The following is a 72,089-nucleotide window of genomic DNA, read 5'->3' as shown; positions in this document are numbered from 1 at the left end:
CCTCACACTCCCCCAGTTGCACAGAATCTCGCCCGAATCCAAGTCTGCAGCTTGTTTCTCCCCTGCCTTTCCTCTGAATGCCTCCAACCGGTTCCGATCTGCCTGTCTGAGCTGCTCAGTGTTTGCTGCAGGGTCCAACCCTCCCCCTGGGTGTGTTTTCTCTTCTCTCCCTGGGCTTCACACACACCTGCTCTGGACATTGTTGCAACTTTATAATGCACGGTGCACTCACTGTTTAAAATACAAGGTGCTCTCACAGTTTAAAATACAAGGTGCTCTCACTGTTTAAAATGCACGGTGCACTTACTGAAAAAATGCACGTTGCTCTCACTGTTTATAATGCACGGTGCTCTCAGTTTAAAATACAAGGTGCTCTCATTGTTTACAATGCATGGTGCTCTCACTGTTTAAAATGCACGGTGCTCTCACTGATCAAAATACAAGGTGCAATTGCTGTTTAAAATACAAGGTGCTCTCATTGTTTAAAATGCACGGCGCTCTCACAGTTTAAAATACAAGGCGCACTCACAGTTTAAAATGCACGGTGCACTCACTGTTTAAAATACAAGGCGCACTCACAGTTTAAAATATAAGGTGCACTCACAGTTTAATACAAGGTGCACTCACAGTTTAAAATACAAGGTGCTCTCACTGTTTAAAATACACGGTGCATTAATGTTTATAATGAACGGTGCTCTCACTGTTTAAAATACAAGGTGCTCTCACAGTTTAAAATACAAGGTGCTCTCACTGTTTAAAATACAAGGTGCTCTCACTGTTTAAAATGAACGGTGCACTCACAGTTTAAAATACAAGGTGCTCTCACTGTTTAAAATGCACGGTGCACTCACAGTTTAAAATACAAGGTGCTCTCACAGTTTAAAATGCACGGTGCTCTCACAGTTTTAAATACAAGGTGCTCTCACTGTTTAAAATGCACGGTGCATTAATGTTTATAATGAACGGTGCTCTCACTGTTTAAAATACAAGGTGCTCTCACAGTTTAAAATACAAGGTGCTCTCACAGTTTAAAATACAAGGTGCTCTCACTGTTTAAAATGCACGGTGCACTTACTGATAAAAATGCACGGTGCTCTCACAGTTTAAAATGCACGGTGCTCTCACTGTTTAAAATGCACGGTGCTCTCACAGTTTAAAATACAAGGTGCTCTCACAGTTTAAAATACAAGGTGCTCTCACTGTTTAAAATGCACGGTTCACTTACTGATAAAAATGCACGGTGCTCTCATTGTTTAAAATGCACGGTGCTCTCACAGTTTAAAATACAAGGTGCACTCACTGTTCAAAATACAAGGTGCTCTCACTGTTTAAAATGCACGGTGCACTTACTGATAAAAATGCACGGTGCTCTCACTGTTTAAAATGCACGGTGCACTCACTGTTTAAAATACAAGGTGCTCTCACTGTTTAAAATGCACGGTGCTCTCACAGTTTAAAATGCACGGTGCTCTCACAGTTTAAAATACAAGGTGCTCTCACTGTTTAAAATGCACGGTGCACTTACTGATAAAAATGCACGGTGCTCTCACTGTTTAAAATGCACGGTGCTCTCACTGTTTAAAATACACGGTGCTCTCACTGTTTTATAATGCACGGTGCACTTACTGATAAAAATGCACGGTACTCTCACTGTTTAAAATGCACGGTGCTCTCACTGTTTAAAATACAAGGTGCTCTCACTGTTTAAAATGCACGGTGCTCTCACAGTTTAAAATGCACGGTGATCTCACTGTTTAAAATACAAGGTGCTCTCACAGTTTAAAATACAAGGTGCACTCACTGTTTAAAATACAAGGTGCTCTCTCCCCCTATCCCTCCCCTCTCTCTCCCTCCCTCTCCCCTCTCTCTCACTCTCTCCCTCACACTCCCCCAGTTGCACAGAATCTCGCCCGAATCCAAGTCTGCAGCTTGTTTCTCCCCTGCCTTTCCTCTGAATGCCTCCAACCGGTTCCGATCTGCCTGTCTGAGCTGCTCAGTGTTTGCTGCAGGGTCCAACCCTCCCCCTGGGTGTGTTTTCTCTTCTCTCCCTGGGCTTCACACACACCTGCTCTGGACATTGTTGCAACTTTATAATGCACGGTGCACTCACTGTTTAAAATACAAGGTGCTCTCACAGTTTAAAATACAAGGTGCTCTCACTGTTTAAAATGCACGGTGCACTTACTGAAAAAATGCACGTTGCTCTCACTGTTTATAATGCACGGTGCTCTCAGTTTAAAATACAAGGTGCTCTCATTGTTTACAATGCATGGTGCTCTCACTGTTTAAAATGCACGGTGCTCTCACTGATCAAAATACAAGGTGCAATTGCTGTTTAAAATACAAGGTGCTCTCATTGTTTAAAATGCACGGCGCTCTCACAGTTTAAAATACAAGGCGCACTCACAGTTTAAAATGCACGGTGCACTCACTGTTTAAAATACAAGGCGCACTCACAGTTTAAAATATAAGGTGCACTCACAGTTTAATACAAGGTGCACTCACAGTTTAAAATACAAGGTGCTCTCACTGTTTAAAATACACGGTGCATTAATGTTTATAATGAACGGTGCTCTCACTGTTTAAAATACAAGGTGCTCTCACAGTTTAAAATACAAGGTGCTCTCACTGTTTAAAATACAAGGTGCTCTCACTGTTTAAAATGAACGGTGCACTCACAGTTTAAAATACAAGGTGCTCTCACTGTTTAAAATGCACGGTGCACTCACAGTTTAAAATACAAGGTGCTCTCACAGTTTAAAATACAAGGTGCTCTCACTGTTTAAAATGCACGGTGCATTAATGTTTATAATGAACGGTGCTCTCACTGTTTAAAATACAAGGTGCTCTCACAGTTTAAAATACAAGGTGCTCTCACAGTTTAAAATACAAGGTGCTCTCACTGTTTAAAATGCACGGTGCACTTACTGATAAAAATGCACGGTGCTCTCACAGTTTAAAATGCACGGTGCTCTCATTGTTTAAAATGCACGGTGCTCTCACAGTTTAAAATACAAGGTGCACTCACTGTTTAAAATACAAGGTGCTCTCTCCCCCTATCCCTCCTCTCTCTCCCCCTATCCCTCCTCTCTCTCTCCCTCCCTCTCACTCTCTCCCTTACACTCCCCCAGTTGCACAGAATCTCGCCCGAATCCAAGTCTGCAGCTTGTTTCTCCCCTGCCTTTCCTCTGAATGCCTCCAACCGGTTCCGCTCTGCTTGTCTGAGCTGCTCAGTGTTTGCTGCAGGGTCCAACCCTCCCCCTGGGTGTGTTTTCTCTTCTCTCCCTGGGCTTCACACACACCTGCTCTGGACATTGTTGCAACTTTATAATGCACGGTGCACTCACTGTTTAAAATGAACGGTGCACTCACAGTTTAAAATACAAGGTGCTCTCACTGTTTAAAATGCACGGTGCACTCAATGTTTATAATGAACGGTGCTCTCACTGTTTAAAATGCACGGTGCACTTACTGAAAAAAATGCACGTTGCTCTCACTGTTTATAATGCACGGTGCTCTCAGTTTAAAATACAAGGTGCTCTCATTGTTTACAATGCATGGTGCTCTCACTGTTTAAAATGCACGGTGCTCTCACTGATCAAAATACAAGGTGCAATTGCTGTTTAAAATACAAGGTCCTCTCATTGTTTAAAATGCACGGCGCTCTCACAGTTTAAAATACAAGGCGCACTCACAGTTTAAAATGCACGGTGCACTCACTGTTTAAAATACAAGGCGCACTCACAGTTTAAAATATAAGGTGCACTCACAGTTTAATACAAGGTGCACTCACAGTTTAAAATACAAGGTGCTCTCACTGTTTAAAATACACGGTGCATTAATGTCTATAATGAACGGTGCTCTCACTGTTTAAAATACAAGGTGCTCTCACAGTTTAAAATACAAGGTGCTCTCACTGTTTAAAATACAAGGTGCTCTCACTGTTTAAAATGAACGGTGCACTCACAGTTTAAAATACAAGGTGCTCTCACTGTTTAAAATGCACGGTGCACTCACAGTTTAAAATACAAGGTGCTCTCACAGTGTAAAATGCACGGTGCTCTCACAGTTTAAAATACAAGGTGCTCTCACTGTTTAAAATGCACGGTGCATTCATGTTTATAATGAACGGTGCTCTCACTGTTTAAAATACAAGGTGCTCTCACAGTTTAAAATACAAGGTGCTCTCACTGTTTAAAATACAAGGTGCTCTCACTGTTTAAAATGAACGGTGCACTCACAGTTTAAAATACAAGGTGCTCTCACAGTTTAAAATACAAGGTGCTCTCACTGTTTAAAATGAACGGTGCACTCACAGTTTAAAATACAAGGTGCTCTCACTGTTTAAAATGCACGGTGCACTTACTGATAAAAATGCACGTTGCTCTCACTGTTTAAAATGCACGGTGCTCTCACAGTTTAAAATGTATGGTGCTCTCATTGTTTAAAATGCACGGTGCTCTCATTGTTTAAAATGCACGGTGCTCTCACTGTTTAAATGCACGGTGCTCTCATTGTTTAAAATGCACGGTGCATTAATGTTTATAATGAACGATGCTCTCACTGTTTAAAATACAAGGTGCTCTCACTGTTTGAAATACAAGGTGCTCTCACAGTTTGAAATACAAGGTGCTCTCACTGTTTAAAATGAACGGTGCACTCACAGTTTAAAATACAAGGTGCTCTCACTGTTTAAAATGCACGGTGCACTTACTGATAAAAATGCACGTTGCTCTCACTGTTTAAAATGCACGGTGCTCTCACTGTTTAAAATGCACGGTGCTCTCACTGTTTAAAATGCACGGTGCTCTCACTGTTTAAAATGCACGGTGCTCTCATTGTTTAAAATGCACGGTGCTCTCACTGTTTAAAATGCACGGTGCTCTCACTGTTTAAAATGTATGGTGCTCTCATTGTTTAAAATGTATGGTGCTCTCATTGTTTAAAATGCACGGTGCTCTCACAGTTTAAAATACAAGGTGCTCTCACTGTTTAAAATGCACGGTGCATTAATGTTTATAATGAACGGTGCTCTCACTGTTTAAAATACAAGGTGCTCTCACAGTTTAAAATACAAGGTGCTCTCACTGTTTAAAATGAACGGTGCACTCACAGTTTAAAATACAAGGTGCTCTCACTGTTTAAAATGCACGGTGCACTTACTGATAAAAATGCACGTTGCTCTCATTGTTTAAAATGCACGGTGCTCTCATTGTTTAAAATGCACGGTGCTCTCACTGTTTAAAATGCACGGTGCTCTCACTGTTTAAAATGCACGGTGCTCTCACTGTTTAAAATGCATGGTGCTCTCACAGTTTAAAATACAAGGTGCTCTCACAGTTTAAAATACAAGGTGCTCTCACTGTTTAAAATGAACGGTGCACTCACAGTTTAAAATACAAGGTGCTCTCACTGTTTAAAATGCACGGTGCACTTACTGATAAAAATGCACGTTGCTCTCACTGTTTAAAATGCACGGTGCTCTCACAGTTTAAAATGTATGGTGCTCTCATTGTTTAAAATGCACGGTGCTCTCATTGTTTAAAATGCACGGTGCTCTCACTGTTTAAAATGCACGGTGCTCTCATTGTTTAAAATGCACGGTGCATTAATGTTGATAATGAACGGTGCTCTCACTGTTTAAAATACAAGGTGCTCTCACTGTTTGAAATACAAGGTGCTCTCACAGTTTGAAATACAAGGTGCTCTCACTGTTTAAAATGAACGGTGCACTCACAGTTTAAAATACAAGGTGCTCTCACGGTTTAAAATGCACGGTGCATTAATGTTTATAATGAACGGTGCTCTCACTGTTTAAAATACAAGGTGCTCTCACAGTTTAAAATACAAGGTGCTCTCACTGTTTAAAATGAACGGTGCACTCACAGTTTAAAATACAAGGTGCTCTCACTGTTTAAAATGCACGGTGCACTTACTGATAAAAATGCACGTTGCTCTCATTCTTTAAAATGCACGGTGCTCTCATTGTTTAAAATGCACGGTGCTCTCACTGTTTAAAATGCACGGTGCTCTCACTGTTTAAAATGCACGGTGCTCTCACTGTTTAAAATGCATGGTGCTCTCACAGTTTAAAATACAAGGTGCTCTCACAGTTTAAAATACAAGGTGCTCTCACTGTTTAAAATACAAGGTGCACTCACAGTTTAAAATACAAGGTGCTCTCACTGTTTAAAATGCACGGTGCTCTCACTGTTTATAATGCACGGTGCTCTCACTGTTTAAAATGCACGGTGCTCTCACTGTTTAAAATGCATGGGGCTCTCACTCTTTATAATGCATGGTGCTCACACTGTTTTAAATGCATGGTGTTCTCACTGCTTACAATGCATGGTGCTCTCAATGTTTATAATGCATGTTGCTCTCACTCTTTATAAAGCATGGTGCTCCCACTGTTTCTAATGCAAGGTGCTCTCACTGTTTATAATGCATATTGGTCTCACTGTTCATAATCAATGCTCCTCTCACAGTTTGTAATGCATGGTGCTCTCACTGTTTAAAATGCATTGGTCTCTCACTGTTGATAATGCATGGTCCTCTCACTGTTTAAAATGCATGGTGCTCTCACTGCTTATAATGCATGGCGCTCTCACTGTTTATAGTGCATGGCGCTCTCACTGTTTATAATGCATGGCGCTCTCACTGTTTATAATGCATGGCGCTCTCACTGTTTCTAATGCATGGTGCTCTCACTGGTTGAAATGCATGGTCCTCTCACTGTTTAAAATGCATCGTGCTCTCACTGTCTATAATGCTTGGTATCTCACTGTTTATAATGCATGGTGCTCTCACTGTTTAATGTGCATAGTGCTCTCACTGCTTATAAGGCATGGTGCACTCACTGTATATAATGCATGGTGCTCTCACTGTTTATAATGCACGTTGCTCTCACTGTTTATAATGCATGGTGCTCTCACTGTTTATAATACACGTTGCTCTCACTGTTTATCATGCATGTTGCTCTCACTGCATTCAATGCATTGTGCTCTCACTGTTTATCATGCATGTTGCTCTCACTGCTTATAATGCACAGTGCTCTCACTGTTTATAATGCATGGTGCTCTCACTGTTTATAATGCATTGTGCTCCTACTGTTTATAATGCATGGTGTTCTGACAGTTTATAATGCATGGTGCTCTCACTGTTTAATGTGCATAGTGCTCTCACTGCTTGTAATGCACGGTGCACTCACTGTATATAATGCATCGTGCTCTCACTGTTTATAATGCATGGTGCGCTCACTGTTTATCATGCATGGTGCTTTCACTGTTTATAATGCATCGTGCTCTCACTGTATATAATGCTTGGTATCTCTCTGTGTATAATGCATGGTTCTCTCACTGTTTATAATGCATGGTGCTCTTACTGTTTATAATGCATGGTGCTCTCACTGTTTATAATGCATATTGCTCTCACTGTTCATAATCAATGCTGCTCTCACTGATTATAATGCATGGTGCTCTCACTGGTTATAATGCATGGTGCTCTCACTGTTTATAATGTATGTTGCTCTCACTGTTTATAATGCATGGTGCTCTCACTGTTTATAATGCATGGTGCTCTCACTGTTTATAATGCACGTTGCTCTCATTGTTTATAATGCATGGTGCTCTCACTGTTTATAATACACGTTGCTCTCACTGTTTATCATGCATGTTGCTCTCACTGCATTCAATGCATTGTGCTCTCACTGTTTATAATGCTTTGTGCTCTCACTGCTTATAATGCACAGTGCTCTCACTGTTTATAATGCATGGTGCTCTCACTGTTTATAATGCATTGTGCTCCTACTGTTTATAATGCATGGTGTTCTGACAGTTTATAATGCATGGTGCTCTCACTGTTTAATGTGCATGGTGCTCTCACTGTTTATAATGCACGTTGCTCTCATTCTTTATAATGCATGGTGCTCTCACTGTTTATAATGCACGTTGCTCTCACTGTTTATCATGCATGTTGCTCTCACTGCATTCAATGCATTGTGCTCTCACTGTTTATAATGCTTTGTGCTCTCACTGCTTATAATGCACGGTGCTCTCACTGTTTATAATGCATGGTGCTCTCACTGTTTATAATGCATTGTGCTCCTACTGTTTATAATGCATGGTGTTCTGACAGTTTATAATGCATGGTGCTCTCACTGTTTAATGTGCATAGTGCTCTCACTGCTTGTAATGCATGGTGCACTCACTGTATATAATGCATGGTGCTCTCACTGTTTATCGTGCACGGTGCTCTCACTGTTTATCGTGCACGGTGCATTAATGTTTATAATGAACGGTGCACTCACAGTTTAAAATACAAGGTGCTCTCACAGTTTAAAATACAAGGTGCTCTCTGTTTAAAATGAACGGTGCACTCACAGTTTAAAATACAAGGTGCTCTCACTGTTTAAAATACAAGGTGCTCTCACTGTTTAAAATGCACGGTGCACTTACTGATAAAAATGCACGTTGCTCTCACTGTTTAAAATGCACGGTGCTCTCACTGTTTAAAATGCACGGTGCTCTCATTGTTTAAAATGCACGGTGCTCTCACTGTTTAAAATGCACGGTGCTCTCACTGTTTAAAATGCACGGTGCTCTCACTGTTTAAAATGCACGGTGCTCTCACTGTTTAAAATGTATGGTGCTCTCATTGTTTAAAATGCACGGTGCTCTCACTGTTTAAAATACAAGGTGCTCTCACTGTTTAAAATACAAGGTGCTCTCACTGTTTAAAATGCACGATGCTCTCACAGTTTAAAATACAAGGTGCTCTCACAGTTTAAAGTACAAGGTGCTCTCACTGTTTAAAATGCACGGTGCACTTACTGATAAAAATGCACGGTGCTCTCACTGTTTAAAATGCACGGTGCACTCACTGTTTAAAATACAAGGTGCTCTCACTGTTTAAAATGCACGGTGCTCTCACAGTTTAAAATGCACGGTGCTCTCACAGTTTAAAATACAAGGTGCTCTCACTGTTTAAAATGCACGGTGCACTTACTGATAAAAATGCACGGTGCTCTCACTGTTTAAAATGCACGGTGCTCTCACTGTTTAAAATACACGGTGCTCTCACTGTTTTATAATGCACGGTGCACTTGCTGATAAAAATGCACGGTGCTCTCACTGTTTAAAATGCACGGTGCTCTCACTGTTTAAAATACAAGGTGCTCTCACTGTTTAAAATGCACGGTGCTCTCACAGTTTAAAATGCACGGTGATCTCACTGTTTAAAATACAAGGTGCTCTCACAGTTTAAAATACAAGGTGCACTCACTGTTTAAAATACAAGGTGCTCTCTCCCCCTATCCCTCCCCTCTCTCTCCCTCCCTCTCCCCTCTCTCTCACTCTCTCCCTCACACTCCCCCAGTTGCACAGAATCTCGCCCGAATCCAAGTCTGCAGCTTGTTTCTCCCCTGCCTTTCCTCTGAATGCCTCCAACCGGTTCCGATCTGCCTGTCTGAGCTGCTCAGTGTTTGCTGCAGGGTCCAACCCTCCCCCTGGGTGTGTTTTCTCTTCTCTCCCTGGGCTTCACACACACCTGCTCTGGACATTGTTGCAACTTTATAATGCACGGTGCACTCACTGTTTAAAATACAAGGTGCTCTCACAGTTTAAAATACAAGGTGCTCTCACTGTTTAAAATGCACGGTGCACTTACTGAAAAAATGCACGTTGCTCTCACTGTTTATAATGCACGGTGCTCTCAGTTTAAAATACAAGGTGCTCTCATTGTTTACAATGCATGGTGCTCTCACTGTTTAAAATGCACGGTGCTCTCACTGATCAAAATACAAGGTGCAATTGCTGTTTAAAATACAAGGTGCTCTCATTGTTTAAAATGCACGGCGCTCTCACAGTTTAAAATACAAGGCGCACTCACAGTTTAAAATGCACGGTGCACTCACTGTTTAAAATACAAGGCGCACTCACAGTTTAAAATATAAGGTGCACTCACAGTTTAATACAAGGTGCACTCACAGTTTAAAATACAAGGTGCTCTCACTGTTTAAAATACACGGTGCATTAATGTTTATAATGAACGGTGCTCTCACTGTTTAAAATACAAGGTGCTCTCACAGTTTAAAATACAAGGTGCTCTCACTGTTTAAAATACAAGGTGCTCTCACTGTTTAAAATGAACGGTGCACTCACAGTTTAAAATACAAGGTGCTCTCACTGTTTAAAATGCACGGTGCACTCACAGTTTAAAATACAAGGTGCTCTCACAGTTTAAAATGCACGGTGCTCTCACAGTTTAAAATACAAGGTGCTCTCACTGTTTAAAATGCACGGTGCATTAATGTTTATAATGAACGGTGCTCTCACTGTTTAAAATACAAGGTGCTCTCACAGTTTAAAATACAAGGTGCTCTCACAGTTTAAAATACAAGGTGCTCTCACTGTTTAAAATGCACGGTGCACTTACTGATAAAAATGCACGGTGCTCTCACAGTTTAAAATGCACGGTGCTCTCACTGTTTAAAATGCACGGTGCTCTCACAGTTTAAAATACAAGGTGCTCTCACAGTTTAAAATACAAGGTGCTCTCACTGTTTAAAATGCACGGTTCACTTACTGATAAAAATGCACGGTGCTCTCATTGTTTAAAATGCACGGTGCTCTCACAGTTTAAAATACAAGGTGCACTCACTGTTCAAAATACAAGGTGCTCTCACTGTTTAAAATGCACGGTGCACTTACTGATAAAAATGCACGGTGCTCTCACTGTTTAAAATGCACGGTGCACTCACTGTTTAAAATACAAGGTGCTCTCACTGTTTAAAATGCACGGTGCTCTCACAGTTTAAAATGCACGGTGCTCTCACAGTTTAAAATACAAGGTGCTCTCACTGTTTAAAATGCACGGTGCACTTACTGATAAAAATGCACGGTGCTCTCACTGTTTAAAATGCACGGTGCTCTCACTGTTTAAAATACACGGTGCTCTCACTGTTTTATAATGCACGGTGCACTTACTGATAAAAATGCACGGTGCTCTCACTGTTTAAAATGCACGGTGCTCTCACTGTTTAAAATACAAGGTGCTCTCACTGTTTAAAATGCACGGTGCTCTCACAGTTTAAAATGCACGGTGATCTCACTGTTTAAAATACAAGGTGCTCTCACAGTTTAAAATACAAGGTGCACTCACTGTTTAAAATACAAGGTGCTCTCTCCCCCTATCCCTCCCCTCTCTCTCCCTCCCTCTCCCCTCTCTCTCACTCTCTCCCTCACACTCCCCCAGTTGCACAGAATCTCGCCCGAATCCAAGTCTGCAGCTTGTTTCTCCCCTGCCTTTCCTCTGAATGCCTCCAACCGGTTCCGATCTGCCTGTCTGAGCTGCTCAGTGTTTGCTGCAGGGTCCAACCCTCCCCCTGGGTGTGTTTTCTCTTCTCTCCCTGGGCTTCACACACACCTGCTCTGGACATTGTTGCAACTTTATAATGCACGGTGCACTCACTGTTTAAAATACAAGGTGCTCTCACAGTTTAAAATACAAGGTGCTCTCACTGTTTAAAATGCACGGTGCACTTACTGAAAAAATGCACGTTGCTCTCACTGTTTATAATGCACGGTGCTCTCAGTTTAAAATACAAGGTGCTCTCATTGTTTACAATGCATGGTGCTCTCACTGTTTAAAATGCACGGTGCTCTCACTGATCAAAATACAAGGTGCAATTGCTGTTTAAAATACAAGGTGCTCTCATTGTTTAAAATGCACGGCGCTCTCACAGTTTAAAATACAAGGCGCACTCACAGTTTAAAATGCACGGTGCACTCACTGTTTAAAATACAAGGCGCACTCACAGTTTAAAATATAAGGTGCACTCACAGTTTAATACAAGGTGCACTCACAGTTTAAAATACAAGGTGCTCTCACTGTTTAAAATACACGGTGCATTAATGTTTATAATGAACGGTGCTCTCACTGTTTAAAATACAAGGTGCTCTCACAGTTTAAAATACAAGGTGCTCTCACTGTTTAAAATACAAGGTGCTCTCACTGTTTAAAATGAACGGTGCACTCACAGTTTAAAATACAAGGTGCTCTCACTGTTTAAAATGCACGGTGCACTCACAGTTTAAAATACAAGGTGCTCTCACAGTTTAAAATGCACGGTGCTCTCACAGTTTAAAATACAAGGTGCTCTCACTGTTTAAAATGCACGGTGCATTAATGTTTATAATGAACGGTGCTCTCACTGTTTAAAATACAAGGTGCTCTCACAGTTTAAAATACAAGGTGCTCTCACAGTTTAAAATACAAGGTGCTCTCACTGTTTAAAATGCACGGTGCACTTACTGATAAAAATGCACGGTGCTCTCACAGTTTAAAATGCACGGTGCTCTCACTGTTTAAAATGCACGGTGCTCTCACAGTTTAAAATACAAGGTGCTCTCACAGTTTAAAATACAAGGTGCTCTCACTGTTTAAAATGCACGGTTCACTTACTGATAAAAATGCACGGTGCTCTCATTGTTTAAAATGCACGGTGCTCTCACAGTTTAAAATACAAGGTGCACTCACTGTTTAAAATACAAGGTGCTCTCTCCCCCTATCCCTCCTCTCTCTCCCCCTATCCCTCCTCTCTCTCTCCCTCCCTCTCACTCTCTCCCTTACACTCCCCCAGTTGCACAGAATCTCGCCCGAATCCAAGTCTGCAGCTTGTTTCTCCCCTGCCTTTCCTCTGAATGCCTCCAACCGGTTCCGCTCTGCTTGTCTGAGCTGCTCAGTGTTTGCTGCAGGGTCCAACCCTCCCCCTGGGTGTGTTTTCTCTTCTCTCCCTGGGCTTCACACACACCTGCTCTGGACATTGTTGCAACTTTATAATGCACGGTGCACTCACTTTTTAAAATGAACGGTGCACTCACAGTTTAAAATACAACGTGCTCTCACTGTTTAAAATGCACGGTGCACTCAATGTTTATAATGAACGGTGCTCTCACTGTTTAAAATGCACGGTGCACTTACTGAAAAAAATGCACGTTGCTCTCACTGTTTATAATGCACGGTGCTCTCAGTTTAAAATACAAGGTGCTCTCATTGTTTACAATGCATGGTGCTCTCACTGTTTAAAATGCACGGTGCTCTCACTGATCAAAATACAAGGTGCAATTGCTGTTTAAAATACAAGGTGCTCTCATTGTTTAAAATGCACGGCGCTCTCACAGTTTAAAATACAAGGCGCACTCACAGTTTAAAATGCACGGTGCACTCACTGTTTAAAATACAAGGCGCACTCACAGTTTAAAATATAAGGTGCACTCACAGTTTAATACAAGGTGCACTCACAGTTTAAAATACAAGGTGCTCTCACTGTTTAAAATACACGGTGCATTAATGTCTATAATGAACGGTGCTCTCACTGTTTAAAATACAAGGTGCTCTCACAGTTTAAAATACAAGGTGCTCTCACTGTTTAAAATAAAAGGTGCTCTCACTGTTTAAAATGAACGGTGCACTCACAGTTTAAAATACAAGGTGCTCTCACTGTTTAAAATGCACGGTGCACTCACAGTTTAAAATACAAGGTGCTCTCACAGTTTAAAATGCACGGTGCTCTCACAGTTTAAAATACAAGGTGCTCTCACTGTTTAAAATGCACGGTGCATTCATGTTTATAATGAACGGTGCTCTCACTGTTTAAAATACAAGGTGCTCTCACAGTTTAAAATACAAGGTGCTCTCACTGTTTAAAATACAAGGTGCTCTCACTGTTTAAAATGAACGGTGCACTCACAGTTTAAAATACAAGGTGCTCTCACTGTTTAAAATGCACGGTGCACTTACTGATAAAAATGCACGTTGCTCTCACTGTTTAAAATGCACGGTGCTCTCACAGTTTAAAATGCACGGTGCTCTCACAGTTTAAAATACAAGGTGCTCTCACTGTTTAAAATGCACGGTGCTCTCACAGTTTAAAATACAAGGTGCTCTCACAGTTTAAAATACAAGGTGCTCTCACTGTTTAAAATGAACGGTGCACTCACAGTTTAAAATACAAGGTGCTCTCACTGTTTAAAATGCACGGTGCACTTACTGATAAAAATGCACGTTGCTCTCACTGTTTAAAATGCACGGTGCTCTCACAGTTTAAAATGTATGGTGCTCTCATTGTTTAAAATGCACGGTGCTCTCATTGTTTAAAATGCACGGTGCTCTCACTGTTTAAATGCACGGTGCTCTCATTGTTTAAAATGCACGGTGCATTAATGTTTATAATGAACGATGCTCTCACTGTTTAAAATACAAGGTGCTCTCACTGTTTGAAATACAAGGTGCTCTCACAGTTTGAAATACAAGGTGCTCTCACTGTTTAAAATGAACGGTGCACTCACAGTTTAAAATACAAGGTGCTCTCACTGTTTAAAATGCACGGTGCACTTACTGATAAAAATGCACGTTGCTCTCACTGTTTAAAATGCACGGTGCTCTCACTGTTTAAAATGCACGGTGCTCTCACTGTTTAAAATGCACGGTGCTCTCACTGTTTAAAATGCACGGTGCTCTCATTGTTTAAAATGCACGGTGCTCTCACTGTTTAAAATGCACGGTGCTCTCACTGTTTAAAATGTATGGTGCTCTCATTGTTTAAAATGTATGGTGCTCTCATTGTTTAAAATGCACGGTGCTCTCACAGTTTAAAATACAAGGTGCTCTCACGGTTTAAAATGCACGGTGCATTAATGTTTATAATGAACGGTGCTCTCACTGTTTAAAATACAAGGTGCTCTCACAGTTTAAAATACAAGGTGCTCTCACTGTTTAAAATGAACGGTGCACTCACAGTTTAAAATACAAGGTGCTCTCACTGTTTAAAATGCACGGTGCACTTACTGATAAAAATGCACGTTGCTCTCATTGTTTAAAATGCACGGTGCTCTCATTGTTTAAAATGCACGGTGCTCTCACTGTTTAAAATGCACGGTGCTCTCACTGTTTAAAATGCACGGTGCTCTCACTGTTTAAAATGCATGGTGCTCTCACAGTTTAAAATACAAGGTGCTCTCACAGTTTAAAATACAAGGTGCTCTCACTGTTTAAAATGAACGGTGCACTCACAGTTTAAAATACAAGGTGCTCTCACTGTTTAAAATGCACGGTGCACTTACTGATAAAAATGCACGTTGCTCTCACTGTTTAAAATGCACGGTGCTCTCACAGTTTAAAATGTATGGTGCTCTCATTGTTTAAAATGCACGGTGCTCTCATTGTTTAAAATGCACGGTGCTCTCACTGTTTAAAATGCACGGTGCTCTCATTGTTTAAAATGCACGGTGCATTAATGTTTATAATGAACGGTGCTCTCACTGTTTAAAATACAAGGTGCTCTCACTGTTTGAAATACAAGGTGCTCTCACAGTTTGAAATACAAGGTGCTCTCACTGTTTAAAATGAACGGTGCACTCACAGTTTAAAATACAAGGTGCTCTCACGGTTTAAAATGCACGGTGCATTAATGTTTATAATGAACGGTGCTCTCACTGTTTAAAATACAAGGTGCTCTCACAGTTTAAAATACAAGGTGCTCTCACTGTTTAAAATGAACGGTGCACTCACAGTTTAAAATACAAGGTGCTCTCACTGTTTAAAATGCACGGTGCACTTACTGATAAAAATGCACGTTGCTCTCATTCTTTAAAATGCACGGTGCTCTCATTGTTTAAAATGCACGGTGCTCTCACTGTTTAAAATGCACGGTGCTCTCACTGTTTAAAATGCACGGTGCTCTCACTGTTTAAAATGCATGGTGCTCTCACAGTTTAAAATACAAGGTGCTCTCACAGTTTAAAATACAAGGTGCTCTCACTGTTTAAAATGAACGGTGCACTCACAGTTTAAAATACAAGGTGCTCTCACTGTTTAAAATGCACGGTGCACTTACTGATAAAAATGCACGTTGCTCTCACTGTTTAAAATGCACGGTGCTCTCACTGTTTAAAATGCACGGTGCTCTCACTGTTTAAAATGCACGGTGCTCTCACTGTTTAAAATGCACGGTGCTCTCATTGTTTAAAATGCACGGTGCTCTCACTGTTTAAAATGCACGGTGCTCTCACTGTTTAAAATGTATGGTGCTCTCATTGTTTAAAATGTATGGTGCTCTCATTGTTTAAAATGCACGGTGCTCTCACAGTTTAAAATACAAGGTGCTCTCACGGTTTAAAATGCACGGTGCATTAATGTTTATAATGAACGGTGCTCTCACTGTTTAAAATACAAGGTGCTCTCACAGTTTAAAATACAAGGTGCTCTCACTGTTTAAAATGAACGGTGCACTCACAGTTTAAAATACAAGGTGCTCTCACTGTTTAAAATGCACTGTGCACTTACTGATAAAAATGCACGTTGCTCTCATTGTTTAAAATGCACGGTGCTCTCATTGTTTAAAATGCACGGTGCTCTCACTGTTTAAAATGCACGGTGCTCTCACTGTTTAAAATGCACGGTGCTCTCACTGTTTAAAATGCATGGTGCTCTCACAGTTTAAAATGCACGTTGCTCTCACAGTTTAAAATACAAGGTGCACTCACAGTTTAAAATGCACGGTGCACTCACAGTTTGAAATACAATGTGCTCTCACTGTTTAAAATACAAGGTGCTCTCACTGTTTAAAATGCACGGCGCATTTACTGATAAAAATGCACGTTGCTCTCACTGTTTAAAATGCACGGTGCTCTCACTGTTTAAAATACAAGGTGCACTCACAGTTTAAAATACAAGGTGCTCTCACAGTTTAAAATGCACGGTGCTCTCACAGTTTAAAATACAAGGTGCTCTCACTGTTTAAAATGCACGGTGCATTAATGTTTATAATGAACGGTGCTCTCACTGTTTAAAATACAAGGTGCTCTCACTGTTTAAAATACAAGGTGCTCTCACTGTTTGAAATACAAGGTGCTCTCACAGTTTGAAATACAAGGTGCTCTCACTGTTTAAAATGAACGGTGCACTCACAGTTTAAAATACAAGGTGCTCTCACTGTTTAAAATGCACGGTGCACTTACTGATAAAAATGCACGTTGCTCTCACTGTTTAAAATGCACGGTGCTCTCACTGTTTAAAATGCACGGTGCTCTCACTGTTTAAAATGCACGGTTCTCTCACTGTTTAAAATGCACGGCGCTCTCACTGTTTAAAATGCACGGTGCTCTCACTGTTTAAAATGTATGGTGCTCTCATTGTTCAAAATGCACGGTGCTCTCACAGTTTAAAATACAAGGTGCTCTCACTGTTTAAAATGCACGGTGCATTAATGTTTATAATGAACGGTGCTCTCACTGTTTAAAATACAAGGTGCTCTCACAGTTTAAAATACAAGGTGCTCTCACTGTTTAAAATGAACGGTGCACTCACAGTTTAAAATACAAGGTGCTCTCACTGTTTAAAATGCACGGTGCACTTACTCATAAAAATGCACGTTGCTCTCACTGTTTAAAATGCACGGTGCTCTCACTGTTTAAAATGCACGGTGCTCTCACTGTATAAAATGTATGGTGCTCTCATTGTTTAAAATGCACGGTGCTCTCATTGTTTAAAATGCACGGTGCTCTCACTGTTTAAAATGCACGGTGCTCTCACTGTTTAAAATGCACGGTGCTCTCACTGTTTAAAATGCATGGTGCTCTCACAGTTTAAAATGCACGTTGCTCTCACAGTTTAAAATACAAGGTGCACTCACAGTTTAAAATGCACGGTGCACTCACAGTTTGAAATACAAGGTGCTCTCATTGTTTAAAATACAAGGTGCTCTCACTGTTTAAAATGCACGGTGCACTTACTGATAAAAATGCACGTTGCTCTCACTGTTTAAAATGCACGGTGCTCTCACTGATTAAAATACAAGGTGCACTCACAGTTTAAAATACAAGGTGCTCTCACTGTTTAAAATGCACGGTGCACTCAATGTTTATAATGAACGGTGCTCTCACTGTTTAAAATGCACGGTGCTCTCACAGTTTAAAATACAAGGTGCACTCACGGTTCAAAATACAAGGTGCTCTCACTGTTTAAAATCCACGGTGCTCTCACTGTTTAAAATGCACGGTGCTCTCACTGTTTAAAATGCACGGTGCTCTCACTGTTCAAAATACAAGGTGCAATTGCTGTTTAAAATGCTCGGTGCTCTCACTGTTTAAAATACAAGGTGCACTCACAGTTTAAAATGCACGGTGCACTCACAGTTTGAAATACAAGGTGCTCTCACTGTTTAAAATACAAGGTGCTCTCACTGTTTAAAATGCACGGTGCACTTACAGATAAAAATGCACGTTGCTCTCACTGTTTAAAATGCACGGTGCTCTCACTGTTTAAAATACAAGGTGCACTCACAGTTTAAAATACAAGGTGCTCTCACTGGCTAAAATGCACGGTGCACTCAATGTTTATAATGAACGGTGCTCTCACTGTTTAAAATGCACGGTGCACTCAATGTTTATAATGAACGGTGCTCTCACTGTTTAAAATGCACGGTGCTCTCACTGTTTAAAATGCACGGTGCTCTCATTGTTTAAAATGCACGGTGCTCTCCTTGTTTAAAATGCACGGTGCTCTCACAGTTTAAAATAGAAGGTGCTCTCACAGTTTAAAATACAAGGTGCTCTCACTGTTTAAAATGCACGGTGCACTCAATGTTTATAATGAACGGTGCTCTCATTGTTTAAAATGCACGGTGCTCTCATTGTTTAAAATGCACGGTGCTCTCACTGTTAAAAATGCACGGTGCTCTCACAGTTTAAAATGCACGGTGCTCTCCAGTTTAAAATACAAGGTGCACTCACTGTTTAAAATGCACGGTGCTCTCACTGTTTAAAATGCACGGTGCTCTCACAGTTTAAAATACAAGGTGCACTCACGGTTTAAAATACAAGGTGTTCTCACTGTTTAAAATGCACGGTGCTCTCACTGTTCACAATGCATGGTGCTCTCACTGTTTAAAATGCACGGTGCTCTCACTGTTTAAAATGCATGGTGCACTTACTGATAAACATGCACGTTGCTCTCACTGTTTAAAATACAAGGTGCTCTCACTGTTTAAAATGCACGGTGCTCTCACTGTTTTAAATGCACGGTGCTCTCACTGTTTATAATGCACGGTGCTCTCACTGTTTAAAATGCATGGTGCTCTCTCTGCCCATAATGCATGGTGCTCTCACTGTTTAAAATGCATGGTGCTCTCACTGTTTTAAATGCATGGTGCTCTCACGGTTTATAATGCATGGTGCTCTCAATGCTTATAAAGCATGGTGCTCCCACAGTTTGTCATGCAGTGTGCTCTCATTGTTTAAAATACAAGGTGCACTGTTTAAAATGCACGGTGCTCTCACAGTTCAAAATACAAGGTGCACTCACAGTTTAAAATACAAGGTGCACTCACAGTTTAAAATACAAGGTGCTCTCACTGTTTAAAATGCACGGTGCTCTCACTGTTTATAATGCACGGTGCTCTCACTGTTTAAAATGCACGGTGCTCTCACTGTTTAAAATGCATGGGGCTCTCACTCTTTATAATGCATGGTGCTCACACTGTTTTAAATGCATGGTGTTCTCACTGCTTACAATGCATGGTGCTCTCAATGTTTATAATGCATGTTGCTCTCACTCTTTATAAAGCATGGTGCTCCCACTGTTTCTAATGCAAGGTGCTCTCACTGTTTATAATGCATATTGGTCTCACTGTTCATAATCAATGCTCCTCTCACTGTTTGTAATGCATGGTGCTCTCACTGTTTAAAATGCATTGGTCTCTCACTGTTGATAATGCATGGTCCTCTCACTGTTTAAAATGCATGGTGCTCTCACTGCTTATAATGCATGGCGCTCTCACTGTTTATAGTGCATGGCGCTCTCACTGTTTATAATGCATGGCGCTCTCACTGTTTATAATGCATGGCGCTCTCACTGTTTCTAATGCATGGTGCTCTCACTGGTTGAAATGCATGGTCCTCTCACTGTTTAAAATGCATCGTGCTCTCACTGTTTATAAGGCATGGTGCACTCACTGTATATAATGCATGGTGCTCTCACTGTTTATAATGCACGTTGCTCTCACTGTTTATAATGCATGGTGCTCTCACTGTTTATAATACACGTTGCTCTCACTGTTTATCATGCATGTTGCTCTCACTGCATTCAATGCATTGTGCTCTCACTGTTTATCATGCATGTTGCTCTCACTGCTTATAATGCACAGTGCTCTCACTGTTTATAATGCATGGTGCTCTCACTGTTTATAATGCATTGTGCTCCTACTGTTTATAATGCATGGTGTTCTGACAGTTTATAATGCATGGTGCTCTCACTGTTTAATGTGCATAGTGCTCTCACTGCTTGTAATGCACGGTGCACTCACTGTATATAATGCATCGTGCTCTCACTGTTTATAATGCATTGTGCGCTCACTGTTTATCATGCATGGTGCTTTCACTGTTTATAATGCATCGTGCTCTCACTGTATATAATACTTGGTATCTCTCTGTGTATAATGCATGGTTCTCTCACTGTTTATAATGCATGGTGCTCTTACTGTTTATAATGCATGGTGCTCTCACTGTTTATAATGCATATTGCTCTCACTGTTCATAATCAATGCTGCTCTCACTGATTATAATGCATGGTGCTCTCACTGGTTATAATGCATGGTGCTCTCACTGTTTATAATGTATGTTGCTCTCACTGTTTATAATGCATGGTGCTCTCACTGTTTATAATGCATGGTGCTCTCACTGTTTATAATGCACGTTGCTCTCATTGTTTATAATGCATGGTGCTCTCACTGTTTATAATACACGTTGCTCTCACTGTTTATCATGCATGTTGCTCTCACTGCATTCAATGCATTGTGCTCTCACTGTTTATAATGCTTTGTGCTCTCACTGCTTATAATGCACAGTGCTCTCACTGTTTATAATGCATGGTGCTCTCACTGTTTATAATGCATTGTGCTCCTACTGTTTATAATGCATGGTGTTCTGACAGTTTATAATGCATGGTGCTCTCACTGTTTAATGTGCATGGTGCTCTCACTGTTTATAATGCACGTTGCTCTCATTCTTTATAATGCATGGTGCTCTCACTGTTTATAATGCACGTTGCTCTCACTGTTTATCATGCATGTTGCTCTCACTGCATTCAATGCATTGTGCTCTCACTGTTTATAATGCTTTGTGCTCTCACTGCTTATAATGCACGGTGCTCTCACTGTTTATAATGCATGGTGCTCTCACTGTTTATAATGCATTGTGCTCCTACTGTTTATAATGCATGGTGTTCTGACAGTTTATAATGCATGGTGCTCTCACTGTTTAATGTGCATAGTGCTCTCACTGCTTGTAATGCATGGTGCACTCACTGTATATAATGCATGGTGCTCTCACTGTTTATCGTGCACGGTGCTCTCACTGTTTATCGTGCACGGTGCTCTCACTGTTTATCATGCGTGGTGCTCTCACTGTTTAAAATGCATGGTGCTCTCACTGTTTAAAATGCATGGTGCTCTCACTGTTTATAATGCATGGTGCTCTCACTGTTTACAATGCATGGTGCTCTCTCTGCTTATAATGCATGGTGCTCTCTCTGTTTATAATGCACGGTGCTCTCACTGTTTTAAATGCATCGTGGTCTCACTGTTCATAATCAATGCTGCTCTCACTGTTTGCAATGCATGGTTCTCTCACTGTTTATAGTGCATGGTGCTCTCACTGTTTATAATGCACGGTGCTCTTACTGTTTATAATGCATGGTGCTCTCACTGTTTATAATGCATATTGGTCTCACTGTTCATAATCAATGCTGCTCTCACTGATTATAATGCATGGTGCTCTCACTGGTTATAATGCATGGTGCTCTCACTGTTTATAATGCATGTTGCTCTCACTGTTTATAATGTACGGTGCTCTCACTGTTTATAATGCACGGTGCTCTAACTGTTTAAAATGCATATTGGTCTCACTGTTCATAATCAATGCTGCTCTCACTGTTTGTCATGCATGGTGCTCTCACTTTTTTAAATGCATGGTGCTCTCACTGATAACAATGCATGGTGCTCTCACTTTTATAATGCATGGTGCTCTCACTGTTTATAATGCATGGTCGTCCAACTCTTTATAATGCATGTTGCTCTCTTAAAATCTATCGATCTCAGCTTTGAATATAACTCAAAGACTGAGCATCCACAGCCCTCTGGGTTGTAGAGAATTCCAAAGATTCACAATCCTTCGAGTGAAGAAATGTTTCCTCATGTTGGTCCTAAATGGCCGACCCCTCATCTTGAGAGTATGAGCTCTCGTTCTTGACTCTCCCGCCAGGGGAATCAGACTCTCAGCATCCACACTGCCAAGCCGTCTAAGAATTTTATACATTTCAATGCGATCAACTCTCATTCTTCTAAACTCCAACCAATATTGTCCAATTTTGCACAATATTTCCTCATACTACAATTGCAGCAAGACCTCCTCACTCTTATATTCCAACACCCTTCCAAAAAAGGCTAACATATCATTTCCCTTCCTCACTCTCATTCGACCCTTGGCAAATCAGTATTTCCAGCATGTTTTTCCTCTTTTCCTTCGATAGGGAAAATAAATGAAGGTTGATAACATTTTACTGCAATTACACTCGATTCTGTCTTGGAAACAATTTCCAACTGAACTGCATCAAATTCGATTGTAAACTTAAGAGTTTCTGATGGAAATAAACTAATAAGAACACTTAATTGCGATGGCCGGGAATCGAACCCGGGTCAACTGCTTGGAAGGCAGCTATGCTCACCACTATACCACCATCGCTGAAAATAATCAACATTAAAATAGTTCCCAAACATCAGATCCTGAACAGACACTGCAGGCTGTTGGATTTTGTTCTTCATTTTCACTGGTTTCTGACGGATCCTTTCTCGCTCTGTTGCAGTTCCTGTTTCCGCCCAGTAGATTTCACCAACCCCCAATCAATGGAAATTCCACACCAGCCAGTAATTCTTCACCTGATATCGGACTGAAGAGACAGTCGATACCTGCAATACTTGACCAGCTGGAAATACATTTTACCACAGCTCACATCAGCCATTGAGTAAAGTTAAATAATTCCATTAAATCATTACAGAGACCTGACTACCAACTGGGCAGGAATGGCAGCTTAATATTCAAGTCCATAAGAACTTTAAAAAGGACAGGGAAATAGGGAAAGGAGGAGGAGCAGCAATATTACTAAAGGACAATATTACAGCAGTTCAAAGATAGAATATCAGTGAGGGTGAGCGGGCAGTGTAAACACTCTGAGAGAGACCCATCACAAGTGCCCCCACTGTACACCTCCAGAAGGTATAAGAAGGGCGAGTGCGGGAGGATTTCTTCATTCTTTGTGAAAGTGTTTGTGAGATTGTGGAAATGTCTGGAAGAGGAAAAACCGGCGGTAAAGCTCGGTCCAAGGCCAAGTCTCGCTCATCCCGGGGCGGACTGCAGTTGCCCATGAGCCGTGTTCACAGGCTCCTGCGAAAGGGGAACCATGCTGAACGTGTGGGTGCCGGAGCCCCCGTCTATCTGGCTGCTGTGCATCGAGTATCTGACGGCTGAAATCCTCGAGGTGACCGGCAACGCGGCCCTGGACAAACAAGAAGACCCGCATCATCCCCAGACACCTGCAGCTGGTCATCCGCAACGACGAGGAGCTCAACAAGCTGCTGGGACGGGTGACCATCACTCAGGGTGTTGTCTGATATCCAGGCCGTGCTGCTGCCGAAGAAATCCAGCATTGTGAGCTCCAAGAGCAAATAAACCGGCCAAGGCTTAATCTGATAACCCAAAGGACAGGACCAACCTTATTGAAATCTTTGAAGAAGGAACAGAAAGTGTAGACAAGTTTAATGCAGTAGATGTGATATATTTGGATTTTCCGAAGGCCTTCTATAATGTACCACATTGTAGACTCATGGCTAAGTTCAGAGCACGTGGAGTCAGGGTCAGGTGGCAGAATGGATAGTAAGTTGGCTACAAAACTGAAAGCCAAGAATAGAGGTTAAGGGTCGCTACTCAGACTGGCAAAACGTGGGAAGTGGAGTTCCAGGTGATGGGACCACTGTTCTTCACAATTTGCATGAACGATTTGGATTCGGGAATCGGAAGTACAATTCCAAAATTTGTGGACGACACCAAATTGGGGGATTTAGTTAATACAAAGGAAGAATGCATCAAAATGCAAGAGGACATTAATAAACTTGCAGAATGAACAATCAGGAGGTCACACACTGCTTGGATAATAAGAGTCTAAACGGGATAGAGGAGCAAAGGGATCTCGTGGGACAGATACACAAATTACTGAAAGTAGCGACCCAGGTTCATCAGGTCATAAAAAGACAAATCAAACACTAGGATTCATTTCTCGAGGGATAGAGTTCAAAAGCAAAGAAGTTATATTAAACTTGTACAGAACCTTGTTTAGACCAGACTTGGAATACTGTGAACAGGTCTCGTCTCCATATTATAGACATAGGGGCATTGGAGAAGGTGCAAACAAGATTCACAAGGATGATACCAGAAATGAGAGGATATTCTTATCAGGAAAGACTGAACAGACTGGGTCTCGTTTCAGTAGAAAAGAGAAGGCTGAGGGTTGATCTGATCGACGTTTTTAAGATAATGATAGGGTTTGCTGGGATAGACGTAGAGAAAATGTTTCCACTTGTGGGGAGTCCAAACCTTCAGGTAATAAATATAAAATAGTCGCTAATAAATCAAATAGGGAATTCAGGAGAAATTGCTTTACCCAGAGAGTGGTTAGAATGTGGAACTTGCAACTACGAGGAGCAGCTGAGGCAAATAACAGAGGGGCATTTAAGGGGAAGATAGATCAGCACATGAGGGAGAAAGGAATAGAAGGATATGCCGATAGGGTGAGATGAAGTAAGGAAGGAGGAGGCTCATGAGCAGCATAAACGCCGGCATAGACTAGTTGGGCCGAATGGCCTGTTTCTGTGCTGTAGTTTCAATGTAACTCGATGTAAAGGCTCTTTTCAGAGCCACCCTCTGTATCTGTGAAAGGGCTGGTTACTGTCTGAAGGGAGACCCTGATATCATGCTACCAGTGTGGCTTTGAGCTGCTTTTGTTTCGTTGTGGACGAGATGAGGTATTAATGGGACTGGAGTCGGGGCAGTGACCACAGTCCGGGACTTTAAACGGTGACTTATAGACCCCAGCCCACACATCACCAGGTTTCTTGTATTTATTTAAACTACTTGCCATGCTGGGCTCGTAAAGAATCACCAGAACTGCTCGAATAACCTTTCTACATCTGTGGAATTCAGCGCTTCGCTCCGTTTCTGTTCTATTTTGTTGGATTATTTACATAACGCATCAAACTCACTGGGGAATCACTGAAATGTAACTCTGTACAGAAACAAATAACAGTGAATTGCCTGGTGCCCAGGAGATCAGGAACATTACTCGCCTTTCGACCTGTTAACGAGTAAACCGTGTTTAGAGTCCACCGACCCGCTTTGGTTCCATATGGGGGATTAAACAGAGAAATCGGGAGGGGAGGAGACAGTCAGAGTGACAGAGCGGAGAGCGGCCTCTGATCTTCCAGCTCCACCTCCAGTTCTCTCCATCCGACAGTTTCAAACCGTTTATCGATAATAGAACCGAACCTCAGCGCTCCGCACAAACCCTGACAGACCCGGGCTTCATATTCAAGGATTCCCAAAACCCGAAGCTTTCAAATAAGCCCCGTTACAATGAGAAATCGTTAATATTCCTGCCTAAATACAGTCCATTCAATAACAAATCAACTCGGCTCCTCCATTTCAGTCTGTTTCCTTGTTCGATCTCCCCACACATCCCCTCCCAGACGGGTTCAACGTTTTACAAACACCTTACTCCAGTTTATTTGGAGAATCTCATGTGTTGGGGTTTGAGTTATGACGCGGAGTTTCTCCGCCAGTGTTACCGTCTCACAGAGACTCTCGCCCTGAATCTGTGAAAAGATTATGACCATGAACTGGGACTGGAGCCGAACACATCCCCAGTTACAGTGAGGCCCGGCCCGGACATCTCATTCTCTCTATTTTATATCAGACAGTATCCCACTTTCATGTCCAGCAATAGAGAGAGGGAGAGAGAGAGACAGTATCAGTCTTACACTTCCGAACTGTGTCCAAATCACGCTCAATAGCAGTATCCACCTTCATATACAGCACCAGAGAGAGAGAGAGAGGGAGGCAGACACGGTGAGAGAGACAGAGAGAGCGGTGAGACACAGTGACAGACAGACGTTAACAGTATTAGTTCCGGACTGACCGGTAAAGTGCCGTTTTATCCAGAAAGATTGCGTTGGAGAGACAGAAGATGCAATCCCATCTCTCACTGATATTGTACAAGGGTCAGAAACACTATTAATCCCACACTCAGGGACAGTACAGAGAGGGACAGAAACAATGGGTCACATTTAACCCTCTAATGCCTGTTGTACTATCTGCAGTTTTACAGCTCAGGGCTGTTCGATATTACTCTCAGTGACCTACAGTTTCACTCCGGTTAAATTAATCTGCGACTGTTGCTGCCTGATATTAACCCTTCACGGTCCCAGCAAATACACCGACTCCCACTTTCCTCCCATGTTTCTCCAGGATTGGTTTGAGAAATCCTCTCTCAGTCACACATTATAGGGGTCATTAATGAAGAGAATCCATTGGCTGATTTCACAGCCGCTCACTTTATCTCTGAAAGGCTCTTTACCATCAAAAGACCCCGAGAGAAACAGCAGGGATGGAAACATATAGTTTCATCGTTGGAGATTGTAAAGTCAGTCTGGATTCCAGCGTTAGGCACTGGTGGAATCATATCTGTTTCCCATTCTGGTGCCTGTTCCTGCACTGCCTGTGGACTCCATTCCCTCTGACCTTTCCCCCAGACCCACTTCCTTTGCTCAGACTCGGAAAAATTCCAATTGGGGAAAGTTTCCATCGATTTTTGGATTGGGAATTGTGGGCGCCATTCCCTCAGTGAGCGGAAGAAGATGGTTTGAAGCAGCCGGGAATGGAGAGATCACGGCCCCCGCGGGAAGGGAGCAAAGAGCAGCCTCGTTACAGCAGTTCATCGCTTCGGGACCGTGTCCGCGGATGGGCTCAGAGATCGGCATTGAGTCCGGGGGAAGTTCAGGGGGAGTCCGGGGGGCTGTTTGTAAGAGGCGGAGTGGATCAGGAACTGGTCCCTGAACATGGATTGAGAGGGGGGAAGGGAGAGGTCATTCTCGGGCTGTGTGTGTACAGGGTGTGTCCAGGGGAAGGGAGAGAGAATGGGAAGAACCTGCTATTAAAATCATTGCTGCTTTCTCTCCCCAAAACAGTAATGAATGGCCCTGGTTTATTTCCAGCCTCACCCTATTTATTGTGATTGGATAGTGAAGAGTGGAAACAGAGCCGGACAGTAAGGATGTGGGGAGTTATACAAAGAGCATCTATTGCAGGCTTCAGCTGAGAAGTGTGAAGCTCACATTTTAAACAGCGGCTGTTTGGTTTCGGTTGAACGGTTAGTCCCATGGGAGAGGGGATTAGAAACCTGACCTGGACAAAGGTCCCTGCCCCATCGGGTCGTCCCATTCATGGATCGGTGCAGGGGTTGGGCCGTGTCTGGATGTCATTAAATTGTTGTAAAACAGCCCAACACACCTGGTATGCAGAAGCTGAGTGCTGCAGTACTGCAGTGGAGTCAGACACTGACACTGTTTGTATCACTGGATTTCATTTGTGGATATTCAAAATGATCATTAACAGAGATATTAAACTGATCACTTCTGTATTTTCTACCTCACGTGTTCCTGAGTAACAAGAGATAGTTTTCTTTCTCCAGGCAAACCCTTGAACGATCCAGAATAAATGTGATGCTTCCTCCACCCGAGGCAGAAGGAACAGTACAGCCAGCTCCTTCTCACACACAGTAAGTATATTATCACTCACAGAGCACAGAGACACAGACAGGTCATCAGTTCCACAGTCTCAGACAGCAGAAGTAGTCAGTCCCACACTGATCACAATTTCCAGAGACACATTTTCAATCCAACAGTCAAGCAGAGTAGGTGAGGCAGACACTGTTCCATTCCCCCTAACTCAGTCCCGCTGACAGGTAGATACAAAAATCCCAGTCCAAAATCACACTCTCAGAGTGAAAGGCACTGTGTCAATCTCACAATAGAGCAAAATTAGCTACGAATTAAATACCAGATAGAAATCACACATGGTACCCGATTCAAAGGTACAGAATGAATCCCAATAATGTACCCCGAGATTCAAATTGAATACTGGCCCAGAACTCTCACACATGACTTTAATACATGCAATATCCATTCGAAAAGTGTATCATATGATACAAATTGCACACAAGTCCAAAACTCAGGTAGAGTATCAGATTGAGAAATATTGAAAGATAGTAAACCTGAGAAACAAATTAGATACTTGTTCAGAATGTACTCGTAGAATGAGATTTAAAGATAGATTGTCAATTCTATTAGTGCAGACTGAGATACACATTACATACCAGTCCAAAAATCTCATACAATATTAGATTGAAAGATACGGTGTCAATTCTATTTCTACAGACTGATCTACACATTACATACCAATTCAAAAATGTCACCTTATCAGTTTGAAATATACATTAATATCCACAACAGTACTCACAGAGATACAGATTTAATCGTACTCTAAAAAGCACACAAATTATCGGATTAAAACCTGCAGCATCATATCCTAAAGTATGTCCATATTTACCAATTAAACAATGAGTAAAACTATTTAAACATCGAGATATTAAAGCTACAATATTGAACGCCATAATGTAATCTGTACAGAATAATTACGTACAGATACAGAATGAATCTCACATTCAGAGACAGTACCAGAGACACAGAGACACAGAATGACTCCAACTCTCACAGATGCAGAAGGAATCCCAAACTCACATACAGTACAAGAGACTGACAGACACACAGTTAATCCCACACTCACACACAGTGCCAGAGACTGACAGGTACAGTATGAATCCCACACTAACATGCATTATGAGTAACTGCATATTTAGGATGAATTCAACTCCCACATACAGTACTGGAGACTGTATATACAGAATGAATCCCACAATCACATGCAGTATGAGTAACTGCATATCTAGGATGAATTCAACTCCCACATACAGTACTGGAGACTGTATATACAGAATGAATCCCACACACACATGGAGTACCAGAGAGTGACAGATACCGAAAGATTCCCACACTAACACACAGTTTTATATAAGGAATTAATCACAAACTCTCACATACACTGCTGACAAGATACAGAATCAATTCCAAACTCACACACAGTATCAGAGAGTGACAGATACAGATGAATCCCACACTCACACACAGTACCAGAGACTGACAGATACAGAATGAATCCCACACTCACACACAGTACCAGAGACTGACAGATACAGAATGAATCCCACACTCACACACAGTACCAGAGACTGACAGATACAGAATGAATCCCACACTCACACACAGTACCAGAGACTGACAGATACAGAATGAATGCCACACTCACACACAGTACCAGAGACTGACAGATGCAGAATGAACCCCACACTCACACACAGTACGAGAGACAGACAGATACAGAATGAATCCCACACTCACACACAGTACCAGAGACTGACAGATACAGAATAAATCCCACACTCACACACAGTACCAGAGACTGACAGATACAGAATGAATCCCACACTCACACACAGTACCAGAGACTGACAGATACAGAATGAATCCCACACTCACACACAGTACCAGAGACTGACAGATACAGAATGAATCCCACACTCACACACAGTACCAGAGACTGACAGATACAGAATGAATCCCACACTCACACACAGTACCAGAGACTGACAGATACAGAATAAATCCCACACTCACACAGTACCAGAGACTGACAGATACAGAATGAATCCCACACTCACACACAGTACCAGAGACTGACAGATACAGAATTAATCCCACACTCACACACAGTACCAGAGACTGACAGATACAGAATGAATCCCACACTCACACACAGTACCAGAGACTGTCGCAGCATGAAATGGTCCTTATCAAAGTCACAATTGATACCCTATGTGACTACCACCATGATAAACTATCCCTCCTCATCCTTCTCAAATACAATATCTCACCGTGCTGTTATGCTGTTAGACTAGTTTCCTCTCTCTGCTTTTATTTGGAATGTGTTGCTTTTCCGTCTGATAACACTTGGTATCATCGTATGATGTTAGTCCACAAGAGGAGATCATTCGGCCCATCGTGCCTGTGCCGGGTCAAAAACAAGTATTCGTTCAAGATTCGTTCAGAGATAGATTGAGTGCTTTGTTATCAGAAAATTGCCTGAACCCCCACAGTCTACAGCTTTCCTCCTCGCTATCAACCACACGGCCTATTTTTGTGTCACCCGCAAATGTCTTTATCATGCCTCCGACTTTTAAGTCCAAATCGTTCATGGATACCACAAAAATCAAAGGACCAAGTACCGAGCCCTGCGGCACCCCACTGGAAACAGCCTTCCAGCCGCAAAAACACCCGTCGGCCATTAACTTCCTGCCACTGAGCCAATTTTAGATCCAACAAGCCGCATTCCCTTGTATCCCATGGGCCTTTACTTTTTTGACCAATCTGCCATGTGGGAACTTTTCAAAAGGCTTGCTAAAATCCACGTAGACTACATCAATTGCGCGACCCTCATTGATCCTGCTCGTCACCTCCTCGAAAAATTCAATCAGGTTAGTCAGACACGACCTCCCCTTGACAAATCCATGTTGACTGCCCTTGATTCATCCGTGACTTTCGAAGTGACAGTTCATCCGATCCCTCAGAATTGATTGCAATAATTCGAAATGGAGTCTTTCTCCTGCTTGCTGTAATGACAGATCAGGCGGTGAACAATACTCAGGCCCGGCTTGCTCAGTCGGACAGAGCACGAAGCTCTTAATCGTGGGTTCGAGCCCCACGTTGGGTGAGTAACATTTTAAACTTTTATGATGCTTTCACTGGCCAACAGTGCAGAAATTATGCAGAATGAAACATGAAATCGGTCGTCAGGATGGCCGAGCGGTCTAAGGCGCTGCGTTCAGGTCGCAGTCTCTTCTGGAGGCGTGGGTTCGAATCCCACTTCTGACATTTGTTATCTTTACTGTTACGTGGAAATATTTTATTTGTGGATTGGGCTGCAGCTGATTTTACTGCCAAGTCGATTCGCTCCTCCCACAAAAGCAACTGGCTTTGTCATGGATATGTGACTTGAGAAGTTTCGAACGGTGAAATGTTTGACATATTAATGACCTGGACAAAGAAATAGAACAGCAGTGGGAAACATTTAAAACGGTGATCAATAGAGTCCAGAAGAAATATCTCCCACTAAAAAGCAAGAACAAACGAGCCAGAAATGACACACCAGGGATGAATAAAGAAATAAGGGTAAAATTGAAACGAAAGAAAAAGGCCCACACTGGACAATAAAGGAGAGAGGGGAATGTGAAAAGAATGGGAAAGAAGTCGAAAGAACTATTAGAAAGGCAAAAAGGAATATCAAAAAAAGCAAAGTATTCTGGACACATCAACAGCCAAAGAAAGTTTAGGATAGCAATAGGGCCACTAAGGGATACACACGACAAACTCACAGGCAATGACAGCGAAATGGCAGAAATATTAAATAATCACTTTGCTTCAGTATTTACCAGGGAGACTAATATTGTGGGCATGACAGCAGAAGAAGAGATCAAAAAATATGTAAAGACATTTAAGATCGAAAGTGGGGAGATAATTGATAAACTAATCAAACTTAGAGAGGAAATTTCCTGCCAGGAGCCGAACCAGAGTTTCAAACCGCTCAGCCACGCTAATTTCCGTATTACTGTTCAGGAGCTCATTTCACAGGGACACGATTACTGCGCTCCATTTAGGGAGGCTCAGTGAAAGGAGGAAATTGATCTATTAATCGAATCATAGAATAAGACAGCGCCATACGGATGCCATTCGGCCCATCGTGCCTGTGCCAGCTCTCTGAAAGAGCTGTCCAGTTCGTCTCACTCGCCTGCTGTTTCCCCATAACACTGAAAATGTTTCCATCCAAGCGTTAATCCAATTCCCTTTTGAAAACTGTGAGTTAAGAAAAACAATATTGAAAGGGGTGCTGGGGCCTCTGCAGCGTCGATGTAGAGTGTGTGATGATTGAAGTTATCAAGATGGTTGCTTTACACATGGTATGTTGTGCAATCATCCTGAAATATCTTCAATATCCAATACAAATTGAATTGCAAACCTGAAGGACAAACACTGGAAAACAAGTCACGAGTGAACGCAAATCATCTGGGACCCGTTTTTAGCCTCACGGCACTTTAAATAAAGTGAAATAACTTTGCATTGAAAATATTTGGAACTTGCATCTGTGCCTTTGTCTGTTCCATTTGTAAAAGTTGCTGGTGTCTGATGATGTACACGCCTCTGCTCGCTCTATTGAACAAGAAAGGAGATGTTTGACGTTGACTGGACCTGTTGCTTCTGAGCTCATCCTTTACATTGAGTGGGTTCGCGTCTTTTTAACGGCGTCAGCTTTAGCCCAGCGGTGAACTTCACAACAAACAAGTTCATCATCGTCTCACCGCGGGCACTGACTGACACGTTTATTGTTATTTCTTTCAGGCCAAAATGAATAGTGACCGTGATTTTAAATTTGCACGAAGTGATTTTTAGATAGTCGCCTTTAAATGTTTCAAAGGCGACTCCTAATTTATGATAGTCCGGCCATTTCACCAGCCGTGTTGAAAACAAAACATGTCTCTGCTTTTCGCGTCTTTTTTCGAAAGGCAAAAAATATATTTCCCCTGGCCTCTGAAGGATGGACAAGTACATTTCAGAAAGCTGAAGCAAGTTCACCGAGCTTAAATCGTCTGACCACGTTAAAGGCAATGTATACAGATATATATGCAAGTCGTTGCTGTCTGTTTCTGTGGTTCTCTTTTTTCTGTGTGTGTCCATCTGCAAGTCGATTTTGAATCAATACCAGTGTTCGTGTCAGTTTGTTGCATGAAATAAATGAGGGTATCAGGCGCTCCCCTCCCTGCCACTGGGTCGGTGCTGAGTCAGGGTTTAGGCGAAACACCTGTTTCTTTTCTGTGAAAAAGCAATTAAAACCTTCATTCGGGAATTATCCAGTCTCATGTGAGCGGTGAAAGAAACAGTGACCCCGATGTGATGTTAACACGCAGACTTTTGATCTGGAGTCAGACCTTTGCGCCACGCACTCTGAAGACAGGATCCAGGATGTTATTATAAACATGAATGTTTCTCAAACACCGTTTCATTTATCCCACTTTGGTTGAATAGATAGGACTTACCAAATTTCCGCCAGGTCCCACCGGGTGTGGGACAGTATTGGAAGCAGCCTTCACCCCCAATATCACGGGTCTTTCATCGCCTGCTCTCAGCGGGCTGCAAGTTATGGACTTTGTTCACATTTAATCAGCAGTGTGAATCGTTAAATATTTACTCATTTTTAATGGGAACAAGGTTTCCGCCCGGTTTCGAACTGGGGACCTTTCGCGTGTTCGGCGAACGTGATAACCACGACAGGACGGAAACCTGAAGCTTGCAGTCCCGTGATCGGGACATAACGCCTCAGCCAAGCTGATTTCACAGAGATACATTCACTGCGCTGGACTTCGGAAGGCTGCAGAGAAGGACAGGTAGCGATGGTCAGGCAGGGAATCCCAGAGCATCGCGCCCACACAAACGTTTCACTGTTTTTCATGTGCCTGATATCCGACCGCAGTTTGAACTATAGCGAATCAGGCATGCTCAGATGACATTGTTCACAGAGTGTTTTCTTGTCGCCAAATCACACACTCGAAAACTTGAAATGAGATAACGAGATCAGAGCCATTTAAAGTGCTCCCAGTTATTGCAGATCAGGAATTGAAACCTGGCACCGGCTTCAGGGCGATCAGAATGAGGCAATGAATCCGAAAATGGGAAGAAAAAGGTGCAATTTTCGTCCATGGGTGGGCTCAAACCACCAAAGCTTTTGGTTAATAACCGAACGCGCTAACCGATTGCGCCACAGAGACCACCCAATGCATGTGTTTGCAAGATACACTAAAGCAGTGTGTCACCTAGCCAAAGTTACAAGTTGCAGCCACAGAAATGCAATTGTCCACTATCAGTGTTACTTTTCCAGAAACAAAGGATGGGACATTGTTTGTGGAAACATGGGAACGGTCTGGTCTCGCTCACAGCGTCGATATCACCGCCAACCAGCTCTCCTGCAACCGGCGCGCCCACCGGTGCTTTGTCTGTTACTCAGTCGCACTGTGGGAGAACCTTCGCCACACTGACTGCAGCGGTTCAAGGAGGCGGCTCACCACCACCTTCTCAAGGGCAATCAGGGATGGGCATTAAATGCCGGCCTCGCCAGCGACGCCCACATCCCATGAACAAATAAAGAAAAAGTATTCTAAGCGTCCTGATGCTGATGTCAGGTTTTGATCCCTGATCTGCAGTAACTGGGAGCGCTTTAAATGGCTCCGACCTCTTAATTTCATCAGAGTAACTGTTCCAGGGGGACATGCCGACTCAGCTGCGTCTTGGCCGCCTGTCTGGTCAGTCTTTTATTCGCCTCCAATTCCGTTTCCCAAAGCGTATCTATAGATTCACAAAGCTGTTTGTCATTTCGGTTCCTTTCGATTTGTCCAGCTCCCGACTGGCAATAATTTGCAAACCTGGTTGCAAACCTCCGCCTTGCATCGTGTCCAGGGATGGGTTTTGTGGAGAGACTGGACAATCTGGGATTGTTCTCCTTAGAGCAAAAAAAGGTTAAGGGGAGATTTAATAGAGGTATTCAAAATTATGAGGGGATTTTGATAGAATGGATGGGGAGAAGCTGTTTCCATTGGCAGGAGGGTCGATAACCAGAGGACACAGCCTGCATTTGTCGAGCGCCTTTAACGTAGTAAAACGTCACAAGGTGCTTCACGGGAGCGTTATTAAACAAAATTTGACACTAAGCCACATAAGGAGATATTGGGACAGGTGACCAAAAGCTTAGTCGAAGAGGTAGGTTTTAAGGTATGTGTTAAAGGAGAGAGAGGCGGAGAGGTTTAAGGAGGCATTTCCAGAGCTTAGGTAGCTGAAGGCACAGCCGCCAATGGTGGAGCGATTTAAATCGGGGATGCGCAAGAGGCCAGAATTGGAGGAGCACAGAGATTTTTTACATTCGTTCATGGGATGTGGGTGTCGCTGGCAAGGCCAGAATTTATTGCCCAAACCTAATTGCCCTTGAGAAGGTGGTGTTGAGCCGTCTTCTTGAACCGCTGCAGTCCGTGTGGTGAAGGTTCTCCCTCAGTGTTGTTAGGTAGGGAGTTCCAGGATCCAACGGCGATGAAGGAACGGCCGATATATTTCCAAGTCGGGATGGTGTGTGACTTGGAGGGGAACGTGCAGGTGGTGTTATTCCCATGTACTTGCTGCCTTTGTCCTTCTAGGTGGTTGAGGTCACGGGTTTGTGAGGTGCTGTGCAAGAAGGCAATCGAGTAACAAGTCGAGCAATGTATTCCGCTCAATCATTGATCATTCCATTCAGATCTTCTGCTTTTCAGCTGCACTTCCCCCCAAACATTGCAAATAATTTTGCTCAGTATTTGTTTCGCTTGTTTAATATTTTGTTCTCCGGCTTAGCTAGATTAATATTTCATTTCAATTATCAATGACAGAGAGCAATGAACAATGAACTGGTGAGCAAAGTTTCGTTTATTATTAAAAAGCAGTGATTCCGAAATTATCCAGGCTGATATGAATGGTATAAGAAGTAGTGATTTCGACATGATTTAAATACGCAGCCTTCAGAATCCAGAGTCAGACGCGCTACCGTTTCACCACGAGGTCTACTGATGGCATAGATTATATATATATATATATATATATATATATATATAATATATATATATATGTATATATATATATATATAATATATACTTATTATATACTTAAATATATATGTTTGATGCAGTGTTCCCTTGTGGTTGGGAATAGTTCATTGCACAAAAATAATTCAAGTCTGTGAGACATTTAATGTTTTTTTAATCGCCATTAATACGTTCTGTTGCACACTTAAGTAAATGCTAACTTGTTTGCCAAGTGACAATTAAAACGTCAATAAATCTTTGTGTTTTGTATGTCATGAACTTTTATCCCTTCCCGTTTTACATACTGTATTTTAGGAGTCTGCTTAAAAGTGTTTATTGCTTATTATACCAGGAATCTGGTGTAGCCGTTGTTAAATTTAAAAAGGTTTGTAGCCCCTTTCATACATGAACAAACTCGACCCTGGAGGTTGATGGGGAGCAAGTCCCAACAACATGCTTCCCTCCGAGGTTAAATCGGGGACTTTCTGCGTGTAACTGGTGAACATGATAACCGCTGCACTATGGAAATGAGAAACTTTTCGTTCTTAGCTCTGAAGGAAGTGTCTCGGGAAAACATGAACTGTTGACTCTCTTTGCACTGACTCTTTTCACGAATATTTCATCGATCGAAACTGTCCAAGTCACAGGGAAAAAATGTCAAAGTCATTAAACTCCCGAATTAGCCCCAAAATCTATCAATCTCAGTTTTTAAATTTTCAATTGACCCCCAGCCTCAACTGCTTTTTGAGGGAGAGAGTTCCAGAATTCCACTCCCCTTTGTGTGAAGAAGTGCTTCCTGACATCAACCCTGAACGGCCCAGCTCTAATTTTAAGGTTATGCCCCCTTGTTCTGGACTCTCCCCACCAGAGGAAATAGTCTCTATCTGCCCTGTCAAATCCTTTAATAATCCAAACACCTCAATTAGATCACCCCTGAATATTCTGCACTCAAGGGAATGCAAGTCTGGTCTTTGCAACCTGTCCTCATAATTGCTTATCAAGGATAGCCAACAAAAAGGGTTTTACGACGGCTGGCTCTTGAATGCATTGGTTTTTGTCAACGGGCTCGTTGGTCTAGGGGTATGATTCTCGCTTCGGGGTTGTCTATCCAAATATGTGAGAGGTCCCGGGTTCAAATCCCGGACGAGCCCTTATTTTACTCTTCAACTTCCAAAGACAGAAAAGTACCCAAATCACCCCAATGTTTCATACTATTACCAAACACAACTGCCCAACGTGGTTCTGATGAAAGGTCATTGACCTGAAACATTAACTCTGTTACTCTCTCCACAGATTCTGCCTGACCTGCTGAAGGTTTCCAGAATTTTCTATGTCATCAGAGTATCACTTCCCTCATCACCGAACTACACTCCTCCACTCGATGCAGCCTTGTGGTGCAAGCAGGCTCCTTCGGCACAGCCAGGTGTTCTGCTTTAGGCATTAATTATAACTATAACTTTGGAACTTGTTAGTTAAAACATATGGCCTTGCCCATTGACCAGAGAGCAGAATGGTGTTTATCTCTCACCAGTACAGCCCTTTCCCGCTTCGTCAGCTTGGAATGATACGTAGCTATCATACATATCTCACACCTCTCCTGCTTCCCTGTGAAGCTGGTAAGACGAATAGCACACAATGCTGTCTGACACACATACACACCAGCTCTGAATGATTTAAAGGCCTTGTTATGATTGTCAGAGAATTGTTTATATCAAAAGGATAATTAAACTTATGAGTAATATGATATCAGCTCCGATCCAAGAGTTTCTGGACTTCAGAATCTACTCGTCTCTATATTAAACATATGCATGCATATAAAATGAAGCAAATCTGTCTGATGATTGTAGTTTCGTTCTCCCAACAGAGATTTATACTTCCTTACTTAAGAGGCAAATGGTAAAGGTTAATATTAATTCAATATAAAGACTAACTCTTTCCTTACAATACAGATACCCCAAACTAATATAACACCTCAAACTGATAGAGCTTCTCAAATTAAAACAGTACCTCAAACTAATACGGTACCTGAAGCTAATACAATACCTGAAACGGATAGAGAATCTGAAACTAATATAATACATCAAGCTAATACATCATCTCAAACTCATAAAGTACCTCAAACTAATACAGTCCCTCAATCAAATACAACACCTTAAACTAATACAGTACCTCAAACCGATACAGAACCTGAAACATAAATTAATACCTCAAACTAATACAGCATCTCAATCTAATACAGTATCTCAAAGCAATAAAGTACCTCAAACAAATACAACAGCGTAATCCAATACAGCACCTCAAACTGATGCAGAATCTGAAATTAATATATTTTTTTATTCGTGAATGGGATGTGGGTGTCGCTGGCGAGGCCGGTATTTATTGCCCATCCCTAATTACCCTTGAGAAGGTGGTAGTGAGCTGCCTTGTTGAACCGCTGCAATCCCTGTGACGAAGGCTCTCCCGCAGTGCTAATAAGTAACAGACAAAGCAGCGATTAGCGCGCCGGTTGCAGGAGAGCTGGTTGGCGGTGATATCGATGCTGTGAGCGAGACCAGACCGTTTCCATGTTTCCACAAACAATGTCCCATCCTTTATTTCTGGAAAAGTAACACTGATAATGGACAACTACATTTCTGTGGCTGCAACATGAAACTTTGGCCAGGTGACACGCTGCTTTCGTGTATCTTGCAAGAAACCACACCGGTTGGTCTCTGTGGCGCAATCGGTTAGCGCGTTCGGCTGTTAACCGTAAAGGCTGATGTTTCGAGCAAGAAAACACTCAATGAACAATATCATCTGCGCATGCCATTCGCAATAGTTTAAACTGCGGTCGGATAACAGGTACATGAAAAAAACAGTGAAATGTTTGTGTCGGCGCGATGCTCTGGGATTCCCTGCCTGACCATCGCTACCTGTCCTTCTCTGCAGCCTTCCGAAATACAGCGCAGTAAATGTATCCCTGTGAAATGAGCTCCTGGACAGTAATACGGAAATTAGTTTGGCTGAGGGGTTATATCCATATCACAGAGGTTGAAGCATCAGTTTTCCGTAGTGTAGTGGTTATCCCGTTTGCCGAACAGGTGAAAGGTCCCCGGTTCGAAACCGGGCGGGAGCATTTTGAAACCTTGTCCCCATTAAAAATGATTAAATATTTAACGATTCACATTGCTGAATGATGTGAACGAAGTCCATATCTCCCAGCCCTGTTCATGCAGTCCGCTGGGAGCAGGCGATGAATGCCAGTGTGATATTGGGGGTGAAGGCTGCTTCCAAGACTGTCTCACACCCGGTGGGATCTGGCGGAGATTTGATAAGCCCTATCTATTTAACCAATATATGAAACGGTGTTTGAGAAACATTCAAAAAATATAATAACATCCAGGATCCTGTCTTCAGAGTGCGTGGCGCAAAGGTCTGACTCCAGATCAAAAGGCTGCGTGTTCACATCACATCGGGGTCACTGTTTCTTTCACCGCTCACATGAGACTGGATAATTCCCGAATGAAGGCTTCAATTGCTTTTTCACACAAAACAAAACAGAAGTTTGGTCTCAACCATGACTCAGTACCTACCCAGTGGCAGGGAGGGGAGCGCATGATACCCTCATTTATTTCATGCAACAAACTGACACGAATACTGGTATTGATTCAAAATCGACCTGCAGATGGACACACACAGAAAAAAGACAACCACAGAAACAGACAGCAACTACTTGTATATATATATATATATCGCCTTTAACGTGGTCAGACGATTTAAGCTCGGTGAACTTGCTTCTGCTTTCTGAACTGTACTTGTCCATCCTTCAGAGGTCACGGGAAATATATTTTTTGCCTTTGGAAAAAAGACGCGAAAAGCAGAGACATGTTTTGTTTTCAACACGGCTGGTGAAATGGCCGGACTATCATAAATTCGGGGTCGCCTTTGAAACACTGAAAGGAGCCTACCGAAAAATCACTGAGTGCAAATTTAAAATCACGGTCACTATTTATTTAGGTCTGAAAGAAATAACAATAAACATGGCATGATGTGGAGATGCCGGTGATGGACTGGGGTTGACAATTGTAAACAATTTTACAACACCAAGTTATAGTCCAGCAATTTTATTTTAAATTCACAAGCTTTCGGAGGCTTCCTCCTTCCTCAGGTGAACGTTTGTTGGAAACGTTTATCATTTCCAACAAACGTTCACCTGAGGAAGGAGGAAGCCTCCGAAAGCTTGTGAATTTAAAATAAATTTGCTGGACTATAACTTGGTGTTGTAAAATTGTTTACAATAAACATGGCAGTCAGCGTCCGCGGTGAGACGGTGTCGAACTTGTTTGCTGCGAAGTTCACCGCTGGGCTAATGTTGAAGGACGCGAACCCACTCAATGTAAAGAATGAGCTCAGAACCAACAGGTCCCGTCAACGTCAAACACCTCCTTTCTTGATCAATGGAGGGAGTAGAGGCGTGTTCATCATCAGACGCCAGCAACTTTAAGAAATGGAACAGATAAAGGCACAGATGCAAGTTCCAAATCTTTTCAATGCAAAGTTATTTCACTTTATTTAAAGTGCGGTGAGGCTGAAAACGGGTCCCAGATGATTTGCGTTCACTCGTGACTTGTTTTCCAGTGTTTGTCCGCCAGGTTTGCAATTCAATTTGTATTGCATATTGAAGATATTTCAGGATGATTGCACAACATACCATGTGTAAAGCAACCATCTTGATAACTTCAATCATCACACACTCTACATCGACGCTGCAGAGGCCCCAGCACCCCTTTCAATATTGTTTTTCTTAACTCACAGTTTTCAAAAGGGAATTGGATAAAAGCTTGGATGGAAACTTTTTCTGGTCTATGGGGAAACAGCAGGCGAGTGGGACTAACTGGACAGCACTTTCTGAGAGCTGGCACAGGCACGATGGGCCGAATGGCATCCGAATGGCGCTGTCTTATTCTATGATCCTATTAATAGGTCAATTTCCACCTGTCACTAAGCCTCTCTTAATGGAGCGCAGTAATCGTGTCCCTGTGAACTGAGCTCCTGAACAGTAATACGGAAATTAGCGTGGCTGAGCGGTATGAAACTGTGGTTCGGCTCCTAACAGGAAACTTCCTCTCTAGCTTTGATTAGTTTATCAATTATCTCCCCCCTTTCGATCTTAAATGTCTTTATATTTTTTTGATCTCTTCTTCTCCTGTCATGCCCACAATATTAGTCTCCCTGGTAAATAGTGAAGCAAAGTGATTATTTAATATTTCGGCCATTTCGCTGTCATTGCCTGTGAGTTTGTCATGTGTATCCCTTCGTGGCCCTATTCCAATCCTAAATTTTCTTTGGCTGTTGATGTGTCCAGAATACTTCGCTTTTTTTAATTCCTTTTTGTCCTTTCCAATAGTTCTTTAGACTTCTTTCCCAGTCTTTTCACATTCCCCTCTCTCCTTTATTGTCTCGTGTGTGCCTTTTTCTTCATTTTCAATTTTGTCCTTATTTCTTTATTCATCCCTGTTGTATCATTTCTGGCTAGTTTTTTCTTGCTTTGTCGTGGGATATATTTCTCCTGGACTCTATCGATCATCGTTTTAAATGTTTCCCACTGCTGTTCTATTTCTTTGTCCCGGTCATTAATATGTCAAACATTTTACCATTCAAAACTTCTCAAGTCACATATGCATGACAAAGCCAGTTGCTTTTGTGGGAGGAGCAAATAAACTTGGCAGAAAAATCAGCTGCAGCCCAATCCACAAATAAAATATTTCCACGTCTTGGTAAAAATCAGCAATGTCAGAAGTGGGATTCAAACCCACGCCTCCAGAAGAGACTGCGACCTGAACGCAGCGCCTTAGACCGCTCGGCCATTCTGACCACCGATACCGTGTTTTATTCTGCATTATTTCTGCACTGTTGGCCAGTGATAGCAGCATGAAACTTAAAAATGGTCCTCCCCTAATGTGGGGCTCGAACCCACGATCCGGAGATTAATAGTCTCATGTTCTACCAACTGAGCTCGCTCGGCCTGCGTACTAATAACCGCCTTATCTGTTATTGAAGGAAGCAGGAGAAAGACTCCATTTCAAATGAGGGACAGGATCAACTGTCACTTCGAAAGGGACGGACCAATCAAGGGCAGTCAGCATGGATTTGTTGAGGGGAGGTCGTGTCCAACTCACCTGATTGAATTTTTCGAGGAGATGACAAGGAGGATCGATGAGGGTAGCGCAATTGATGTCGTCTACATGGATTGTAGCAAGGCTTTTGAAAAATTCCCACATGGCAGATTGGTCGAAAAAGTAAAGGCCCATGGGATCCAAGGGAATGTGGCTTATTGGATCCAAAATTAGCTGAGTGGTAGAAAGCAAAGGGTAATGGTCAACGGGTGTTTTTGCGGCTGGAAGGTTGTTTCCAGTGGGGTGTCGCAGGGCTCGGTACTTGGTCCTTTGCTTTTTGTGGTATACATTAACGATTTGGACTTTAGCGTAGGGGGCATGATTGAGAAATTTGCGGTTGACATAAAAGTGGGCCGTGTGGTTGATAGCGAGGAGGAAAGCTGTAGACTGTGGGGGTTCAGGCAATTTTCTGATAACAAAGCACTCAATCCATCTCTGAACGAATTTTGAACGAATACGTGTGTTTGACCGGGCACAGGCACGAGGGGCCGAATGATCTCCTCTGGCGGACGAACATAATACAATGATACTCAGTGTTGTCAGACGAAAAAGCAACACATTCCAAATAAGAGCAGAGAGATGAAACTAGTCTAACAGGATAACAGCACGGTGAGATATTGTATTTGAGAAGGATGAGGAGTGATAGTTTATCATGGTGGTAGTAACATAGGGCATCATTTGTGACTTTGATCAGGACCATTTCTTGCTGCGACAGGGGCGGAAACCTAATTGGAGAGATTCAGCCCGGGCGTGGCCCCACCGTGTGCGGTGAGACGGAGGGGGGCGGGTGGAAGCAGCATAAAAGTTTAAAACGGTACTCGCCCAACGTGGGGCTCAAACCCACTACCCTGAGAGTTTTTAAAGATAAGGGGGAGCAGCCACTGTTTGTGTCTCCAGCTGCAATGGAAAGAACACATTCCAAGTCCGAGCAGAGAGAGCACACCATTCAGCTACCCATTGTGTTACATACCATGCCATCGGTTTCCGTAGTGTAGCGGTTATCACGTTCGCTTTACACGCGAAAGGTCCCCGGTTCGATCCCGGGCAGAAACATCCAGACCGATTTTCTTCTCCTTCCATAAAGGGAGACAGTGGCTGTTGCCGTATTCTTTGTCAGCTGCATCTTTTTCTTCATTAAACAGATAATTTTGAGTGAGAGAAAACTGATCCACAGTGACGCTCTTTTCAAGTTTTATTCTCTTTTAATCTGGAAGGATATATTGGCTTTGGACAGAGTGGCTTTTGAAAGGAGTTAGTCGGGTGGGATGGGCAAACCTTTTCCAATGGTGGGGGACAATGGAATACGAACCAACCATCTCCCAAGTTCTCCCGAATTCTCCGGTGCAATGGGAAACCGGCCAACAAAAGCCCTTTCATTGACCGTGGAGGTTCAGACAATTTTCGGCTAACAAAGCGCTCAATCTATTTCTCTTGTCTATTTCCCTATGTTTCCGGATACTGTCTGCATCTCTGCCCTGTGTTTATCTCACTATGTGTCCACCTGCAGGGTGGTTTTTGAACGAAGATGTGTGTTTGTCTTCTGTTATTTGCATTAAATAAATGAGGTCATCAGGTGCTTCCCTCCCGGCCAGAGGCAGACTTTCGAGCAGGGTTCTGTTAATTGTGAAGACGCAAAGAAAACTTGAATTGCAGAATTGTTCAAACCGGCTCTCAGGGAAAAAACTGTGACCCCGACGTGATTTGAACACGCAACCTTCTGATCTGGAGTCAGACGCGCTATCGTTGCTCTACGAGGCCTGGATGCTGCATTGCGTGTTTGTTTCAATCAATGTTTGTCAAGCACCGCTTTAGAGATCCGAGATTGGTGGAATGAGTTGGCTTTCAAATCCCCGCCCACTCCCACCGGATGTCAGGCAGCATCAGAAGTCGCCGTCACCTGTCAGCGGCAGCATGGCGCTCGCTTCCATCGCCTGCTGTCAGCGGACTGCAGCAAATCCAATTCCATTCATCCTGCACCCAGAATTATCACATCACAGGAAATGGATGTGGGAAACTGCTCAAGGTACATAACAGGAGGGGATCTTCTGAAAAACATTTGGACTTTCCGTGTTTAGACTTCGATTGGAACTGCAAAAAAGAACGTGTGAAAATATAAACTATGGGTGTGATGTTTATACATGTAGGAAACTGCTCAAAATACATAACAGGATGGGAATCTTCTGAAAAACACGTGGACTTTCGATGTTTGGACTTTGGTGAGAACTGCAAAAATGAACGTGTGAAAATATAAATTATGGGTGTGATGCTTCTATTTAAAGTGAATGTTTGTTTGCGGATTTCTCCCGTTACTGTCGCAACTATGGGTTGTTAATCCATCAACAATAACTTCCGCTTGATTTTAGCCCGAGTGGTTACAAAATAGCAATTTTAATAGACTGATTACAACAGAGTTGCACTATAGGTGTCTTCAACATTACATTCAACAGTATTATTATCATAATACAACTGTCTACAGATTACATTAATGACAAGCAATCAACACAAACTGACCTGTCTGCGAATCCAGGTAGATCAGACCTGACCTTTGCGGACTGCCTGTGGAAATGGACTTCTGACTATCCCCTATTGAGAGCTCTAACATTTGAGAAGGGAACATGCCCGATCTTTATACGATTCGGCTGCATTGTTCTGTACGTCAGCACCACTGATCTTAACTCATGGTCGTAAACCATCCCACTTTGCTGACTCTCAGAAACCACCAAGGGTTGTTTATTGTCTTAGTGTTTTTTTGACTTTCTCCGTCATCAGGTTTTGGATAATTATACTAGGTTAGCACAACCTGGAATTCAGGTGTCCAGGCACTCAAGTTTCTCTGGACATCAACATTTCATAGTTTCTCACCATTTCAAAAATATTCAGTTCTCTGTTCTTCCTACCAAAGTGAATAACCTTATATTTCCCCACATTATACTCCATCTGCCACATTCTTGCCCACATGCTTAACCTGTCTGTATCCCTTTGTAGACTCTTTGTGTCCTCTTCACAGCTTACTTTCCCACCTAGATTTGTATCTTCAACAAACTTGGATACATTACACTCGATCCCTTCATCAAGTCATTACAAGTCGTCTATAGGCATATAAATAGCAAACTGGTAGTGAGAGGAGGGGTATGAACGATTAGGAACCAAAAAGGAGATCTACACATGAAGGCACAGGGCATGGCTGAGGTTCTAAATGAGTATTTTGCATCTGTCTTTACCGAGGTAGAAAATGCTGCCTAATCACAGTAAATCACATTAAATGGGGAGGTAGTTGAGATACTGGATGGGGTGAAAATTGATAAAGAGGAGATCGTAGAAAGGCTGGCTGTACTTAAAGTAGATAAGTCACCTGGTCCGAATGGGATGCATGCTAGGTTGCTGAGGGAAGTAAGGGTGTAAATTGCAGAGGTCCTGGCCATAATCTTTCAATCCTCCTTAGATACAGGGTTTGCTGCCACAGAACTGGAGAATTGCAGATGTTACACCCTTGTTCAAAAAAGGGTGTAAGGATAAAACCAACAACGAGATGCCAGTCAGTTTCACCACGATGGTGGGAAGGTTTTAGGAATGATGATCTGGGACAAAATTAATAGTCATTTGGACAGGAAAGCCACTTTGGATTTGTTAAAGGCAAACCGTGATTGAGTTTCGTGATGAATTGACAGAGAGGGCTGATGAGGGCAATGTGGTTGATGTTGTGTAAATGGCCTTTCAAAAGACGGTTGATAAAGTGCCACAAAATAGACTTGTCAAAATGGGCGATAGTGGATGCTTCCTTATTCTTTAAAAGCGCTTTCTTTTATTTCACTCAACAGATAACTTTGAATGAGCGAAAACTGATCCACAGTGAGGCTTATTTCAAGTTTATACCCTTTTAATCTGAAAGGATATATTGGCCTTGGAAGGAGTGCAGCAAAAATTCACCAGATTGTTACCAGGGTGCAATAAGTTAAATTATGAGAAGATGTTGTATAAATTAGGTTTAAAATCACACAAGTCACACTGCAAAACGTTTTCATTTTTGATACATACATTAATGACCTGGACATGAGTATACAGGGTATAATTTGAAAGTTTGCAGATGACACGAATCTCGGGAATGTAGTAAACAATGTGGTGGATCGTATCAGACTTCAGGAGGACATAGAAAGCCTGGTGAAATTGACTTTAATAATAGAGGCATAGAGTACAAAAGCAGCACAATTATGCTAAACGTTTATAAAACACTGGTTAGACTGCAGCTGGAGCATTGTATTCAATTCTGAGCACCGCACTTTAGGAAAGATGTCAAGGCCTTGTAGAGGGTGCAGAGGAGATTTACTGGAATGGTAACAGGGATGAGGCACTTTAGTTATGTGGTGAGACTGGAGAATCTGGGATTATCCCCTGAAAGCGCAGAAGGTTAAGGGGAGATTTGAAAGAGTTGTTCAAAATAATGAAAGGTTTTGACAGAGCAAATAAGGAGAAACTGTTTTCAGTTGCAGAAGGGTCGGTAACCAGAGGACACAGATTTAAGGTAATTGGCAAAAGAGCCTGAGGCGACATGGGGGAACATAATTTACACAACGAGTTGTTATGATCTGGAATGCGCTGCCTGAAAGACCGGTGGAAGCAGATTCAATAGTAATTTTCAAAACGGGATTGGATAAATACTTGAAAAGGAAAACAATTTGCAGGGCTTATGAGGTAAAAGCTTATGGTGGTGAGACATCTTGGATAGCTCTTTCAAAGAACTAGCACAGGCACGATGGGCAGAATGATCTCCTTCTGTGTTGTAACATATTAAGTTTTGCTGGACGGAGAAGCAACACATTCCAAATCAGAACAGAGACAGGAGACTAAGTCAGTTCACCATTGTTTTTAATGAGATAGTAGCGGTTTCCGTAGTGTCGTGGTTATCGCGTTTGCTTCACATGCGAAAGGTTCCCGAGTGTAAACATTGTTTTGAAATTTGCTCTCCATAAACATCCACGGAGGAGACTTTTTCTCGTGCCAAAAAGGGCGACAGTGGCTGCTCCCTTATTCTTGAAAAGCTGCATCTTTTAATTCACGAAACAGATAACTTTGAGTGAGAGAAAACTGATCCTCAGTGACGCTCATTTCAAGTTTTATTCCCTTTTACTCTAAAAGGGTATATTGTCCTTGGAAGGAGCGCAGCCCAGATTTACCAGAATGTAAGCAGGGCTCGAAGGGTTAAATTATGAGGAGCGGTTACATACTTCTATTCCCTGGAATATAGAAGGCTTTTTATGATTTTGAAAGGTAGATAGACAAACCCTTTCCGCTGGTGAGGGAGCCTAAGACAATATCACAATATCACAGTAGATGTTTTACGAGTGAAAACGGCCCTACGCATCACTGTGAGTGTCAGAGACGAGCCCCTTGGTGCTGCGTCCTGTACAGTGAATGTCAAAACTTGTAAAAGTTGCAGAAAGTGTCAGGGGTTCAGATACACAAATCTCTAATGGGAATGAGATTTTGTCAGAGGTTGCAGCCTTCCCTATTTCTCTTGCCCTTTGCGAGGCACCTGTTCCGGTTTAAATTCACAAACTGGATGAGTTGGTGATCACGGTACAGCAGACTCAGCGGTCCCGGGTGAGAGAGAGAGAAATCAGCCCGGGCGCGGCCACAATGTGCGCGGTGACACTGCACGGGAGGTCGGGGGTGGAGTCAGAGCTTGGGTTCACCCCTGAAAGCAACATTAAAAGTTTAAAAGCGAATTCGCCCAACGGGGAGCTCGAATCCACGATTCTGAGATTAAGAGTGTTATGCTCTACCGACTGAGCGAGCCGGGCCTGAGAAACCCAACCACTCTTGTCTGTCATTGCAGTAAACTCGCCCCTGGGTGTCCATGTGCAGCAATCCCAAAATAACGTCCATTTCATTGGCTGTGTTTATCTGTGTGTATGATTTTGAACGAATATGAGTGTTTGCCTTCTGTTAGTAACATTCAATAAAAGAGGGCATCAGACACTTCCCTCCCTGACACTGGGGAACCAGTGAAAACGCAACTAAAGCATGAATTGCGGAATTATACAGACTCTTATCAGCGCCAAAAGTAGCTTTAGTATATATACACCCCAATAAATAAATAAATAATACAGGTGTATGTAAATACATTTGCAACGAAAAGAGTCACAAAACCAGAAATATTATTTGAACCTAATACAAGCACTCCCAGATATATTTAGAAACCTGACATGTGTTTTTTGGTGGTGTCGTGGTTAGGATTCGGCATTCTCACTGCCACAGCCTTGGTTCGATTCCTGATCAGAGGACTTGCTGTTACAAAAAACAAATGCCAATTTTGGAGAATCACAGCAAATGTTCGACACAGAAGGAGGCCATTCGGCCCATCATGTCCGCGCCGGCCGAAAATGCGCCACTCAGCCGAATCCTACTTTCCAGCGCTCGGTCCGTAGCCTTTTTGGTAACGCCACTTCAGGTGCATATCCAAGTATTATTTAAATGTAACGAGGGATTCTGCCTCGACCACCCTTTCAGGCAGTCAGTTCCAGACTCCTGCCACCCTCTGGGTAAAAATAATTCTCCTCAGCTCCTCTCTAATCCTTCCACCAATCACTTTAAATCTATGCCCCCTGGTTATTGACCTCCCTGCTAAGGTAAATAGGTCCATCCCATCCACTCTATCTAGGCCCTTCATAATTTTGTACACCTCAATTAAATCACACAACTCCCTCTGAATACCAACATATATTGGACTCTCACCTTTTAAAAAGTATTCTGCTTTTCGATTCTTCCTACCAAAGTGGACAATTTCACATTTTCCCACCTTATACTCCAACTGCCACCTTCTTACCCAATCACTTAACCTGTCCGCCTCCCTTTGCGTCCTCCTCACGGCTTACTTTCCCACCTACCTTTGTATCATCAGCAAACTTGGATACATTACACTCGGCCCCCTCATCTCAGTCATTAATATAGAAAGTAAACAACAATTGCAATATACATTGTCCGCCCAGGATCGAAAGTAGGGCCGTTCGCGTGTAAAGTGAACTGGTAACCACAACACCACAAAAAAACCGCTGGTGACTTATACTGGACAGAGGGGAACTGACCAGTCACCTCTCTCTGCTCTGATTGGGACAGTTTCAATTCTCTTTAAACAACATCTCTCCTGTCCCAAACTAAAATCATGGAATAGAATCATAGAATATTACAGCACAGAAGGAGGCCATTCGGCCATGTTGCCGTGCCTACTCTTTGAAAGAGCTGTCCAATTTAGTCCAAAAAACCCAGCCTTTTCCCCGTAACCTTGCAAATCAGTCCTCTTCAAGTACCTGTCCAATTGCCTTTTGAAAGTTCCTATGAAAGCTGCTTCCACCACCCTTTCAGGGAGTGGCTACCAGATCGGAACTCTGTGTGAAAAAAAATCTCCTCATTTCCCCTCTAGCCCTAAAAGCTCTCAATCCTTCTCCACGGATGCCTTTTTACAAACATTTCATTCATCAAAACCACACAAGTTACACAGGAAAAAGTCTTCAATTTCAAGTAATTAACATTGCGAAGGAGCTCCCGAATTTCCCTCCCCTAACCTTATGAATCAGATCATTCTCGTCTGGATCCTTTTCCACATGAACCGGCCTCTCCCCTCAGGAAGTAGCCATTCTGATTCTGTGACTGTGGCCAGCTTTGTTCGGGCAGTTGGTTTGACAGGGACCTCACACCGCACCCTCCTCCCGTGTTTTCTTCCACATCCGCAGATTGGGGCCGGGCCTGGACTGATTTTTTCTCTGTCTCACCCGGGGCTGCTGCTTCTCCTATTCAGATCACAAACCAGCTCTCCTGCACCCGATCACCAACTCACCCAGTTTGTAAATTGAAACCGGAGCAAGTGCCTCGTCAGAGGGCAAGAGATGCAGGGGAGGCAGCAACCTCTGACAAAATCTCAGGCTCATCAGAGAGCTTTGTGTATCTGAACCCCGAATAACCTTCTGCTCCTTTTAAAGTTTTGACCATTGTACACGAGGCGGCACTTGCAGAATCATCTCTTGCACTGACAGTCAAGCAAGCGGAGGGTTCACTCGTGAAAGCAGCGTAAAAGTTTAAAACAGAATTCGCCCAACGTGGGCCTTGAACCCACAACGCTGAAATTAAGAGTCTCAGGCTCTACCGACTGAGGTCACGAGGCCTGCTGAAGTTTCTCCATTTGGTCTGTTATTGCAGCGAGGCGGCTACTGGCTCCGCCCCATGGGCTGAGTTTAGAATTTTAGAAGGAGAGAGCTCAGAAGCAGGCCATTGGGGCCATTGCGACCGTGCCTTGTCCGACAAACCATGGACCAGATTCTCCTGAATTCCAAGGTGTGGAACGAAAGCGAACAACAAAAGGCCTTCCATTCGACCGTGGAGGTTTTGAACGAATACGAGTGGAACTGACCAGTCACCTCTCTCTGCTCTGATTGGGACAGTTTCACTTCTCTTTAAACAACACCTATTTTGAGAAACCGGTTTGTCTATTTCCCGGTGTTTGCCTGTCTCTCTGGCTGTGTTTATCTCTGTGCGTGTGGAGCTGCAGGCTGATTTTGAATTAATAAGTGTGTTTGTGTATGTTTCTTGCAATAAATCAATGTGGGAATCAGACGCTTCTCTCCCTGACACTGGGGAACTATTGAGGCAGGAGTCTGTTTATTGTGAAAAAGACAATGCAATATGAATTCCCGAATTATTCAGACTCCAACCAGCGCTAAAAACGAGTGTGACCCTGACGTAATTTAAACACGCAGCTTCCTGATCTGAAATCAGACGAGCGACCGTTGCGCCACGAGGTCTAATAGCAGGGACCTGGATGTTGAGCTTTATGAAAGTTTCTCATCCACCGTTTCATTTATTTCATATCACCAAATCCCCGCCCACTCCCACCGAGTGTCAGGCAGCCTCAGAAGCAGCCTTCACCTGTCCGCGGCAGCATGACTGCAGCAAATCCAATTACACATACCCGGCACCCAGAATAATCACATCACAGGAAAGGAACTGCTCAAAATGCAGAACAGGACGGGCAGCATCTGGAAAAACGCTGAGACTTTCGGTGTGTGGACTTTGTTCAGGACTGCTAACAGGACGGTATGAAAATTTAAACAAATGGATGTGTATAAATGGATGTCATGCTTCTTTATAAAGTGAGTGTTTATGTTTTATGTGCCGTTTATAAATTTATTTTGATTATTTTTACAATATGATATATCTTGTTATAAATATATATGATTGCATGTGTGATACTTATAAATACATTTGGGTGTAACTGTGTGGTGGTTATCATTATATCTCTGTGTATCTGTGTTATGTATTTGTGTGTAATAAAAATAAGACATAGAGAAATAAATATCCAGAAAATACATTTACAATATATACACCCCAATAAATGAATAAATAATACAGATACATGTAAATACATTTACAATATATACACCCCAAAAAATGAATAAATAATACAGATACATGTAAATACATTTACAATATATACACCCCAAAAAATGAATAAATAATACAGATTCATGTAAATACATTTACAATATATGCACCCCAATAAATAAATAAATAATGCAGATAAATATAAATACATTTACAATATATACAACCCAATAAATGAATAAATAATACAGATACATGTAAATACCTTCACAATATATACACCCCAATAAATGAATAAATAATACAGATACATGTAAATATGTTTACAATATATACACCCCAATAAATGAATAAATAATACAGATACATGTAAATACATTTACAATATATACAACCCAATAAATGAATAAATAATACAGATATATATAAATACATTTGTAAGCAGCAGTTATGAAATGCATTTACATCTAACAAATCAGAAATATATTTTTAATCTGACACGGCTGCAGCCCAAAATATTAATAACGATGGCAAAGATATGTTGATAATATTGCATATAGCGCCCCCTGATGGTCTAGTGGTTAGGATTCGGCGGTCTCATCGCCGCGGCCTGAGTTTGAGTTCCGGTCAGAGAATTTGTTTTTACGAAACAGTTCACTTAATTGCTCAAAATAATTCAAGTCTCTGAGATGATTCTTTTAATTACCATTAATAAACGCACAACTTTCTGGTTCGCACTGAACGAAATGCTAACAAGTTGGCCCAGTGACTCTCGAAACTACGCTAACTTTTCTGACTTCCTTCCCTTCTCATTTTTTGCACTTTATTTTAGGAGTCTGTTTGAAAGTGTTCAGTGGTGATGAGACCAGGAATCTGGTGCAGCCGTTATTGAATGTGAAAGATTGCAGCCCAATTTATACCAGCTGGCCACCACACAATTCTGCCCATCACACTTTAGGAAGGATGTCAAGGCCTTGGAGAGGGTGCAGAGGTGATTTACTAGAATGGTGCCAGGGATGAGGGACTTCAGTGAGGTGGAGAGACTGGAGAAGCTGGGGTTGTTCTCCTTTGAGCAGAGACGGTTAAGGGGAGATTTAACTGAGTTGTTCAGAATCATGAACGGTTTTGATGGAATAAATAAGGAGAAACGATTTCCAGTGCCAGAAAGGATGGTAATCAGAGGACATAGATTTAAGATAATTGGCAACAGAGGTGAGATGAGGAGAATGTTTTTGCGCAGCGTTTTGTCATGATCTGGAATGCACTGCCTGAAAGGGTGGTGGAAACAGATTCAATAATAACATTCAAAGGGGAACTGGATAAATACTTGAAGGGGAAAGTTTTGCAGGGCAATGGAGAAAGGGAAGGGGAGTAGGTCCAATTGGATAGCTCTTTCAAAGAGTTGGCACAGGCACGATGAGCCGAATGGCCTCCCTCTGTGATGTTTCCATGCTGTGATTCTATGTTATGGAGGATTTTCTGATGCAGTGGATATTCGGGGCAGAGGACCAAGTGGGGATTGAGCTCGACGGCAAGTGTATACAGTTCGTTCAAAGGACTGAAGCCGATGGTTTCATTCTTCCCGTCGTTTAGCAGCAGGAAATTACTCGGCCTTGCAGGCGACATTTTTTGTCTTCATTCATGGGATATGGGTGTCAATGGCAAGGTCAGCATTTATTACCCATAACCTAATTGCTCTTGAAAAGGTGCTGGTGAGTCGCCTTCGTGAACTGCACCTTTCATTGACTGTGTCATTGACGTTTTCTGGATAGAGAGAAACTATTTCCGCTGATTCGGGATTCTTGGACTCGGGGGCACAGTCTAAAAATTAGAGCCAGATCTTTCATGAGTGAGATTAGAAAACACTTCTACATAAAAAGGGTGGTAGAAGTTTGGAACTCTCTTCCAGAAAAGGCAATTGATGCTAGCTTAATTGATAATTTTAAATCTGAGATAGATAGCTTTTTGCCAATCGCAGTTATTAAGGGTTATGGGCCAAAGGCAGGTATATGGAGTTCGAACACAGATCAGCCATGATCTTATCAAATGGCGGAGTGGGCTCGAGGGGCTGAACAGCCCACTCCTGTTCCTATTGTACATTTCCACAAGCGTCTGTTTTCTCCAGAGTTGTTGAATGACCGCCTTGCGTTTCCAGCACATTTTCGTTTAAAGCTCGGTTTAGGGATGAGCCGGTGGGCGTCAAAACGTGCCGTGGTTGGAGAGCGGGTTGGTTATTGCGGGAAGAGCAAACCAATTGGGCCGAAAATTCAACTGCAGCTCAAGCAACAAATAAAATAGGAGTCAAAATAATCGATGCCAGAATTGGAATTCGATCCCACCCCTCCTGGAGATGAAGCGATCTGGACACAGTGCTTTAAACCACTCGGCTATACTGACTGAAAAAAACGCATTCATTCGCCACCCTTTCCACACTGAGACCTCCCGCCACCCCCCGCCCCGCCCCGCGGAGAAATTTTCACTCACTCCAGTGCTTGGTAAGATAAATGCTGCTGGAAAGGCTCGGTGAGCGGGATGCCACCTCCCCGGGTTTTCCTGAGCCTATTGTACTTTATTCCTATTTAATCACGGAAATATCCGCAACCAGGAGCTAAAAAGAATTAAAAGCTGAATTACAGAGACAGAGCAATCCATGGTACATCTGGGAACATTGTGATTAGAGCTCCCTGTTGGTCTCGTGGTTAGATATTCGGTGTTTTCATCGCCGCGGCCCTGGCTCGATTCCTGGTCAAAAAAGCAACTTTTGAACACTTGTTGTTAATCGCATGAACTTACTCAAACACTGTGGGAAGAGAAAAAAACAATCATTGTTCGAATCACCATTAATTAACCGATCACGTTATTTTGCAGAATGAAAGGCAACTGAGGGAAGTTGGAAATCTTTAATAATTTCTTTTGTGCGATGAACTTTTTATCCCTTTTCATTTCACACACTGTATTTTTAAGGGCTGTGTTTTAAATGTTCAGTGCTCGTGAGACCACGGATTTGTGTTAAATTTAACAGGACCGGCTATTTCACAGAGGAAAAAAAAAATCTGCCCCAACATAATGTTCCCGCCCGGGATTGAACCGGGGACATTTCGCGTGTAAGGGAACGTGATAACCACTACACTACGGAAACCTCTGTTTTGATTATTAGCCAGAAGTTCGAATGACTGCATTGATTCGCTTTCATAACTATTCAATTGATCGAAGTTGCACAAGTCACAAAAGAAAAATGTTCATTTCAATGTTATTATACTCCCAAATGTGGCCTGCCTTGTTTGGACAGGGGTTGACCCAGACCTCACAGCCTCAACAAAACATATTCTCAACATTTCCATTGGGAACAGGAGGAGGCCATTCAGCCCCTTGAACCTGTTCCGCCTTTCAATTCGATGAGAGAAGATCTGTACCTGAAATCCATTTACCCGCCTTTACTCCCTATCCCTCGATACCCTTACCCAACAAAAATCTATCCATCTCAGTCTTGAAAGCTTCAATTGACCCCCAGCATCCACAGTCTTTTGGGGACAGAGTTCCAGACTTCTACTGCCCTTTGTGTAAAAAAGTGCTTCCTGATTTCGAACCTGAATGGCATGTTTCAAATTTTAAGGTGATGTCCCCCTCGTTCTTGATTCCCCAGAGGAAATTGAGTCTCTCTCTCTATTCTATCGAATCATTTAAACATGTTAAACACCTCGCTCAGACCGCCCCTCAATCTTCTATACTCGATGGAATACGAGCCGAGTCTATGCAGCCTGTCCTCATAATTTAACCTTTTTCGCCCCGGTAACATTCTGGTGAATCTGCTCTGCACCCCCTCCAAGGCCAATCTATCCTTCCTGAGGTGCAGTGTCCATAACTGAACGCAGTTACTCCAGACGCAGTCTAACCAGAGCTTTATATAACTGGAACATAACTTCCACTTCTTTATATTCCAGCCCCCTGAGATAAAGGCTAACATTCCATTCGCCTTTTAAATTATTTTTGGACCCGTCCGTTAGCTTTTACTGATTTATGCAAAAGAACCGTTAATTCTCTCTGCTTCTCCACAGTTCCGAGCTTCTTACCATTTGGAAAATACCCTGATCATCGGTCCAAAGTGGATCACCCCACATTGAACTCCATCTGCCATAGTTTTGCCCACTCACTTAATCCATCAATGTCCCTTTGCAACTTTCCAATCGCATCCACACGACTCACTGTACCACCTAACTTAGTGTCATCAGCAAACTTGAATATACGACTCTCTATTCCTTCATCAGAGTCATTGATAAATATGGTGACAAGCTGAGACCCCAGTTACAGAGGCCTGGGGGACACCACTAGTCCCATCCTGCCAATTGGAGTATGTACCAATTATCCCTACTCTCTGTCTCCTATCTCCGAACCAATTCTCTACCCATGTCAATACATTGCCTCAAGTTCCATGCGCTTTCATTTTTGCCAACAGTCTCTTGTGTGGCACCTTATCAAATGCTTGTCGGAATTCTATATTAATAATATCATAGGAACATAGGAGCATCGGAACATAGCCTTTGTATGTAGAAGTGTTTTCTAATCTCACTCCTGAAAGATCTGGCTCTATTTTTTAGACTGTGCCCCCAAGTCCTAGAATCCTCGACCAGCGGAAATAGTTTCTCTCTGCCCATCGTGCGTGTGCCAGCTCTCTGAAAGAGCTGTCCAGTTCGTCCCACTCGCCTGCTGTTTCCCCATAGCCCTGAAAAAGTTTCCATTCAAGCGTTTATCCAATTCCCTTTTGAAAACTGTGAGTTAAGAAAAACAATATTGAAAGGGGTGCTGGGGCCGCTGCAGCGTCGATGTAGAGTGTGTGATGATTGAAGTTATCAAGATGGTTGCTTTACACATGGTCTGTTGTGCAATCATCCTGAAATATCTTCAATATCCAATACAAATTGAATTGCAAACCTGATGGACAAACACTGAAAAACAAGTCACGAGTGAACGCAAATCATCTGGGGCCCGTTTTCAGCCTCACGGCACTTTAAATAAAGTGAAATAACTTTGCATTGAAAAGATTTGGAACTTGCATCTGTGCCTTTATCTGTTCCATTGCTTAAAGTTGCTGGTGACTGATGATGGACACGCCTCTGCTCCCTCCATTGAACAAGAGGTGTTTGACGTTGACAGGACCTGTTGGTTTTGAGCTCATCCTTTACATTGAGTGGGCTCGCGTCTTTTAAGCGGCGTCAGCTTTAGTCCAGTGGTGAACTTCGCAGCAAACAAGTTCGACACCGTCTCACCGCGGGCGCTGACTGATATGTTTATTGTTATTTCTTACAGACCTAAATAAACAGTAACCGTGATTTTTAATTTGCACTATGTGATTTTTAGGTAGTCGCCTTGAAATGTTTCAAAGGCGAATCCTAATTTATGACAGTCCGGCCATTTCACCAGCCGTGTGGAAAACAAAAAATGTCTCTGCTTTTCGCGTCTTTTTTCGAAAGGCAAAAAATATATTTCCCGTGACCTCTGAAGGATGGACAAGTACATTTCAGAAAGCTGAAGCAACTTCACCGAGCTTAAATCGTCTGACCACGTTAAAGGCGCTATATATATATGCAAGTAGTTGCTGTCTGTTTCTGTGGTTGTCTTTTTTCTGTGTGTGTCCATCTGCAGGTCGATTTTGAATCAATACCAGTGTTCGTGTCAGTTTGTTGCATGAAATAAATGAGGGTATCAGGCGCTCCCCTCCCTGCCACTGGGTTGGTACTGAGTCAGGGTTTTGACAAAACTTCTGTTTTTTTTTGTTGAAAAAGCAATTAAAACCTTCATTCTGGGATTATCCAGTGTCATGTGAGCGGTGAAAGAAACACTGACCCCGATATGATGTGAACACGCAGCCTTTTGATCTGGAGTCCTGGATTTTTATTTTTTATATGAATGTTTCTCAAACACCGATTCATTTATCCCACCTTGGTTGAATAGATAGGGTTTATCAAATCTCCGCCAGGTCCCACGGGGTGTGAGACAGCATTGGAAGCAGCCTTCACCCCGAACATGACGCTGGCTTTCATTGCCTGCTCGCAGCGAACTGCGATAACAGGGCTGTGAGATGTGGACTTTGTTCACATTGAATCAGCAATGTGAATCGTTAAATATTTACTCATTTTTAACGAGAACAAGGTTTTAAAATGCTTCCGCAGGAACCTTTCGCGTGTGAGGCAAACATGATAACCACTACACTACGGAAACTTGACAGTTCAAGCGCCGTGTTAGGGACATAAACCCTCAGCCAAACTAATTTCCGTATTGCTGTCCAGGAGCTCATTTCACAGGGATACATTTACTGCGCTGTATTTCGGAAGGCTGCAGAGAAGGATCGGTGGCGATGGTCAGGCAGGGAATCCCAGAGCATCGCGCTCACACAGACATTTCACTGTTTTTTTTCATGCGCCTGATATCCGACCGCATGCTCGGATGACGTTGTTCACAGAGTGTTTTCTTGCAGACAAATCACACATTCGAAAACCTGAAATGAGATTAAGAGATCCGAGTCATTTAAAGTGCTCCCATTTACTGCAGATCAGGAATTAAAACCTGGCACCGGCTTCAGGGCGATCAGAATGAGGCAATGAATCCGAGAGTGGGAAGAAAAAGGTGCAATTTTCGTCTCTGGGTGGGCGCGAACCACCAACTTTTTGATTAAGAGCTAAACGCGCTAACCAATTGCATCACAGAGACCATCAGCTGAACTTTCTTGCAAGATACACTAAAGCAGCGTGTCACCAAGCCAAAGTTACATGTTGCAGCCACAGAAATGCAATTGTCCACCATCAGTGTTACTTTTCCAGAAACAAAGGATGGGACATTGTTTGTGGAAACATGGAAACGGTCTGGTCTCGCTCACAGCATCGATATCACCGACAACCAGCTCTCCTGCAACCGGCGCGCCCACCGATGCTTTGTCTGTTACAAAGTGGCACTGTGGGAGAACCTTCGCCACACTGACTGCAGCGGTTCAAGGAGGCGACTCACCACCACCTTCTCAAGTGCAATTTGGGATGGGCAATAAATGCTGGCCTCGCCAGCGACGCGACGCCCACATCCCATGAACAAATAAAGAAAAAGTGTTGTGAGCGTTCTTGCGCTGATGTCAGGTTTTGATCCCTGGTCTGCAGTAACTGGGAGCGCTTTAAATGGCTCCGACTTCATAATTTCAAATACAACATCAGAGTACCTGTTCCAAGAGGACATGCCGACTCAGTTGCGTCTTGGCCGCCTGTCTGGTCAGTCCTTTATTCGTCTCCAATTCTGTTTCCCAAAGCGTATCTACAGATTCACAAAGCTGTTTGTCATTTCGGTTCCTTTCGATTTGTCCAGCTCCCGACTGGCAATAAATTGCAAACCTGGTTGCAACCCTCCGCCTTCCATCGTGTCCGGGGATGGGTTATTTGGAGAGACTGGAGAAGCTGGGATTGTTCTCCTTCGAGCAAAAAGAGGTGAAGGGGAGATTTAATAGAGGTGTTCAAAATTATGTGCGGATTTTGATAGAATTGATGGGGAGAAGCTGTTTCCATTGGCAGGAGGGTCGATAACCACAGGACGCAACCTGCATTTTGATAGCGCCTTTAACGTAGTAAAACGTCACAAGGTGCTTCACAGGAGCGTTATTAAACAAAACTTTACACTAAGCCACATAAGGAGATATTGGGACAGGTGACCAAAAGCTGAGTCGAATTGGTAGGTTTTAAGGTATGTGTTAAAGGAGAGAGAGGCGGAGAGGTTTAGGGAGGGAATTCCAGAGCTTCGGGCCTCGGCAGCTGAAGGCACAGCCGCCAATGGTGGAGTGATTTAAATCGGGGATGCGCAAGAGGCCAGAATTGGAGGAGCACAGATTGTTTTTATTCGTTCATGGGATGTGGATGTCGTTGGCGAGGCCGGCATTTATTGCCCATCCCTAATTGCCCTTGAGAAGGTGGTGTTGAGCCGCCTTCTTGAACCGATGCAGTCCGTGTGCTGTTATGTGGTGAGTTCCAGCGACGATGAAGGAACGGCCGATATATTTCCAAGTCTGGATGGTGTGTGACTTGGAGGGGAACGCGCAGTTGTTGGTGTACCCATGTGCCTGCTGCCCTTGTCCTTTTAGGTGGTAGAGGTCGCGTGTTTGGGAGGTGCTGTCGAAGAAGCCTTGGCGAGTTGCTGCAGCTGCAGTGCATCCTGGGGATGGTACACACTGCAGCCACAGTGCGCCAGTGGTGAAGGGAGTGAATGTTTCGGGTGGTGGATGGGGTGCCAATCAAGCGGGCTACTTTGTCTTGGATCGTGTCGAGCTTCTTGAGTGTTGTTGGAGCTGCAGTAATCCACTCCTGACTTGTGCCTTGTTGATGGTGGAAAGGCTTTGGGGAGTCAGGAGGTGAGTCACTCGCCGCAGAATACCCAGCCTCTGACCTGCCCTTGTAGCCACATGATCTGGGAGGGTTGTAGATTACAGAGGTAGGGTGGGGCGAGGGCCATGGTGGGATTTGAAAGCAAGAATGAGAATTTTAAAATCGAGGCTTTCCCGGACAGGAGATTTGACTGGAACGTCACACCGTCCCCTCCCGTGTTTACTTCCACAAACTTACATTGGGACAGGGCTAGGGCGGATTTTTCTGTGTCTCACCCGGGGCCGCTGAGTCTCCTGCAGTCCCCCCGATCACCAACTCACCCAGTGTGTACATTTAAACCGGAAAAAGTGCCTTGCAAAGGGCAAGAGATGAAGGCAAGGCTGGAAACTCTGACAAAAAAAATGATTATCCACCAGCGAGGTTTGTGTACCTGAATCGCTAACTCTTCTTTCAAAGTTTTGACATTCATTGGACGACACGCGGTACCTACAGACTTGTCTCTTGCACTCACAGTGAAGAGGAGGGTCCTTTTCACTCGCACGCCAGCAATTGTGATATCAAGAAAAAGGTGGCGGAGAAATTCTCCATTTCAGCGAAAATGGAGCGCTGGGGTCCGCTCATGAGTGCAGCATAAAAGTTGAAACTCGCACCCACAATCCTGAGGTTAATGCCTCTACCGACTGAGCTCGCCAAGCCTGAGGAAACTGCTACTTCCTTGTCTGTCGGGCCCATCAATGTGTCAGAATCAAGCACCCGGGCGTTTAAGCAACAACCAACTGAACGAAGACGGTTCACTCACTTGCCCCAACACCTGCTGTGCCTTAACTTGCTCACCGCTACCAGTAGTTTATTTTGAAATGACGCTTCCCTCCCTGGCACCGCAAAACTAGTGACCAAAGTTCCGTTTATTGTTAAAAAGCATTAATTCCGAAATTATCCAGGCTCCTATGAATGGTAAGATAAATAGTAACTTCGAAGTGATTTGGACACGCAGCTTTCTGATTTGGCGTCAGATGCGCTACCGTTGCGCCACGAGGTTAAATGATGGCATAGATTATATATGTAAATATACTTATTACTTACTTAAATATATATGATTGATGGAGTGTTCCCTTGTGGTTGGGAATAGTTCATTGCACAAAAATAATTCAAGTCTGTGAGACACTTATTGTTCTTTTCAATCACCATTCATACGTTCTGTTACACAGTGAAGGAAATGCTAACTTGTTTGCCAACTGACAATTGAAACGTTAATGAATCTTTGTGCTTTGCATTTCATGAACTTTTATCCCTTCCCATTTTACATACTGTATTTTACGAGTCTGCTTAAAAATGTTCAGTGCTTATTATACCAGGAATCTGGTGCAGCCGCTGTTAAATTTAAAAGGATTTGAAGCCCCTTTCACACTTGAAGAAACTCGACCCTGGAAGTTTATGGGGAGCAAATCCCAACAAAAGGCTTCCCTCCGAGATCAAATCGGGAACTTTCTGCGTGTAACTGGTGAACATGATAACCGCTACACTACGGAAACGACAAACGTTTCGGTCTCAGGTCTGAAGGAAGTGTCGAGGGAAAACATGAACTGCTGACTCTCTTTGCACTGACTCTTCACGAACATTTCATCGATCGAAACTATACAAGTCACAGGGAAAAAATGTCAAAGTCATTAAACTCCCGAATTAGCCCCAAAATCTATCAATCTCAGTTTTGAAATTTTCAATTGACCCCAAGCCTCTGTAGCTTTTTGGGGGAGAGAGTTCCAGATTTCCACTCCCCTTTGTGTGAAGAAGTGCTTCCTGACATCACCCCTGAACGGCCAAGCTCTAATTTTAAGGTGACACCCCCTTGTTCTGGACTCTCCCCACCAGTGGAAATAGTCTCTATCTGCCCTGTCAAATCCTTTAATCATCTTAAACACCTCAATTAGATCACCCCTTAATATTAGATTCTCAAGGGAATGCAAGTCTGGTCTTTGCAACCTGTCCTCATAATTGCTTATCAAGGATAGCCACCAAAAAGTGTTTTACGATAGCTGGCACAGCATTGTTTTGTATCCGTGGGCTGGTTCATCCAGGGGTTGATTCTCGCTTTGTGGTTATTAATCCAAATATATAAGAGGTCCTGGTTTAAATCCCGGAGGAGCCCTTATTTTACTTTTGATCTTGAACTTCAAAGACTGAAAAGTACCGAATCACCCCACATGAGTGAAACAATTCCTCTGTTTCATACTATTACCTAACACAGCTGCCCAACTTGGTTTTGATGAAAGGTCATTGACCTGAAACATTAACTCTGTTTCTCTCTCCACAGATGCTGCCTGACCTGCTGAGGGTTTCCAGCATTTTCGATGTTATCAGAGTTTCACTTCCCTCATCACCTAACTACACTCCTCCACCAGATGTCGCCTTGTGGTGCAAACAGGCTCCTTCCACACAGCCAGGTGTTCTGCTTCAGGCATTAATTATCACTATAACTTTTTAACTTGTTAGTTGAACCATATGGCCTTGCCCATTGACCAGAAAGCAGAATGGTGTTTATCTCTCATCAGTACAGCCCTTTCCCGCTGCATCAGCTTGGAATGATACGGATCAATCATACAGATGTCACACCTCTCCTGCTTCCCTGTGAAGCTGGTAAGACGAATAGCACACAATGCTGTCTGACACACATACACACCAGCTCTGAATGATTTAAAGGCCTTGTTATGATTGTCAGAGAATTGTTTATATCAAAAGGATAATTAAACTTACGAGTATTATGATATCAGCTACAATCCAAGAGTTTCTGGACTTCAGAATCTACTATTAACCATATGCATGCATATAAAATGAAGCAAATCCGTCTTATGTTTGCAGTTTCATTCTCCCAAAAGAGATTTATAGTTCCTTACCTAAGAAGCAAAAGTTAAAGGTTAATATTACTTCAATATAAAGACTAAATCTTTCCTGACAATACAGCTACCCAAAACTAATATAACACCTCAAACTGATAGAGCTTCTCAAATTAAACAGTACCTCAAACTAATACCGTACCTCAAACAAATACAACACCTTAAACTAATACAGTACCTCAAATCGATACAGAACCTGAAACTAATATAATACCTCAAACTAATACAGCATCTCAATCTAATATAGCATCTCAAACTAATAAAGTACCTCAAATTAATAGAGCACATCAAACGAATACAACACCTTAATCTAATACAGCACCTCAAATTGATACAGAATCTGAAACTAATTCAATACCACAAAACTACTACAACACCTCAAAGTAATATAGCACCTCAAACTAATAGAGCACCTCAAGCTCATACAGTATCTCAAACTAATACAGTACCTCAAACTAATACAGCACCTCAAGCTAATACAGTATCGCAAACTAATACAGCACCTCAAACTAATACAGCACCTCAAACTGATACAGCCCCTCAAACTGATACAGCACCTCAAACTAATACAGCACCTCAAACTGATACAACACCTCAAACTGATATAGTACCTCAAACTAATGTAGTACCTCAAATTAGTACAGCATCTTAATCGAATACAGCACCTCAAACTAATACTGTACATCGAATTAATACAGTATCTCAAACAAATACAGTACCTCAAATTAATACAGTACCTCAAACTAATACCATATCTCCGATTAATACAGTACCTCAAACAAATACAGCACTTCAAACTAATAGAGTACCTCAAACAATACAGCACCTCAAAGTAATAGCTTTCCTCAAACTAATACAGTACCTCGAATTAATGCAGTGCCTCAAACTAATACAGCACGTCAACCTAATAGTGTTCCTCAAACAAATCCAGCACCTCAAACTAATAGTGTACCTCAAACAAATACAGCACCTCAAACTAATAGTGTTCCTCAAACAAATACAGCACCTCAAACTAATAGTGTTCCTCAAACAAATACAGCACCTCAAACTAATAGTGTTCCTCAAACAAGTACAGCACCTCAAACTAATAGTGTTCCTCAAACAAATCCAGCACCTCAAACTAATAGTGTACCTCAAACAAATACAGCACCTCAAACTAATAGTGTTCCTCAAACAAATCCAGCACCTCAAACTAATAGTGTACCTCAAACAAATACAGCACCTCAAACTAATAGTGTTCCTCAAACAAATCCAGCACCTCAAACTAATAGTGTACCTCAAACAAATACAGCACCTCAAACTAATAGTGTTCCTCAAACAAATCCAGCACCTCAAACTAATAGTGTACCTCAAACAAATACAGCACCTCAAACTAATAGTGTTCCTCAAACAAATACAGCACCTCAAACTAATAGTGTACCTCAAACAAATACAGCACCTCAAACTAATAGTGTTCCTCAAACAAATACAGCACCTCAAACTAATAGTGTTCCTCAAACAAATACAGCACCTCAAACTAATAGTGTTCCTCAAACTAATCCAGCACTTCAAACTAATAGTGTTCCTCAAACAAATACAGCACCTCAAACTAATAGTGTACCTCAAACAAATACAGCACCTCAAACTAATAGTGTACCTCAAACAAATACAGCACCTCAAACTAATCGTGTTCCTCAAACAAATACAGCACCTCAAACTAATAGTGTTCCTCAAACAAATACAGCACCTCAAACTAATAGTGTTCCTCAAACTAATCCAGCACTTCAAACTAATAGTGTTCCTCAAACAAATACAGCACCTCAAACTAATAGTGTTCCTCAAACAAATACAGCATCTCAAACTAATAGTGTTCCTAAAACAAATACAGCACCTCAAACTAATCGTGTTCCTCAAACACATACAGCACCTCAAACTAATACATTACCCCAAAACTAATCATTAACTGAAATGTCAAAGTCCGAACAGGACAAGCAGGTTGACCTTGACTGGCGGCGGATCTGTTAAGAGGATATTAAGCTGCAGGAGAAAGTCCCGTTGAGGAACTGCAGTTGTATTCAATTAATTTCGAGTCTTTTCTCAACATTAGAGCAGAGAAACACGTGGTACGTAATATCACCACAGGGCCTTCCATTGTCGGCCTAATTCAGTGCAACATCCCCAGAACATTTCGTCTGAATCTCATCACCAGATGTCTTTCAAGTCATCTTTGCTGATTTGTTGCAGTTCAGTTTGGGTGTAAATAGAATTGTTTCTTTACCAGCATAGCTTTCTTGGGGCGAGGGGTATTTGAGTTTGTACCGGGCAATTTGCAGCTGCCCATTGCTAATTGATCCTCAATTGACTCAATACATTTCAATTAAACTATCACAAAAAGACGGACTATTCCTGCACCCACTCCCCGCCGCCCCCCCACCCCCCGCCAATGTTCCAAATTACGCCACTTCTCCATCACAACTTCTGCAAATCTCTAACTCTGTCTCTATTTATAAATCTGTCTATCGTGCTCTCTTTCTACTAATTTTATGTTCCTTTATCTCTATCAAATATATACATTTTTTCCAAAAGGTTGGCCGCGCTGTCCTCCATTTTGTCCAAGGTGGTGGCCAAGCTGGCCTCCATTTTGTCCAAGGTGGTGGCCAAGCTGTCCTCCATTTTGTCCAAGTTGGTGGCCAAGCTGGCCTCCACTTTGTCCAAGGTGGTGGCCAAGCTGTCCTCCATTTTGTCCAATGTGGTGGCCAAGCTGGCCTCCACTATGTCCAAGGTGGTGGCAAGGCTGTGCTCCATTTTCTCCAATGTGGTGGCCAAGCTGTCCTCCATTTTGTCCAAGATGGTGGCCAAGCTGTCCTCCATTTTGTCCAATGTGGTATCCAAGCTGGCTTCCATTTTGGCATGGGAGCCGCGCCAGCGGCCTTTTTTTAAAATGGTGGTCGCGCTCGCCCCCATTTTGTCCGGGACGGACTCCCCGCTGGCCTCCATTTCGTCCAAGCCCGGCTGCCGTACCTGCAGCCGTGCTGACCCTGTGCAAATACACTTCAAAATAGAACAAAACATCATAAATATACAGGTAATATACATATATTATAAACAGAAGTTGTTGTTGTTGTTGGTGGCGGTGGTGGTCTGAAGATAAAGACCGCCACTCTGGCATCACTCTGGGCTGACTGGGTGCACCCAGGCATCATTCTGGGTTCACTGCGGGATCACTGGGGACACTCTGTTGGCTCCTTGCTGCCATCTGACCAAGATGGCGGCGGCGCAGAAGCCTTTTTTCCAAAAGATTGGCCGCGCTGTGCTCCATTTTGTCCAAGGTGTCCGTCGCCTAATATCACCCACAGTCATTTCTAGGCTGCAATCCTCAACCTGCCCTTTAACTGTCCTCGTCTCAGAGACTCACAATTCATATTTTAACTGGGAAACTGCAGGAACAGAGTGAAACGGGTCTGCTTGTGTCCCTGGATTCAGTGCACACTGCGGAGACATCTGTCTAAATTATAAATGAAACACCAGGAGTGAACATGGTCAATATAGTTATATAAAAGCTGTAAATGAAGCCGTTTATTATTGTTGGATCAGTCCTGTATGAGATCAGATTTAAACTTTATTCCTGAGAGAGGTCTGATTAAGTAATATCGTGGACTTTGAGATGTTTGTGTTTTATTCACAACATTATTTACATCGGAGTCAAAGCTGCTGATATAATCTGTTTGTTAAACTGACTGTAACTAATAGCAATGGTCAGGAGTATAACCGTGTCAGTGGAGACTTAACCCCTGTATAAATCAGGGCTTGTTGGAATGGATCAGCTCAGAGTGCCTGCTGGAGCTGTGGTTTCCAGGCCAACAGAAGTCAGTGCTTCTCACAGAAATGGGACATTCAGTAATGATTCAGATAATGCTCATTTATTATCCTGTTCTTGCAGCCATTGGAGTTCCAGGTAAGCCGTTATCCCAGCTGTTAATGGTGTAAATCGGTGTTAACTCTGCTGCTGTACTTGGCAAATTGTTTTTTGTCCCTACATATTTTACACAGTCACTTGTTCTGTTGTATTGGTTGAATGATGGAATGTGTTAAGTCTCTGCTCTTTCGGTATTGAGGCGCTGCATTATATCTGTCATGAATTTGTCTATCCAACCCTGGCATTGTTACTCCATTATTCTCTGTACTGAACGTATTGGGATAAGAGTTGGTATCAGACCAACAGGAGATGATAACACTTTCATGTTGTGGAACTAACCTGTCCTGGAATATGTTTTCATCAATGTGTTTTCAGTGATTGATAATGAGACAGCTCACGGTCTCAGTGTTGCAAGGAGGCAGCGGAATGTCCTCCCTCTCCAATAACATGCTTCAGTTTAACTGGGATTTCAATGTATTTATTGGTGATCACTGTTATGAAATATTATTTCATTATGTGTGTATCTGACGCCGCCTCAAATGTCTGGTTATTGAACTGAGTTTTCTGCTGACTCTTTCACATCTCCTTCTCTGCTTCACTGTGGATGAATTCACTGACTGTCACTGGACTTCACTGTAAAATGAAATGTTTTGATGTTTTATGGTCTCAATTTGCACTGTCCCTGTTGAAATCAGCAGACCTTCCATGTACCTGTAGATTATAAGTATGATGTTGGCGTTTTGTAAATTGAACAGTCCCGCCATCTATCCCTGTACCCTATAATTACTGGAGAAGGAATCTCAATTATTGTGAGATCTGCCTGGGAGAGGGATTCGATTCTGTTCATTCCATGATTTGTTGATGAAGTGAACAGTGTAGGTGAACAGGTGGAGACTTGGACGATCTGTAGAAACATTAAACTATTCCACAAAGGCATCAGTATTTAACGAACTAACACTGAGAATAGGATCGGTGGAACACGGGGCTGGTGAACAGAATGCAGGCACAGGATGATAGGATTTAATCGGATATGAAAATGGACATGAGATAGGGAGTAGAGTGAGTGATGGAGAGGGCGACTGAGAGGGAAAGCGAGAGGCTGTGGTGTGAATAATTCATCAGAATGAGCTGCTGAAACTTCCAGTACAATTAAACAGAGAAAAAATGACTTGAAGGTGTTATTATGATGTGGTCAGATTGGGTGAGTTTTTATTGTGGGACTCGGTCCTCATGTTTATATCCCTGTCAGGTCTTCAGTCTGCTTTTGTGAATGTTCTTTGTTTTTCAACTTAACACTAAACATAATTAAAATTTGCTGAAAAAAATATGATCAGAAATGTCTTGATCGTAATGAATTGTTCGGATACATTACGTTAAAGTTAGGTGAATTCAATAAACAACGAGGTTGATTTAATTAAAACTTTTAAATTTAATTTCAAGTGAATTACAAAGTAAATTTATTGTACACATTTTAAACCCAACACATGTTTTCTGACACAATTAAACACAGAAATGAAGTATTGAATGTATTAGTTGGATTGTGTTAGTGGGACCGATAGATTAGATTTCCTCTAACTCTCTGCTGCAATCTCTTCCTGCTAATCCCAGCCTCTCCTCTCACTGCATTGAATCCTCTGGCCACTCATCCCTTGGTTCACTTCATTCGCTTTCCAAACCATCTGCTCCTGACTCCCCTCCAGCTCCTACGTGTCCTTTTCCTTCTCTCCCTCCCAATCTCACTCACTGGCTCGGTCTCCAGCTGCCTTTCCCGTTTAGTGCCAGCCCCTGTCGGCTCACTTAACCCAGAAAAATAAACCAGCTGTACCTCCCTCTGTCCCCTCATATTCCCGACCCTTCCCTCTCTTTCCCCGTCCGTCTGGAATCCAAATCCGGCGTTAATCCACTGGATTCACGGTCTGTAAAACCCCTTCTCCCTTCCCCACAGGCACTGCGCCCTCACTCAGCCCTTCCAGTGGATCCGGTGCTCACTTTATTCACTTTCTGTCTCCATCTCCCAATTCATTATTGATCATTGTGTTAAAAAACATCTTTCTGCCCGAAAGCGCTTCCCAGGTCAATGAATCACTTTCCACCCTTCGATGCAGCAACAAAGCTGGAAATTTCACCCCAGATCCTCTCAAACTGCTGCTTTGGCTCCAGGTCTGATCAGTAATTTCTCTGCTTCCATTTCTTTCTCTTACAGTTAATTTGGTTGCGATTGTGATCCTGTCCCGAGTAAAGTGCGGTCTCTCCAAATGTATCAGTCGCTATCTGGTGGGAATGGCAGTGGCCGATCTCCTGGTCGTTATCATTCGTGTGGTATTGGTGGTAATTAATGCGCTATATTGCCCATGGCCATTCCTGCACATTACTCCTGTGTGTAGTCTTATTATCGTCTTGAGTGCTGCAGCCATCGTGGTTTCTGTCTGGTTCACAGTCGCTTTCACCTTTGATCGATTTGTGGCCATTTGTTGCGAGAAGCTGGAAACTAAATATTGCACCGAGAGAACGGCGGCTGTGGTTCTGGGAACAGTGAGTGTGCTGGGCTGTTTGGAGAGTGTCCCCTGGTACTTTACACTTGGACCTGGATACATAATTGATGACGTTCCCTGGTTTTGTGTGACTAACCCGAGCTTCCGTACTTCCCCCACATGGGCCGCATTTGAGATGTTTCACCTCATTTTAACCCCTTGTGTCCCGTTCTGTCTGATTTTGCTGTTCAATGTTCTGACGGTCAGGCGTATTCTAATGTCCAGTCGAGTCCGCAGGGGACTCCGGGGCCGCAGCAATGGAGAGAATCAGCGTGATCCAGAGATGGAGAACCGAAAGAAATCCATCATTTTACTCTTCAGTATATCGGGCAATTTTATACTGACCCTGTTTTTCTCACAGATCAATCAGCAATAATGCTGCAGCTTCTCAGTTCCTGCACAAACACGTGTATTTATGTCCTGACCCAGACTAAATTCAGAGAGGAGCTGAAGAACGCGGTGAAATACCCACTCAATCTAATTGTGAAATTCGTGAAATCATAGAAAGAGCTGAAGGGTTTCAAGGACTAGAACTAAATCCCATTTCATCCTCCATCCCCTACACTTCCCATCGGATGGAAAGTACATTTTATATTAGCAGCACAGAGCCATTAAATGATCTTAAATCTGAATCTGAGATTATATTTTATTGATAATCTGACCTATTGTGGCGGGATTTGCTTTGCAGATGATCCGTGAATTGTTGTTCAAAATGACGGCACTAAAGAGCTCATCTGGACTTTAATTAACTGACCGCAAGACCAAATGGATAAAGCTGGAAATCAAAGTCACTTCTGTGGACCTGATCAGGATGTGTGTACTTCACATAAATGGTGAGAGAGAGGAGGGGAGAGAGAGAGGGGAGACAGAGAGAGGGACAGAGAGAGAGGGGAGGGGGAGAACGGGAGAGAGAGAGTGAGAAAGAGGGAGTGGAGCAGCGAGAAAGAGCGAGAGAAAGGGCGAGGCAATTAGAGAGAGACAGAGACATAGAGAGGGAGACAGAGAGAAAGAGTGAGGGAGAGGCAGAGACAAAGAGAGAGTTGGAGAGAGACAGAGAGAGAGAGACAGAGAAAGAGAGACAAAGGGGAAGAGAGGGGGAGAGAGAGTGGGAGAGAGAGTGGGAGAGAAAGAAGGAGAGAAAGAAGGAGTGGCAGAGAGACAGAGAGGGAGATATAGAGAGAGGGAAGCGAGGGAAAGAGAGAGACAGAGAGAGAGAAACAGAGAGAGTGGCACAGAGAGAGGCAGAGAGAGAGAGAGAGACCAGGAGAAAGACAAAGTGAGAGGTAGGGAGAGAGACACAGAGAGAGGGAGACAGAGAGAGTGGCACAGAGACCGAGAGAGAGACAGAGATAGAGACCAGGAGAAAGACGAAGAGAGAGGCAGGGAGAGAGAGAGACAGAGAGAGTGAGAGACAGAGAGGGCAGAGAGAGGGAGAGAAAGAGATAGATAGAGAGGCAGAGGGAGAGAGACGAGAGACAGAGAGAGGGACAGACAGAGAGATAACCCAAGGACAAAATAAATGTACCACTGAGAAAACTGCAGAAATAAAGAGGGGCAGAGACAGATTTACTCAGAGACGGAGAGAAATAAAGAGTAAGTTATTAAGACAAGAGAGAAAAATAAAGAGAGAACGAAATCATATCGATATATATTATATATATATATATATATATATATTATATATATATATACATATACACACATAATGAGAGTGAGAGACACTGCTGAATAATTACAAAGTGATATGAGAGGAGAGGTAAATGGACAGATGAAATCAATTCAAAATAACTAGAGTCTGAGGGAGAGTCAGAGCAGGAGAGTGTCAGACATAAAACGACAAAGAGAAAGAGAAAAAGAGATACAGAAAGCAGGGAGAAAATAGAAAAGTGGAGAGAGGAGGAGAAATACAAATATTAAAACAGACTGAGAAAGATGGAATGAAATACAGAAACAGATTCAAAGAAGAGTTCGAGAAGTCAAATAGAAACAGAGAGAAAGAAGTGGACAGAAGCAGAGCTGGAGAGAGTGAGAAGCAAACAGAATTTAATAAAGACAGATGGAAAGGGAAGGAGGAAGAGACAGATAGAGAGAAGGAAAAGGGAAAAGTAGATCCACAGGGAGAAACAAAGATAGAGGTTATGCCAGGAGGCTGCACAATAAAGTCACTCAGCCTTGTCTACCTGACCCTGACCATTACTCACTGCCGGAGTTTCCCAGCTGCTCTGTGCAGTAAACATTCATCTGATAAACGAAAGCCTGAGACTAAATCGGCTTCAGCATGTTCGAAGGAAAAGGACGATCAAAAGGAGGAAGGGCTGTTAGAAGGATTGTTAATGACACGTTGTGAAAGACCACACAGCAGAGGATAGATCACCATAGCAATAATAACGATTCCAGGAGGGCTGGAGATGGTTTGAACTCCTGCTGGCTTGACTTGGTTACGTTGTGGACACTGAGAGAAAACAAGTGAAGTGTCAATCAATCGTGGGTTGTATTTGTAGAAACTATTGTTGATAAACTAACGTCCCAGAGTTGTGTTTCTATGTTACAAAGAAGCTGAGCAGAAGTTGAGTGGAGAGAGACACAGATCCACCACTGCTGCTCCAAACTCACCTTTCGTTTCCTGGCAGCACCACCTCACCTGGAATCTACATGACTGCTCGCTACCTCCCAGCTTGATGCCTCGATGCTGGTTTACAGATTGCCTGTGAAGCAGATGACCTGGATACAAGAGAAAGACAGGCGACACTACAACGGTATCCATCAAAACGCCTTGAATCATCCAGGCAAGCTTGTGTCAACCATAAGGATATAACTTTTGTTATCAGCTTAGTCGAAGATAGACATTGGATTTCCAAACGGTTATGCATTTTGGGAATTCAGAATGTGTTGTTTTATTGGTGTTGAAGCA

General features: G+C 42.7%; 7 non-coding genes across 7 annotated transcripts; 3 read left to right on the top strand and 4 right to left on the bottom strand.

Moving 5' to 3' along the window:
• Positions 1-22,724: 22,724 nt before the first annotated feature.
• trnag-ucc (transfer RNA glycine (anticodon UCC)) lies at positions 22,725-22,796 on the bottom strand. The gene has a single exon. It is a non-coding gene; the product is annotated as a tRNA-Gly (tRNA).
• An 8,325-nt stretch (positions 22,797-31,121) lies between these two features.
• Positions 31,122-31,204, top strand: trnal-cag (transfer RNA leucine (anticodon CAG)). The gene has a single exon. It is a non-coding gene; the product is annotated as a tRNA-Leu (tRNA).
• Positions 31,205-37,046: 5,842 nt separating this feature from the next.
• Positions 37,047-37,134, top strand: trnap-cgg (transfer RNA proline (anticodon CGG)). The gene is given in 2 exon segments: positions 37,047-37,082; positions 37,099-37,134. It is a non-coding gene; the product is annotated as a tRNA-Pro (tRNA).
• A 4,619-nt stretch (positions 37,135-41,753) lies between these two features.
• On the bottom strand, positions 41,754-41,836 carry trnal-cag (transfer RNA leucine (anticodon CAG)). Its single transcript has one exon. It is a non-coding gene; the product is annotated as a tRNA-Leu (tRNA).
• A 1,282-nt stretch (positions 41,837-43,118) lies between these two features.
• trnav-uac (transfer RNA valine (anticodon UAC)) lies at positions 43,119-43,191 on the top strand. Its single transcript has one exon. It is a non-coding gene; the product is annotated as a tRNA-Val (tRNA).
• Positions 43,192-43,824: 633 nt separating this feature from the next.
• trnaw-cca (transfer RNA tryptophan (anticodon CCA)) lies at positions 43,825-43,896 on the bottom strand. Its single transcript has one exon. It is a non-coding gene; the product is annotated as a tRNA-Trp (tRNA).
• Positions 43,897-54,577: 10,681 nt separating this feature from the next.
• trnav-uac (transfer RNA valine (anticodon UAC)) lies at positions 54,578-54,649 on the bottom strand. Its single transcript has one exon. It is a non-coding gene; the product is annotated as a tRNA-Val (tRNA).
• Between the last annotated feature and the right edge of the window lie 17,440 nt (positions 54,650-72,089).

The sequence above is a fragment of the Heptranchias perlo genome, unplaced genomic scaffold (assembly GCF_035084215.1).
Source record: "Heptranchias perlo isolate sHepPer1 unplaced genomic scaffold, sHepPer1.hap1 HAP1_SCAFFOLD_63, whole genome shotgun sequence".
NCBI classification, from domain to species: Eukaryota; Metazoa; Chordata; class Chondrichthyes; order Hexanchiformes; family Hexanchidae; genus Heptranchias; species Heptranchias perlo.
Note: the sequence above shows the minus strand (reverse complement) of the source record. Positions and strands in the feature narration are given on the sequence as shown.